Source organism: Ptychodera flava, chromosome 4, assembly GCF_041260155.1.
Source record: "Ptychodera flava strain L36383 chromosome 4, AS_Pfla_20210202, whole genome shotgun sequence".
NCBI classification, from domain to species: domain Eukaryota; kingdom Metazoa; phylum Hemichordata; class Enteropneusta; family Ptychoderidae; genus Ptychodera; species Ptychodera flava.
Window position 1 is genome coordinate 18,601,198 of NC_091931.1, and position 72,089 is coordinate 18,673,286.

At 36.8% G+C, this 72,089-nt stretch overlaps 8 protein-coding genes and 1 long non-coding RNA gene across 9 annotated transcripts in view; all 9 read right to left on the bottom strand.

Annotated features, from left to right (window-relative positions):
- Positions 1–2,648: 2,648 nt before the first annotated feature.
- Positions 2,649–3,140, bottom strand: LOC139132128 (1-phosphatidylinositol phosphodiesterase-like). Its single transcript, XM_070698520.1, has one exon. The coding sequence runs from the start codon at positions 3,138–3,140 to the stop codon at positions 2,649–2,651; it is 492 nt and encodes a 163-aa protein (XP_070554621.1).
- An 8,700-nt stretch (positions 3,141–11,840) lies between these two features.
- LOC139132131 (1-phosphatidylinositol phosphodiesterase-like) lies at positions 11,841–12,776 on the bottom strand. The gene has a single exon (XM_070698521.1). The coding sequence runs from the start codon at positions 12,774–12,776 to the stop codon at positions 11,841–11,843; it is 936 nt and encodes a 311-aa protein (XP_070554622.1).
- Positions 12,777–18,788: 6,012 nt separating this feature from the next.
- On the bottom strand, positions 18,789–19,676 carry LOC139132132 (1-phosphatidylinositol phosphodiesterase-like). Its single transcript, XM_070698522.1, has one exon. The coding sequence runs from the start codon at positions 19,674–19,676 to the stop codon at positions 18,789–18,791; it is 888 nt and encodes a 295-aa protein (XP_070554623.1).
- A 7,788-nt stretch (positions 19,677–27,464) lies between these two features.
- LOC139132133 (1-phosphatidylinositol phosphodiesterase-like) lies at positions 27,465–28,427 on the bottom strand. Its single transcript, XM_070698523.1, has one exon. It carries the CDS (start codon positions 28,425–28,427, stop codon positions 27,465–27,467), a length of 963 nt encoding a protein of 320 aa, XP_070554624.1.
- Positions 28,428–32,353: 3,926 nt separating this feature from the next.
- On the bottom strand, positions 32,354–33,289 carry LOC139132134 (1-phosphatidylinositol phosphodiesterase-like). Its single transcript, XM_070698525.1, has one exon. It carries the CDS (start codon positions 33,287–33,289, stop codon positions 32,354–32,356), a length of 936 nt encoding a protein of 311 aa, XP_070554626.1.
- A 3,788-nt stretch (positions 33,290–37,077) lies between these two features.
- On the bottom strand, positions 37,078–38,013 carry LOC139132135 (1-phosphatidylinositol phosphodiesterase-like). The gene has a single exon (XM_070698526.1). The coding sequence runs from the start codon at positions 38,011–38,013 to the stop codon at positions 37,078–37,080; it is 936 nt and encodes a 311-aa protein (XP_070554627.1).
- Positions 38,014–48,948: 10,935 nt separating this feature from the next.
- On the bottom strand, positions 48,949–49,911 carry LOC139132136 (1-phosphatidylinositol phosphodiesterase-like). The gene has a single exon (XM_070698527.1). The coding sequence runs from the start codon at positions 49,909–49,911 to the stop codon at positions 48,949–48,951; it is 963 nt and encodes a 320-aa protein (XP_070554628.1).
- Positions 49,912–53,695: 3,784 nt separating this feature from the next.
- Positions 53,696–54,658, bottom strand: LOC139132137 (1-phosphatidylinositol phosphodiesterase-like). The gene has a single exon (XM_070698528.1). It carries the CDS (start codon positions 54,656–54,658, stop codon positions 53,696–53,698), a length of 963 nt encoding a protein of 320 aa, XP_070554629.1.
- A 12,188-nt stretch (positions 54,659–66,846) lies between these two features.
- Positions 66,847–72,089, bottom strand: part of LOC139131065 (uncharacterized) — a 12,124-nt gene continuing 6,881 nt past the window's right edge. Inside the window, exons 2-3 of the long non-coding RNA XR_011552040.1 lie at positions 69,905–70,077; positions 66,847–67,489 (exon numbers count right to left, since the gene is read on the bottom strand). This is a non-coding gene — a long non-coding RNA (uncharacterized lncRNA). The remainder of the gene's footprint in view (positions 67,490–69,904; positions 70,078–72,089) is intronic.

Genomic DNA, 72,089 nt, shown 5'->3' on the forward strand with positions numbered 1-72,089 from the left:
TATAATTTACTCAGTCCTGTCTTTTTTACTTGAAAACAATCGCAAAACTTACGAAAGGGTAGGTCAATTTATATGTATTATATATATATATATATATATATATATATATATATATATATATATATATATAGATAGATATATATATATATATACAATGATGCAGACTCATCTGTGCAGACATACTATACTCTTGTAGCTAAATACTTTGTACTGCACGGGAGAATTATTTCTCTATCCAGAGCTTTCGACAACTATCCAGCCGTCTTTATCAATGGTGTTGATTAGCACCACTGCGCATGCGTGATCTTAAAATATTATCCCAGATTCGAGGAAGTTGATACCGTCCGCCATCCCGATTCAACGTTTGTTTATGTGTTCTTATGTATATCGCTTCCTTAATACCTCTCTTGAACCGATCCGGCTCCCAATCCAAGATTTTCACATTTTCTACCGTGGAAGTATGACCCGGGGTATAATTGTGAATATGAAACCAACGCTGAATCGGGATGGCGGACGGTATCAACTTCCCGAATCTGTGATAATATTTTAAGATCACGCATGCGCAGTGGTGCTAATCAACACCATTGATAAAGACGGCTGGATAGTTGTCGAAAGCTCTGGATAGAGAAATAATTCTCCCGTGCAGTACAAAGTATTTAGCTACAAGAATATATATATATATATATATATATATATATATATATATATATATATATATATATATATATATATATATATATATATATATATATTACAGTGCTCGATGCTAAAAGAAGAGATCTACGTATAAAGGGGGACCTGAAAATATTTCGGTTCCATATAAATATCTATATTTTCAGCTTTCATAGTATGGTAGGTAATGCAATGAATAATGAAAAACATTCTATCGCATCCAATAGTTCTAATGTTAGTAATAATTAAAAAAATTTAGGACCATTTTGTCGCATTTTATGACCTTTATTGCAAAAAAAATATAAAACTGCATGAATGCCATGATCTTTTCATTAGAAAAAACAACAAGTAAGCCTTGTAACAGGGCAAAAGCTGCAGCTGTTGATAATATTTTATAAACATTTCTATGCAATATATGAAATACAGTTTTTTGCCGTCTCTCTACATCATGCTGAAACACGTAATATTAGGTTTTTGGAATAAACCTTTCTTTTTCTGTTTTAGCATTGCTGAAATTCAGAGTCTCGACCAATTCTATGGTGGTTGAAAAGGGTACACACCTCGATATATAACGTGAAGAGAGGAAACGACCTCTTTATCTTGACTCTGTTGAGGACTAGTTTCACCTTGTAATAATATGCAGCGACGTCTCTCACAGTATAAATTCTCTGAACTCATTAGATTCAAAAAACAAATTGATAAAAACTGTGCTCCTTATTTGCAATATTTGCGGTTTAAGATAGAACAACTTTCTGAATGAGTTGTAGAGTGTGTAATGATAGAAAGACGTTCTTATTCCTTTTTTATTATTCTGAAAGTTCAAAGTTCATTCTTTACGGAAGTGAAACCCTGCCCTTATTAGTTTTTTATATTATTTGCAAATTCTGTACTGAGGGTCGGTGGACTTAAATGCTTTTAAAACACAAATTTATAATTATTATAAAATGGAATCATCAGTTTGTGATTGCGATACACATCAAAATCAGTCTTCCAATGCGTCATAGAGATGAAATGATAAGGTATTTATGTGAAATGTCCGGGGATCGTACTTTGTATAACGAAATCATTTCAATATACTCGTGAAAACAGAATATATAGCATACGTGAAAGTATCAATCTATTGTTTTACTGTAAATCAACCATGGGAATGCATGAATTCATCGTTTACGAAAACATCAAATCTTGGAAGTAAAATAACTTGACGCCTAGACCTTGAAACTGAACTATTGAAAAAGAACACTAAAAACTTACAAAATTAAAGCCTGAATACTCAAAACATCACTCTGAATAAATTGATAAAAGTTTCTATACAACAAATATAGTTCAAGGATATATCAGTCAAAGACAATAAAAAACAACGGCAACAAACACTGACGCCATACAGAAAGAAAACAAGATAGCTCTAACTATTGATCTTTTGTTTGAAGGAAAGCTAGAATACTGGTCAATGTATAGTAGAAATTTCTAAGGTTCCCGCAGCCGCTTGCCTACAAAACAAGGTGATCGTAGAGTGACCAGTCTGCTTGAACCCTTTGAGCGCCAAAGTCAATTTTTGTTGTTTATAGAGTATACCCCAATTTTTTTAGGTTTTTGCCAAAATTTTAATAACAAACTGGAGCCAATGAAATGTCATGTCCATCTGGTCCATTATTATCAAAATATAACAGAAAAATTCATAAAAATTGGTAAAATGTTGCATTCAAATTTTGGTGGGAAAAATTACAGAGCTCAAAGGGTTAAACTAGTGGATGTGATTGCCTATAGTGTTGCAGAAACGAGCTGTGAAAGGAATGGATTTCCCGTTACATAGAGTCCGTGGCTAGCACCCACGCTAAATTTTAGTGTCAACGGTAGAGATGTTAAAAATACTTTAAGGGCGCATGAGGCTGTAAACATTTTATGTTCATATGATTTTAATCTTTCTGTCAGCAATTTATATGATTTGATCCAGAATTAAATTGTCATGAGTATTAAAGCTAGCCATTGCTCATAAGAATCTTTTCGACAAGTGTCCCTCCCGGAAAATCCATCACCACAGTCCCCCACTTCTTCTTACCAGGGTTGCTGTCGATAAATTCCATTAGCTTTGAGTTGATTCGATCTGCAACTTCGTATCCAAAGATCCTTTTGCCACTGCCACTAGTGAACGTTAAAAACATTCGATTACTCCGGTCTTCACTGGCGTCATTCAAATGATTCCTTATCGAGTCCCACTTTGCATTGATTTCGCTTGGCTTAAGCGCAAGTATGTTCGAGTGGTCAGCAATTTCAGCATCGCTGTAATTTATCCCAACCTGTCCGTTGGCAAAATCGTCCAGAAAAACAATCTTGCCACGTGCTTCTCCAAGATTCGGTATTGCATTGGTTGTCCAGAAGTATTTGGAATTGTATCCACTGATATACTCTCTAAATGTTTCTTCCATAGTTCTGGTGTTACGAGACTCCGTGTGTTCCTTCTTAATATGCATGAGCACAACCTCACGTGGGTGATTTCTCAAGAAGTCAGTGACTTTTCGGAGAACACCGTTCAAATTAAAGTGCTGGTAATACACGCCATGGTGAATTGTAAGTAAGTCGTGAAAATGTCTGCAGCGTATGTCGAGAAAACGTATTCCGGCCTCTAGTTGGATGTGCAGTGGCCACGATTGGCATTGAGCTAAGTGCCCGCCATACCCGTAATAAGTCATAGTATGATGAGTACCAGGAATGGAAAGGCTCGCCAGAGATATATCGTCATTCAAGTTTGACATCCAGTCTGGATAACTGATTCCAGCAGTCTTTCCTGTATTATAGTCTGGTCTCAATGGTACACCGTCAGCGCCGCCCTTGCAGCAACCTATAGCTAAGTATATCATATGTATCAATAGAGTATGTCTCGCCATCATCTTTCCGAACGTCCTAATGATTGTTCTGACAACTGCAATATACTAAGTAACGGTCTTTTGGCATTTTCAGACCCGACAAGAAATGATAGGTATGATTTCTGTACTTTATAGTAGAGTATGATGCGCAAACGCCATGGGCACTACATCAGTACTTAGTGGAGTTTCCTGAAGCGAAGTGCCATCAGGTTATCTGTTTATGACTTCGTGAGAATCTCATAAACTATGACGCAGTCTAAATCCCACGCGTCATTGTTAGGACACACAGGTCTTGATCATCACTCTCTCGTAAACTGTATTACCACCCACACAGAAAATTAACTTCTGTACCACGATACAACACAGCACATTATGTAGTTCGCGAGTGCCACGTTAGGGTCACAAACACACCCTGAGCACGAGCAGAGTTTCAGAAAAGTTATTTGTCCCATGAACTACTGCATTTCTTCACTGGCAGCTGTGTACTTTGGTTTGTCGACGATTTCTCTAATTCTCAATTTACGCTTTCAACAATGAACGCTTTCACCAATGAGTGGACAAGGGCAGCCGTAAAGCCGTTCATAGACAAGGTATTTGCGCGTGGGCAAATTTGTTTCTGTGTCAGGGGACGTGGTACTGGTGGGCGGGTACTTGTTCAGTGGGCTACCTGAAAAGGGCCGAGTTGGCGGGAATATTTCATTATTTTCGTCAGTTTTTAAGTGGGGAGAAGAAAGCATGCGATCAAGAGATCTAAGCTGATACTTTTGAAGTTGAGGAGGAAAATGGTGAGATTTCTTGGTGGGGAGTGTGGAGAAATCTTGTCGGGGGCATTTTTCAAAATCTTGCGAGAGGACTGGTACGAACACGTATTATTCCCCATCCCACTTTTAATAATTACTAAAATATGTTCGAAATACATATTTACAGATTAAAACACCCACGGTTACAATTTCTCAAAATTAACTGGTGGGTTTCCCTATAGTGGTTGTGGAGCAGCGTAACATGCGTATGCTGACGGGTCATTTATAAATAAAGTTTTATTCCAAGCTGCACCACGCAGTGAAACCTATTCGCAAAAAAACCTAAAAACAAAACAAAACAAAACAAAACAAAACAAAAACAAAACTAAACCGAAAGAATATGAATAGGATGCAAAAAATCTTGACTACCTTTCTCCGTGTACAGGGCCAGTGCAACGAACCACGGCTAACATCCCAATCAAAGCCCCAGTGACAAAAACTATACTTGGGTGTTTCTATGGCCCATTACAGCTTCACAACCCAAAACCTCTGTAGTAGAAAAGTCGGGTCCAGTCATCAAGAGCTGTATGGAGAGCAGCACAAAAGTGAAGAAAGCAAAGGTCAAATCGCAGGTCACCACAATCGTCATTGTCAGTGTTCCACAAGTTCCGCCTTTTTGTTCGGCTGGTTGTTTTTTTCCGGTGGTTTCCGTGTATCTGCAATGTCAGCTGTTGAGCTCGCTCAGTACACTCAGTTTACCGTTTCGTGCTGCATTGTCTTCACTCATTTATTTATAGAGCGCTTAGTGTCGTTTTTTTACTAAATTATGTTTTGGTCTGGTCTGTAGTATTTCTTCACAGCAGATTACGTGCATAGTGAATATACTGCAGCTGACCGGCCAGACTACAAAAAACCCATCAGGCTGGTTTGAATATTTTTGGTCTTTGTTTAATCCATCTAAATACGTTTATGAACACTGAGATTATGCTCATTATATGATTATTTCGGTAATTCTGACTAGAGTAATTTTGCATCGTATTAAATGGATTAACATAGGGATATTTTAATTCCCCCTTTAGATGAATAACCAAAGACAAGTATCATAAGGTCAAAGGTCGGGAAGTCACCCTATGTAGACGATCTTCCCTCAAAACTTTTTAAGTGTTGTTGTACTGAAAAATGTAGGTTACTTTGTAATTTTTCTGAAGTTATTTTCAGTACAGGAAATTATCCCATCGCTTGGATGGAAGGTGTTTTATTTGCAATTTGTAAAAGCACTCATGGGACGTGGCTTGTCACTATCGCGGGATTTTAGCTTTTCACCGTCGGCTCGATATTGTTACCACCTCTTGGGCAGATAACAAAACGCGATTCTGCTCTTGCTATCATGTCTAATTATTTTAACGATTCACACATTATTAAAAGTACGTAACATCCATAGAAAGGTATTTTTCTTGCGCAACCGTTACTTTTCAAAATGCGTTTGACATGGGGAAAGGAATTTCAATTCTTTGCAACTTGGTAATGAACTTGTATTTGAGGCTTTTAAAATCATTTTTTGTTCAAATTTTCAGTTTTGTTTGCGGGGAGATATAATTTTGTCTTGCAGCGCAAGCTGTAGAGAATGTTTATCTGCAGTTTCTTTTGGTGTAACTTTGATCTGATATATATCTAATTATACTTAGAAGCATTGGCCAGTGTCATGTTATTAAATAGCTCATTTGCATATTTTATGAAGTTTTATAATTAGTCATATAACTCTGATATAACAGCACCAAATTTGATAAATTCTGCTGCAGATACTGATCTGACTGATATCTAATTGTGGTGTAAAGCACTTAGTAGTGTCAAGTTAATTAAGGGTTCATTTGCATATTTAATGAACTTTGTAATAAGGTATATAACTCTGAAATTACGGCACCCAAGTCAGTGAAATCTGGTACAGATATTGATCTGATAAATATCTAATTGTACTGACAAGCATTTGGCAGTGTCAAGTTAACAAATAGCTCATTTGCATATTTTATGAAGTTTTGTAATTAGTCATATAACTCCGAAATAACTGCACCAAACTTGGTGAATCTGCTGCAGATACTAATCCGATAGATATCTAATTGTGGTGTGTAGTATTTAGTTGTGCGGAGTTAATTAAGGGTTCATTTGCATATTTTACGAACTTTGCAATTAGTGATATTACTCAAAATTACAGCATTACATTTGATGAAACTTGCTACAGATATTGATCTGAAAAATATTTAATTGTACTGAGAAGCATTGGGCATGTCAAGTTAATAATTAGCTCATTTACATATAACATAAAGTTTTGTAATTAGTGATTTAACTCTGAGAGTACTGTGCGAAAGTTGATGAAACCTGGTACATATAATGATATAACAGATATCTGATGGCTCTTATTACACGCCTCATACGGGTGTCCATTATATTGGTATGAATTGGGTTTATTGACAGGAATATTGCAAAACATAATAAAATAAATCCTCGTCAGAGATAGTTACTCTGGCAGTAGACTGTATACACGTATAGTCTTATCAGAAGTCTGTCTTCCACTCCGCGTCGTGTGCTCAATTGAACTGCCGTCAGAATATACAATCTCTGTCTTTGTTCTTGCGTTTTGGTTAGTGATGAATCTGAGGTCTGTAAATGTTGTGCAACATCTCCTTGCTCGTCGTCGTTTGAGACAGGTCAAAGGTACAATTGATTTGCTCGTCGTCGTTTGAGACAGGTCAAAGGTACAGTTGTTTTACAAAATGTCATAACAGTCAAAAAGTATGCAGTAATTCATGTCATACTGTATTATTTCATGCGTCCGGTAGAGTCTGATAAATGTCAATACATGTCGAGTCATCAGCAGTCAATTTCAATGCTTGATAATTAAGTTTGCAATTTTGTCAAACTCAAAATCTGTACAAGTCATTCATATATAACGTCATTCCTTCCATTCAGGGGTCACATTAGCACACGTTGTTCTGTTGAGTAAATGCTAAAATTTTCTAGTATGTTCACTGGATATCAACAGGTGAGCACATTCAGTTCATATCAGGTGATAGTATAATTGATTTCCCCTTCCCAGTACGTAACTTTCAACGACGTCTTTCTCTCTCACATTCTTTTCTATATCGACTATTGTGCTTTTGTGAAGTGAATCGACATGATTCTTATTCCAGTGTTCATTTATATTATTTCCGTCGCTCTAACAGCCATATTAATCTTTTTTTTTTTATTTTTCCTCTGCCTGAAATTGTGTTGGAATACCAGGTACCCTTTCTATCAAGCTATACATTCTTGCTTATGTCGTAAGTTCATTCGTGAAAATGCACTTGTAATCACAGTGACCAAACTTACTAATGTAAATCTAGAGGTTGTTCAAATGGAAAAAAATATGCTGAAACACCTGCAAGAGGGATGGTCATTTATAGGTACAACCGGTTGCGGTACACAAGTGTTGTATTCCAGATGTGGTTGTCCAGTCATACATTTACTGGAGAGATGGATGCTGATTCAGAGCCAATTTTCTTGTGCGGGCTATTATGACTCAATAATCCAATAATGTCTTCTCAATGTTGACCATGCACATATACATGGCGCTGCGACGAAGTGCAAGAAGTCTTTCTTTGACCTCATACAGCCTTTGTTACAAGAAAAAAACTCATATTAGTGAGAGATTTTATGTGTTTGTAGACATAAGCGCGCAAATTACAAAATTCAATTCGTCCATACAAGATAGACTACGACATGACCTAATGCTAGAAAAAGAAGGAAGAGTATCGAAAAACAATGAGAAAAAACAGAAAATTCGGGAACTTGTGAATTCAGCTGAGAATCATGACTGTAGAAAAATTTTCTTGAGATTGCTCTGTACATCTATGGCACCCATGCATTCATCATTTAGCCTAGATTGGCCCCCGACCAGCACGGCTATCAGAAATGCTTCTATTCTTTGAAGTGGTGAAAATGGTTCTACAAAAAGTATATATCGATGGGGTTCCTTATTTTTATATTTTTGTTTAAAACTACATCAAAGGTTTAAATTATGACCAAGAGGTCAAGAGCCGTGGAAGAGCTCGCTGGCAGGTAACGGAAGCTTATTATGTTTTCATGATAATATTTTAAGTAAACTAAATTATATTCCTATACACTTGTCTTTAGATATTTGCAGCCAGAGTTATTCCAAATTTGCCTTAAGGTGGGTCATTTTCTGCTCCTTTGAAGCACTAGCCATAGAGAATATTCATATACAGTTTTACAATTGTCTTTCTTTTAATCTAACACAGCTTGATAGAGTTGTAATAATGGAGATATCTACGTGCAAGCAAAAGTTTCTTCAGGAATTTTCACCTTGTACACGACATAATTACTGAAAACTCGTGAAAAGAGATATATCACAAAGGTTAGATACAAATACTATACGAGAAAATAAGCATTCTTTTATGAAAACCATAAACGTCTTGGAAGTAAACGAGCTCATTGTCTATACATTGGAAATAAAATAGTGAAAAGAGCATTGAAAACAACATCTGACAGAAAAAAAAAACATTATAAAAAATAAAATTCGGATGACATATTAGTCAAAAATAAAACCAAAAGATACAAAACAAATCAAACTTGCACTATATAGAAAGAAAGCACCTTAGATCTAAATATTGATGCTTACTTAATGACGGGCCTGGAATGTGGATTATAATTCTTATTATAATACCCGTGCGAATGCATCGTTATATCCCCCAACCCGATGAACTGCACAGAACAATACGGTTTGAGCATTATAGCCTTCTTCTAATTTTGCTCACATAAAATTTATCCCTGCGTGTAACTCTGAGTGACATATTTCAATCCTATGTATGTCTACCGTAGTGCAATTGTGTCGGAAATGGTATGTAATGAGATTGAAGTGTCAATACTGCCGTGAGCGACGATGTACATGTGTTACTACTGGTGATCAGTTGTTCAGTCTGTACTTGATAGTTTTGTACATTTTGCAAGTACGGAAATAATGCGCATAGCGCCTCTCTCTCCGTGTCTCTCTGTGTGTCTCTCTCTCTCTCTGTCTCTCTTTGCCTCCCCTCTCTCTCTCTCACATTCCAATATGCGTTAAAATAAACGTGCTTTTATTGCCCGTTCAGATTTATGTTCATTTTTATATCATTGTTTGTTCTATAACAGTCACAATTCACAATCTTATCATTTCTATCCCTTGAATTTGATACCCAGTTTATCAACATTGAGTCTATCCGATTATATTTTCAGGACAGCCTTGAAAAAGACCGTTTGAATTCGAATATATCGGACACTGGATACCGGCAATGTTACAGATTTATTGCCTTTCTAGGCCATCGGCCTATAAGCGAAGTAAACACAACAAAATATTGAGCGCAGGTGATGCACAGATAAATTTACACATCACAACAGTTACACACATGTGGTAAGCGAAGATCTCAGATCCATGACTGTATAAATATTATCACAATGATGGAAAAGTTTTGTAACATCCGATCATGATGTAATCATTAATACTCGAAATGTGTTTTGGTTTAGTTCAATGTATGCCTAGAGACAGATCCGTTCTGAGATAGTTGTACATAGTATCAGTTATCACCTGTGTTACATAGCTCATATACTCTGAAATGTCAATCTATTCCTATTTGTTGACTTTCCTCGGTGGCAAAGTCAAACGATGAAAAACCAAAAACATGCAAAACCTGGATAAATTTACAAATACTATTCAAGAAAGGGTTCTTCGTTGGTTCTAGAAAGCTCTGGGGAACCTTATATATACGCATGTTTGTTTTCTCGAATAGCTGTTTTGACCATGTTGGTTTACAAATATAAGATATTTTGGAATATGGTGAGCTCAAAAACACCTTTAAATTGACAACTTTATGTGCTACCCATAAATACCCAACACAGTAAGCTTATGAAAATAAAATATTTTTTAATGATGACATCAATGTCCGTCTCCTTACTAAATCAAGATCATGTAACAAAATGTTCGCCTGAAGAACCAATATGTCAGGAGACTATGGAGCAGCTTTGTCTGATAAATGAGACCACTTCTTACTGTTGTGACAAAAATGAGAAGATACACACACTCTTAGACCAAAAGATCTATCGCCTGAGGGCGCTCTCTGCGCTTCCCCTCTAAGATGGGGGGCGTAGGGAGCGCCCTCGAGCGACGTATCCTTCAGTCTACACACACTCCCCGACCACAGATTTCGTTTGTTGTGTTTTTACTGAGTGATAATAAAGGTCGACGCCATTTTCTTTGAAGTCTTTCAATTATGAAATAATATTGCAATACCTATATTTCTGATCCATAACATAAAATTGGCATTATGAATGCATAGAAGATTTTAAAATGACCCCTAAAATCTTCAATGGAAACTGCCCAGTGCGACGACTGGCACTGCGAAAATGGTTCAGGTATTTGTAAACTTGTCTTGCTAATGTTAAAGTGGCGATAGAAAAAATGTTGCGCGACGACAAAATTGCAGGCCTAAATATTTGTGGTATAAAACAACTTTTGGAATTGATGAAGAGCACACCTTGTGAACTATCCGATATTCCCCCTTTACGGGTCATGACTATCTGTATCTTTGTTTTGTCAAGGTTAGCTTAAAGAATTGACATAGCTTTTCAATTAGTTCCTGCAAATTACGTACAGAGTGTACAAAAACTTACGATGACATTGGAGTAAAGCAGGCAGCCCCTGGCATCCTCACGTTTGTCCATTATCTTATAAGAGACTGGTCGGTTTCTTCGGCGCGGGGGTGGGGCGTTGCGGGTCCACGGGTAGTAACCGTGTTTTGGATTTTGCCGATTAAATTCGGCATATTTTTTGGAAATGATCTATAGGGGTCAGTGTATTTTTGAACTATAGCAGCGTCTCATAATAGTTCTACTCTGGAATAAAAAAGACGCTCGTAATGGCGGCATAAACAAACCTCCATGTTCAAGCGCGTATGGAAATATAGATACTTCTATGCGCCTTTTCATATGTTGATTTGTACCGTGTTGTACCTTTGAGTTTCGGGTTTAACCTGAGTTGGCTATGGCCTAGCGCCTTGCATTCTGTCAATATGCAGTCAAGGCGAAGTCATTCACATCTAAATGTGTTTACCTTTACATAACATGTTTAAAAGAGTTTTGCAGAATAAGTTACCAAACACTTTCACATCAACAATTTCAGCTGTGATGATTAGCTTTTGTGGCTTACATAGCTTTTCATTGCATTGTCGACAGTCCATCGTGTCTATTCACCGTTTAGAAGGGTATTAGGTGATCTTACAGTGACAAGTTGGCACTAAATTAGTATAGGCCTAGTATGATTACCGAGTGCTGCGGAAGCGGGCTCAGTAAGGGATAGATTTCCCATAACCGAAAGTCCGTGGCTGGCACTCGCATTAAATTTTTGAGTGAATAGTAGAGATGTTAAAAAAGCTAAAATGACACATGAGGCTGTCAGCATTTTACATTCTCATGATTTGAACTACTCTGCTATCAATTTATGCATTTATATGATTCTTTCAAGGACTAAATTGTCTTGAGTAAGTTAGTCATTGCTCATAAGAATCTTTTCGACAAGTGCCCCTCCCGGAAAATCCATCACTACAGTCCCCCACTTCTTCTTACCAGGGTTGCTGTCGATAAATTTTATCAGTTTTGGGTTGATTAGATCTGCAACTTCGTATTCGAAGATCCTTCTCCCTCTGCCGCTGGTATACGTCAAGAACAATTGATCACCCCGGTCATCACTGGCCTTATTCAAATTATTCCTGATCGAGTTCCACTTTGCGTTGATTTCTCTTGGCTGAAGGGAAAATACTTCCCGGTCGTCAGCTATTTCAGCATCGCTGTAATTTACCCCAACCCGTCCGTTGGCAAAATCGTCAAGGATAACAATCTTGCCACGTGCTTCTCCAAGATTCGGTATTGCATTGGTTGTCCAGAAGTACTCGGAATTATATCCACTGATATACTCTCTAAATGTTTCTTCCATACTTCTGGTGTTACTGGACTCTATGTGTTCCTTCTTAACACGCATGAGAACAACCTCACGTGGATGAAGTCTTAGGAAGTGAGTGACTTTTCGGAGAACAGCATTTAAACTTAAGTGTTGGAAATACACGCCCTTGTGAATTGAAAGAACGTCACGAAAATGTCTGCAGCCTATGTCGAGGAAACGTATTCCGGCCTCTAGTTGGGTGCCCAGTGTCCACGATTGGCATTGAGCAAAGTGCCCGCCATACCCGTTATAAGTCATAGTATTGTGAGTGCCAGGAATGGAAAGGCTCGCCAGAGATATGTCGTCATTCAAGTTTGACATCCAGTCTGGATAACTGATTCCAGCAATCTTTCCTGTATTGTAGTCTGGTCTCAGGACAGCAGCATTAGCGCCGCCCTCGTTGCATACTATAACTAGGTATATCATATTCATCAATACAGTGTGTTTTGCTGTCATCTTTCCGAAGGAGTTTCTGGTCCACATGATCGTTGTGACACCAACAGTATTTTGAGTAACGTCCGTCACAGTCCTACAAATTTATCCCAGCTCTTCTTCTTCGAGAGAGGTATTTTACTTTATTTAACAATTTAACATGGAGTATGATGCACAAAAGCCATGGGCACTATATTATTTCTTGCTGGATTTTCCAACAGCGAATCACAATTAAAGTCATTTGTTTATGACTTCGTGGTAAACACAAAACTATTACGCTGTCAAATTCTACTAAAGCTCTCGTAAACCGTATTTCTACCCACGCACAAATGAACCTACGGACCAAGATACAGTTTGGGCAAGTTAAAGTTCACGAGTGCTAGTGTTTCTATCACAAACAAATGACCTTGAGTGCAAGTGAAGTATCGGAAAAGTGATTTGTCTCATGAACTACTGCAGTTCTTCATCGGCAGGCGTGAAGTTTGATTTGTCGACGGTTTCTGTGATTCTCGGTTTAAGCTATTATCCATGATTGTACAGGGGCAGCTGAAAATATTTTAATTGATAACGTATTTGTGTATGGACAAATTCGTTTCTGTATGAGTGGCCACTTTACCCATGGGCAGATACTTGTTCGGTGAGCTACTTGTATCAGATTGCTGATGGGAAGAGGAAAACATGTAGTGAAGAGAGCTAAGCTGATACTTTTAAAATAGGGGTAGGGCAGGCGGTGACATTTCTTGGTGGAGAGTGAGTTGAGGAGAAATATTGGAGGGAGGGACATTTTTCAAATTGCAACGGGAGGACTAGTACGAAACACGTGTTATTTTCCGCTTCATTTTTAATTTTGCTAAAATATATTTGAATTGCATACTTACAGGTTGAAACACGTACGGTTATAATTGCTCAAAATGACCTAGTGAGTTTTCCACCACACTGACGAAAGCAAAAGTCAAGCATTCAGGTCAGCCCAATCGCCATTGTCAGTGTTCCACAAGTTCCGGCTTTTGGTATGCTTTTTTCCCAAGTGGTTTCCGTGTATCTGCGATGTCTGCTGTTCAGCTCTCTCCGGATACTTTGTTCATAATTTCATACTGTTTTATTCGTTACTATGTTTCATCCCCACAGATATACCCGTTTTATAAAGCATGGTCTTGTTTTTTCCCTGCTCAATTGTATATCGGACCAGTCTGTGGTTTTTCGTGCACAGATATACATCCCCACAGATATAAACGTATTTATAAACGATGGCCTTGTTTTTTCCCCTGCTAAGTTGTATATCGGACCAGTCTAAAGTTTTTCGTGCACATCAGCTGCAGGTTACACGTACACGCCAAATGTGGCTTGCGAAGCAAGATCACAAAGATTATACCACAGCTTACCGGCCAGACTACAAACAACCCTTCTAGGGACAAAGTCGACCATTTTTCATGAACTTATATTGTTTGACATGTTAAAAGATCTGAATGAATGGGTGACCATGCATATATTCGACCCTGGTTTTAAGACATGATAAATGAATAAATGGCATTACCATTTCTTTTGATGAACACCTGATGAAAACCTGACTCGCGTGCGGCAGTACGCTGAGACCGAGTACTCAGCACACTACAGGATACCATGTGTCTGCGCGTAGCAAGTATTTTTTCTATATCTAACCGTCCATACAAGCATGAAGCTAACCTGCAACTCATACAACTTCTAAAATAAGAGAGCAACATAATAGTAAATTTGCACCAGCTATAAATAGGGAATAGTGAAATACGATGCTTTAAGTTGTAGCTTGTACAGAAAATCGATCACAAATGGTGACTTTTTTGTGGTTCCATTGTAAATTTAGCCGTAGTCGTCAATTTCAATCACATCAAATTGCTTCACAATCTGTCTTGCAACCAATTATTCACCAACTGTCATAACTAAAATGTACCACAAAAGGAGTTTTCTTTGTGCATAGTTTCATAGCTACGCGAAGTTCAAATTTCAAGTGTGCGGGACAAGATAGTATTTTGACTTTTACAGACCTAACAATAAACAAATAGGTATATTTAGTGCACCCAGCCTGATATGTGTATTTTCGTGCTCAAAGAAATTGTAGATTTTTATAAAGGCATAACTCGCCAGTGTATCTGTGTTTCATGGACGCAACGAAAGCTTTTGACAGGGTAAACCACTGGACTTTGTTTAGAAAATTGATCAACAGTAAGGTACCTCTTTTCATTATTCGTATTTTACAATACTGGTACAGTAACCAATGTTTTTTTGTTCGCTGGGCATCTGCAGTTTCTAACTCTTTTGGGGTAACTAACGGTGTTCGTCAAGGTAGTATCCTTTCGCCCAAGCTGTTTGCCATGTATGTAGATGGTTTAAGTAGTAAGCTTAATCAGCCGGTGTGGGTTGTCACCTGGCAAATACCATTGTTAACCATTTGTTCTATGCCGATGATTAGTCTTGATTTGTCCGTCGGTTAAAGCATTACAGAAACTAAGTAACGTTTGTGAACATTATGGGAATCAGCACGACATTATCTTTCATACTGCAAAGACAGAATGTATGGCAATTTCCCAAAGTCCTGGAAAGCTCACAGTATGAGAATACCCTGTGTACTACTGTATGGTAAACCTCTTAAGTTTGTGTGTACAAAAAAGTATCTTGGCTATATTATGTCTTCTTCAGGTACAGATGATGCTGATGTGCAACGGCAGCTGCGGTGTTTTTATGCTAGAGCTAATTTTATTTTACGTAATTTTGGCAATTGCTCACATAAAGTGAAGTGTACTCTTTACAAGAGTTTTTTATATAGCGTTTATTGTCTTAATGTTTGGTGTAATTACAGTGTCAAACAAATGTCTTCACTGAAAGTAGCCTACAATAATGCATTGAGATTGATATTTAATCTGAAGCGTGATACAAGTATAAGTTTAAACTTTGTTAGCAGAAATATTCTGAATTTTACCTCGCTTCACCGTAATTGTTGTTTGCATTTTGTGAACGGTTGTGGAAAAGCGAAAACCCTGTTATTCGCAGCTGTGTTAATTCCGACTCTTATTTTCAGTCCAGTTTCTGGAAACATTGTAAGAGTATTCTTTATTAAGTTTTTTCTAGCTTTATTTTATAGATGTAATGTTGTATTTTTTGTACATTTTACTGTATGGGTTTATGGCCTGAATAAAGAATAATAATATAATAACTACATCACTACTTGGTGAACTTCCCCATAGCGAAGTGCCATCAGGTCATCTGTTTATGACGGTGTGCGAAACAAATATACTATTATGTAGTCAAACTTCCATGTCTAAAAAAAACGTGTCACATTTGGACGCACGGTTTCGATCAACAGACTCATAAACTGTATTTCTACCCACATAAAAATGTGCTTTATGACGTGGCAGATTTAGGTACGCTACGGAAAAGATATCGTTCACGAGTACAACGGGTGGCCCCTTGTGGAGTGAAGTTTCGGGAAAGCGATTTGTCTCTTGAACTACAGTGCTACTTCACTGACTCGTGTGAAATTCGATGTTTCAATAGTTTCTGTCATTCTCAGTCAAGCTATCGTACACAATTGTACAGGGGCAGCTAATTAAGCTCTTTATTGACAATGTCTCGGCAGGTTGACAAATTTGTTTCCATGTAAGTGGGCATGGAACAGGTATGTGGGCACTTTTGTCGTTGCGGGCGGAGAAATTTAATTCTCTTGTTAACTGGGGCAATAGAAAAAGACCGAAGTGAGGGACTCAGTGTACTATTCCTCTGTTTTTGGCAGTTTGCAGATGGGGAGAGAAAATAAAGCGGAAAAGTAGCCGGAGATGAAACTTAACTTTCCTGGGGAAGAGTTTTCTAATTTAAAATACGTAAGAATAGCATCTTTCGTGTGAAACACTTACAGTAACAATTTCGGAAAAATCGAGTGGTTACTTACCCCAACAGCGAATGGTTGTGGAACAGCGTAGCATCCGGCCATTGTGACATTGTCGAGTGTAAATAATCATGTGATGGAGCGTTGAATGGTCCTTTTCAAATGCTATTCAATGCTGCATCACGCATTGAAACTTCGCAAAACGCAAACTGGAAGTCTGGTATGAATAGGAGGGAAGAAAACTAAAAAACATTTTCCCGAGTGCCAGTGCAGCACGCCACAATCACAATCAAAGCCTCAACGGCCCAACATGGAGAGTAGGTCATAATTGTAAGGACGCTCAAAATATCTCCAGTATAATAGCAATAACATTCACATTTTTGATTATCATGTTTCCATTAAAATTGAATAACTATAAACCTTATTTTACGTTCTAGTTTTTGCATTAGACGCTCAAGAACATAAGAAAATCTTATTTTGTGGAATTTCGAAACAACTACCAAAATTAGTCTCTCTTTATATAAACTCGCCGGATAAGCTTGACCTTAGAAGAATCCCGTTATTTTGTAAATACAAAACAACAGGTTCAGATACTAAATGTTTTTCATCATTTAAAAAAAAATATTATTGATTTGCCAAAGGAATTGAAATTCTTCCAATGTACATTACCATATTTTCACCGAATTCTGATTCTGGTTTTGATTGCAGTAATACCGGTTACGTAGGTGATTATATTTTGCCACCCCACCGGTACTGATGTAAATAAGAAATTGAAATTAGCAACACTTTGTACTCCAAAATTATCGGCGTTCAGAAGAAGTTTCATAGGAGATCTTATGGAAGTGAATGTTATAATATAAAACTCTTTGTCTGTGAAGGTTGCACTACATTAATCCTTCATTGTTAAACAAATTCCATATTTATTTTTTGGGTATATTTTTAGTACATTGGCTTTGTCAATTCGTCTATTAAGTCGTTGTCCAGGATGTGGTGAAAGTTCAAGAAGCAAACGAAGCCATTACTTCTTTGTTTTCACTATTTACTCTGATTTTGATTGCAATGTATTTTGCCGTATCGGCAATTTAGGGGTAAAGATCTTTGATTCCAGGTTACCATTGCCCTGAGGCTCTGTAGGCTTTAAGGCTTTAAAAAGTCAATTTTAAGAATAGAAATTCCTATCTTCAAAACGTTTATTTATGTAACGACTATGTCAGTGCTGTTACAAGTGACAACGGAAGGTAATGAAGGCGAAAGTCTCCACGCTTACAATTAACGCGTATTAATGGGCAAAGACGAAAGGAAAGCCAAAATTGCCAGGGGAGGCACATCTAAGCAAATTAATTGTTTTTTTCTATCTGAAACCCATTAATAAACGTTAACACTTTATCCCTTTTAAACTTTATTAAAATACTGATAATTCAAAAAAACCTACATTTTTACGAAAATTTGTGTGTGACAAACCGTTGTGTCCTGGAATATGGATAAAACAGTAAAATAAACAGACTCACGATGAACACGTTGTCCAACATTGTGTGCGTCATATTCAGGCCCGTCCACTTGGTTTTGTTTTCGTGTGTATAAGTCAGGAGGGAATGAAACACCAAGATATTATGGGGTCGACCACCCCTCTAAAAATGCAAAAATCCATGAAGTAAGTACTATGGTGATAGTGCTCTGTTCGTTGCAGTATTGAGTGCTGCCATAGGCTGATGTTTTCCCCTGCACATTTTTGGGTAAATGCTTCGCTTTAAAGAGAACATATTTCAGAGAGACAAAAATAATTCAGATGTCTTACATCTCGGTAGAAGACTGAATAATGAATACAAATTATTATTTGTCTCGTGTTTAGCAAATACTCGTTACTATATCTGTTTAATATTACACACGTTCTGTGGCTGGAAGACAGTTTTCATGTTATGTTCATTAGAGTGTCGACAATTCCTTGTGTATACGCTTGCTTGACAAAGATCACTGTCGATCTTACAGTTACCTGTACGCACTTAGTTTACGTAGTATGATCGCCGTGTGTTTTTGACGAGACTTCAGAAAGGCGTTTCCCATGATCAAGTGTTCATAAGCGCTTTGAAGATAAGCAACGATCTGAATGTTTGTGCCTTCCGTGGATGGCGATGTTAAGAGACGAAAACTGCACAAGAAGCTGTCGACGTTCAGTATATTTACAAAAAATCAAACGATCTGCTATCGATTTATATGATTTGATCCAGGGTTTTATTGTCGTGAGTTAGGAAGTTATTAGACAGAATAATCTCTTCGATAAGTGTTCCTCCCGGAAAATCCATCACTAGAGTCCCTAACTTCTTCTTACCAGAGTTGCTGTTGATAAATTCAAACAGTTTTGAGTTGATTCGATCGGCGACTGCGTATGCGAAGACCCTGTTGCTGCTACCACTGGTATACGTCAGAAACATTCGATTACTCCGGTCCTCACTCGCCTTATTCAAATTATTTCTCACCGATTCCCACTTTGCATCGAGTTTTTCTGGCAGTAGTGCAGGGACTTCCCAGTCGTCAGCTATTTCAGCATCGCTGTACTTTACTCCGACCCGTCCGTCAGCAAAATCGTCGAGGATAACGATCTTGCCACGTGCTTCTCTAAGATTTGGCATTGAATTGATTGTCCAGAAGAACTTTGAATCGAACATGCCAATTGCCTCTCTGAATAGCTCTTCCATACTTCTATTGCCATACTCTGTGTGTTCTTTTTTAACACGCATGAATACAGCTTCATGTGGATGATCTTCGAGGAAGGTTGTCACTGTTTCGAGAACACCCATAATGGTAACGTGTTGATAATACAAGCCGTTATGAATGGTTAATACGTCGAAAAAATGCCTGCAACGTATGTCAAGGAAACGTATTCCGGCCTCCAATTGGGTTTCCAGTGTCCATGATTGGCATTGGGCTAGAGGTCCACCATATCCACCGAAGGTCATTGTATGGTGAGTACCAGGTATGGAAAGGTCCGCCAGGGACATGTCGTCATACAAGTTTGACATCCAGTCTGGATAACTGACCCCAGCATCCTTTCCAGTGTTGTAGTCTGGTCTTAATGGTGCACCATCGGCGATGTCCATGTTTCGACCTATAACGAGGTGTATCAATACGATGTATTTGGCAACCATTATTTCGTTGGAGTCCCTGTTTCGCATGCTTGTTCTGTCGACGGCAATTTATTGAGTAATGTGAAGCAAAGTCTGACGAATATATAGGAGATCTGAGGCTCATCTGCATAGTTGTGTGTAAATAGAGAACTGAAACCCAAAGCAGTCATGTGTTTTCGTTGCTTAGCGGATTATCCCACGACCTTTACATTCGTATTTTACGACTTTCGTGATGTCGTTAATATACTGTGCAAACATTAGAATGGTGCTACAGCAGCTCCTGAATGACAGCGTCATTTGTTTGGAAAAAATGGTGGTACATTTGATTCTCTAGAGATTGTTTATTTTCTTGAATAAATCACGAAAAATAAACAGAGGACAGCAAACAAACAACATCACCAAAAGCTTGAATCTCCACTCAACAAAAAAGTAGTTTTGCGGCAGTGAAATTAGTTCAGATTGGTTTCAACTTTGTTTTAGAGTAACTAAATATAGGAAGAAGTTATGATTCTTTAATCATGTAATGCGAGCGCTGTTATATGTCGATAAGAAGCTTTCTTGAGGTAATACATCGAAAATATTTTTAAGCAATTTAAATCATGCATATGGATAATTTATAGAACACTTACAGACTCACTCAATTTTTTCGACTTGCTTGAAAAACGATGTCGATAATTTCGGCAGTTTCGAAACTCTGATATCTAATCGCATGTCAAATTTCGAAGCTTCTTGAGTTATAACCTTAAAACTGCTTTTTAATTTTGAAATAATTAACATTTTGCAGTTTCAAAATTTACTTGTTTAAGATAATACCAAAATGGCCGTCCGAATGATCAATTAAGACTTCAAGTCGTTTCTGTTTGTAAACCAGTAAATTAACGCAATATGGGAGTTGTCAACATCATATTAATCAAATTAGGCCAATGTTTAAATATATAAGACCTCAGCGAGTGTGGAGCAAAAATTGTATGACCTTGGTTTAAGGACTTTGTTTGTATACATTTTCAACAGTCCCTTAATTTCCCCTGGCAAAACTGGGGACTTTTAATTCATTTGTGAGGCATATTTTTGGCTTTCGGACATTGCTATCACCGTCTCTTTATTACACCGTAACCGTGAGTAATATTTCATTCCCAAAAAGCCTAGCCGTGTCTGGCAAAATAACCTGCTTTATCTCATCTATTTGTCACTCAACGACCTTTATGAAGCACTTCGTTGAGGTATTTTAACTGCGATCTTGAAGCCTTGGATAACAAAGGTCCGATTTAAATTGCATTGACATACAATGAGCAAATATAGCGTCTGACAGAAACAGGTATTTATGACACGCGCTAAAGAGTTATAAGCTTAGTATGGCAGGGCGTTCTTTGTGGCTCAGGCTATATAGGTGGTTCACGCCTCGAAAGTGAAAGACCTATAGCTTTTGCTCAAACTTTTCTCAAGGAAATTTTAACCCACCCTCTTTCAAAATCAAGAATAAAAATCAGGGGTCACCTTGCAAATTTTGGTACTAGGGAAACAAATAACCCAAGATTTACCAATATTAAGATTCAAAATAGCCGCCATCCCTGTGTTAACTCTATGAATTTTTAATCGATTTTCGAAAAACTAAGCCGGTGAAAACTTTTTTTACATCATGAGCTTCGAAATGAACCCCCACAAGTGGTATATCAGAAAAGCATTATAATTTGAGAGTCTAAACGTGTGTCCCCGAGGCGCATTCTACCCTAATTTTAACTAAATGACTGGTCACCATAAAGGTTGACCTAATCACATGAAACTGCTCTAGCCGTTTATATGTGTTAAGAGAATGTTTTGTGTATAACAGATTAACACTCACTAATGATTTCAATAGTTTGATCAAACCATGATAGTGAAACCGTATAGAAAAGCAGGAAGATAATGATGTAGATGACAGTGACGCTCTTGTCAATAGTGTAGAATGTTATGGATGTCATGACAACAGTCTACAAGCAATAATTTGCAGTTTTCTGCAGCACTTGTGAATAAGGTTGTTAAATTGTCCTTTCTATATATCTACAATTGACGACAGAGTAACTTTCAGTTGGACGGTAGGGATACATTGACTAGCATGAGGCATTAACTCAACATGAAGTTCTCTCAGAACCTCAGTTATTGAAAACGTTTTCTCATCAAAGAATAATGATATTTGTGAGCTTCGCAGTGACAGGTCAAAGGCGAAAAAGTGACATATTGTTGTACCACAATATACAACCAGTACAGCGAATATGAGTTATTCACGTGAGATTCCAGTAATTTTTTAAATTTTGTTTATCAATTAATTGTTTCGACTACACTTAATGGCTATTTTACCTACTGTAAATCGGTTAGTCGTTATGTCTTGTGTAGCATGTAGCTAGTCTTTTAATGTTTTACAATCATACACTAAAGTAAGAAGAGCATTATCTCAAGTAAACGTTTCTAGGGTCTATGGTCTGAACTACTTGTGGCTGTATGTGACTCTACGATATAGTATTTTCTATTCCAGTATAACCCTTTGGAAAGTATATATAATATATAATTTATTATCTAGGGTCATGCTTGTCATCACATGCAAAAAAGCCGCCTTTTCCAGTTTTCAAAGTATAAGAATGCAGCAATAAAATTGCTCCAAAGCTCGCCTCCTCTCTTTGACCATGCCTGAACCAACAAGTTGGTCGCTTTTTCTCTCTGTTTGGTCAGTATATATTATACGTTTGTTAACGTACAGCTGCATATAATTTGTGTTTAGCCAGGCATCTGACTGGTGATGCAAGGTAAAGCTTAGCAAGTCAAACAACGTCAAACAAAAGTCAAACAACTTATCACTTCTTGTTCTGCTGGAAATATCAATATTTGATTTACTCCAAACATTAAAAGCCCAATAGATGTATCTTTTAGCATTTTTTTGTGATTTTACTTCCAAACTAAAACAAGTTCGTGGGACTGTACTCATTGAGGCGTGTTTATACGAGTATAATAAACTGTCCACGGGGACAGCATGTGAAATTTTGAGCAACGTTTATATTAAACGTTTGCCCAAACATAAAATGGCGCCCTCATGCAAATAAAGCAAAAACACTGTACGTCTTGCATATATTCATGGGAATCTTCATATAAACAACAGAATAGTCCAATATAATGCATAGTGCAGAATGTTTTCCACTGGGACATCGTATGCTTTGTTTTCTTTGTAATATTACCGGCCTTTAAAAATGGGGGGGGGGGGATCTTAGTAACGGTTCAAATTTAAATTTACTTGTCCAATCTTCAAGTAGTAAAAGACTATATCTTTTAAATTTGTAGAATTTAAAGAAAACCAGAGAAAATAGAAAGCCTTTTTCAGGTCAACAAATTTCAAGAGTTACAGCTTCAGGGGCTTTAACGGAGTCCGAGCAGATTTTGATGTTCCGGCAAACTTTGAAGTAAAAAGTCTATATTCCATGGTGATTCAAGTAAAAAGTCCAGACAAATTAAAATTGTGAAGTGATAAGACGGGTAAAATTGACGCGCGCAAAATTCTAGGAAACACGTCGAAATTCAATAGCAACTTGACATGAAAGGAAACATGAAAGCAATCGAAATGGTCTGTAGGCACTCTACCAAAATTACGTTGGAAATGAATTATTGCGATAAACCGCGTCACGAAGATGTGTTATCAAATATAGATGAAACAAAATTTTTAGAAATGAAGATTACTTTGAAAGGAAGTCATGCCCGTTGAAAGGTTATCAGATAGGAAAGGAAAATCATGTAAGTCCTCGTAGTGATGTAGCGACAAATTAAAGACATGCCGATATCTATGTAATTTGAGCCTTTTAGTTTGAGCCAAGCAGTTGTAATTTGGTAGCATGTTCACTCGCATGTATGACGCATGTATCCGATTCACGTCCACACATTGATCTCTCACACTTACCAAGCTGTAAGCCAATTGTTGTAAAAGACAACAGATGGCTCGATCTGATTAATTGGTCTACAGGTTCGATGTCCTTCTCGCATTACTTAAGGTAGTATGCGCCACGAAAATGAAAGACTTAAACTTTTGCCCAAACTTTTCTCAAGGAACCTTTAAACTACTCTCTTTCAAAGTCAAGAATAAAAGTCGGGGTCACCGTGCAAATTTTGATACTAGAAAAACAAATAACCCAAAATTTACCGATATTCTAAATTCAAAATGGCCACATCACTGCATTAACTCTAACATTTTCGATTTTCGAAAAACTGAGACGTTGAAAAGTTTTCTTACACCAAGAGATTTAAAAACCCTCCACAAGTGGTAGATCTAATAATAATTGTAAAAGTTAGAAAGTCCGAACATCTGTCCCCGAGGCGCATTCTACCTTAATTGAGTTACATATAATACATAATGATAAATTCGACACAATGTGGACCGGGGTTTTGTTGGTGGCATGAGAAGGAATTGGATATTTTTAATTGGGAAATAGTCAAGTACTTCTAAATTTAGAAACAACATTTGGAAGTGAAGGGTCTGAAGATTCGAGTACATATTTTTACCTGACTCTTTGGTTACCACTTGCGTTGTTGGGGCAACGTACTTTGCTCAGTTAATGAGAACACTTCTGTTTTATAAGTGTTTAATGCTCACATTGCTCTGAGTACAACGGAAACCTTTGGTGCAACATTACAGCTCTGCAACTGTAGATTTGTATACGCCTTTTTGAGTTTCAATTACATTTCTTGTAATGATATAATCAATGTGCAATATTCACGGATTCATCTACGTGTACCTATAGTGAAAAGTAACCTTAATCTGCAGGCATTTGTATTATCGTTCTAATTGTTAATGTATATTTGTGGAGAGAGAGAGAGAGAGAGAGAGAGAGAGAGAGAGAGAGAGAGAGAGAGAGAGAGAGATCACTCCGCACGACACAGTTATAGCAACAGACATACAGTGTTGATGGCGATTTTGCAGTTTTGGAGTCTACATGATTAGATTTGTCCCTTTTAGTAATTGGCTATGAATGCTGAGGAGTTTCTTTATTTACATTCATTAAGCCATGGAATGTAGCACACGGGTCAGGCTCCTACACACTGGTCGAATTGACACGATGTAGTTCCGCCTGAATGAGTCACATGTTGACGGAAGTGACGTTATTTGCTCGGTGTGATTCCTTTCAAAGTCAAAATATCGCAGCACGACGCTAGACGTCAGTTTGTGGCTAACAATATAGACGATTATGAAAATTTAAACTGTTACCAGGATTATCTTTTTTATTCAATGTTTGTCAGGAAAACTTGAAACGTCAAATAGAGAGTCGGACTAAGTCTAAGTGTCTTGTGAGAAGTTCTCGACAAGGATTTTGAATTTTATCACTAAGAATTTTGTCATCTTTCGTCTTAGTTTCTTTGTTATTTGTAGGACTTACAAGTTATTGTTCTGTTAAAGTTGCAACTTATAGGATGGGCATGTCACGTCTTTTCTGTAGTCGATATTTGCCTTGAGTGGAATGTGTCGAGCGTGACGCCGTGCCCAACAATAGTTCGGCCTGTGGTATTGGTGTCCAAACAAGCAAATTTAAAGTCGTGAAATTTAGAGGAATTTTAAACATGATTCTTCCAAAATATTGCCACAATGTGGTATCGGAAAGTATTTCCTGCCAAGTTCAAGTTGGTTAATACACAGAGAAACATATAGACAGAGTGGCAACACTTGCATGCCTTTTGTTCCATGGTCGTCTCGGTAGACTATTGGCTTTTCATATTAAAATGAGCTTCAAAGGTGTTAAACTTTTTGGAGGCTTTGTTTGTGGTTGATAATTACACGAGATTATGCGAAAAATACGACGAGATGGCATCGCACTGCCAGTCGCGTAGCAACCATAGTTACTTTGTGAGCTCTCAGGCCAGAAACACTGCTTCACGCAAATCAAAACATAACACGCCAGCAGTTTCATAAACATGTCCTTCCTTGACGCACGTGTAAAAGACGGTATGACTGACCGTAAACCATTGAGTAAAACCAGACAGTATCGATAAAAGACTTTCAAATTTTTCGAATTTTTAAAACGGTAAAACTCATTTTCCTGAAGCTCAAAACACTCCCGTTTTCGCCAGCACGTCAATTCTGCTCAGCACCACACGACAACGACAACACAAACTTTGCCGAACATACTTTCGCTTAACAATTGGCGAAAATCCGAAAATTACCGAAGGATTCATGGTCGGCACTCTTCGGAAAAGAGAGGCGAGAGCAACCTGAGGCGAGGCGAACATGGATGGGTTACGTAACCGCTTCACGCCTTAAACAATACCCGTTGCCACTCTCGCTATCTTTCTCTATGGTTAATACTAGTCAAGCAAAACATGTCCATACGGTGCATTGTAGCAAAGACTTGAAGACTTGAAGGTCCCTGAGGGCAGAGATATAGTGAAATTTAATACCATTTTTACAGACTAAAGCTTCTATAGCATACCAAGCAAAGAGTATGAAAATACACATGGTTTTGGCTCAATACTACTTTTTACTGACTTGGAAGATGAGGAAGCGATACTATTTGACATATGTGATTGCTTTCGGTTCAATATGTCACCTCAGGTCTCCTTGTCTGCTCCTTTGAAATACGGAGTGAAAAGTAGAGCTTAGTGACAGCAGTACTTGAAATATTCGAGGTGAACCATCGGAAAATAACAAAGCTGTTCTGGCCAACATTTTTGCAACCTAGATTGCCCCATAATCGTTTGATGACGCATAGGATTATATTTGAAGGAACATGTACTTCTCTCTCTCTCTCTCTCTCTCTCTCTCTCTCTCTCTCTCTCTCTCTCTCTCTCTCTCTCTCTCTCTCTCTCTCTCTCTCTCTTTCTCTCTCTCCTAATGCAATGCCAGTTCTTATGATGTGATCACAGGGCGACAAAAGTCAGTTCAAATTTGTTACAAATCGTCTGGGTAGAAGATTGAAAATGAATAAAACTCAGTCTATGCTTTACCTCTTGTTTGGCAAATACCCTTTACTTTCTGTTTTTATTACTATAGACATGTTCACGAAGTTGAAGTTGAAAACTGTCCGTATATCGAGTATTTTATAGATAGACACGTGGCTCAAGTGAAACAAGTCAAAGGTATCAAATGTTTTCACGCTTATGGAGTGATATTACAATAATCAATAAAAAGTAACCTCTGTATAGGGACAGGCAAGTGCTTGCAGTCAGCCTGCTGTTCTCTTTAATTTGTCAGTTAAAAATATTAAACGTCAAGATCAACTTGTACAACGTTACTATGTAGTATACACAAACCTCGACAATCAAGGTTTATGTCCAATTAAAGGTCAATCATTAAATTATTATCCAATACGCAAATTATTGGAAGGTCTTTGGCGAAGAACAAATTCAAATTTAAAAAGAATTAACATCATTAACTTGATATTTGATCTTACACTTGTTCAAGTCAGGGACACATTAAAATAAACCCTCAATAATTACATTTCATCTATAATGATTAAATTTTGCAGTTTCTATATTATCCGTCCATAAGAGTTTCTACAATCCCCTGCGTATACCTCAAATAAGGATCACTGTCGATTTTACAGGTACCTGCATACGATCAGTTTACGTAGTGTGATGCCGTGTGTTTTGAGATCTCAGTAAGTAGTTTCCTGTGTTAAAGTGTTGAAGTCGTTAAGAGCTAGGCATCACTCTGAATGTTTGTGTCGGCCACGGATGGCGATATAAAATGCAAAAACTGCACAAGAAGATGTCGACGTTCAGTACATTCACAAAAAACTCAAACGATCTGCTATCAATTTACATGATTTGATCAAGGGTTTTATTATCGTGAGTTAAGAAGTTATTACTCAGAATGATCTTTTCGACAAGTATTCCTCCGGGAAAATCCATCACTACAGTCCCTAACTTTTTCTTACCAGGGTTGCTGTTGATAAATTCAAACAGTTTTGAGTTGATTCGATCGGCCACTGCGTATGCGAAGACCCTGTTGCTGCTACCACTGGTATACGTCAGAAACATTCGATTACTCCGGTCCTCACTCGCCTTATTCACATTATTTCTTACTGATTTCCATTTTGCATCGAGTTCTATTGGCAGTAGCGCAGGGACTTCCCAGTTGTCAGCTATTTCAGCATCGCTGTACTTTACTCCGACCCGTCCGTCAGCAAAATCGTCGAGGATAACGATCTTACCACGTGCTTCTCCAAGATTCGGCATTGAATTGGTTGTCCAGAAGAACTTGGAATGGAATTGACCAATTGCCTCTCTGAATAAATCTTCCATACTTCTATTGCCATACTCTGTGTGTTCTTTTTTGACACGCATGAGTACAACTTCATGTAGATGATCTTCGAGGAAGGTTGTCACTGTGTGGAGAACACCCATAATGGTAACGTGTTGATAATACACGCCGTTATGAATGGTCAGTACGTCGTAAAAATGCCTGCAACGTATGTCAAGGAAACGTATTCCGGCCGCCAATTGAGTGTTCAGTGTCCACGATTGGCATTGGGCTAGAGGTCCGCCATGTCCATCGAAAGTCATTGTATGGTGAGTACCAGGAATGGAAAGGTCCGCCAGAGACATGTCGTCATGCAAGTTTGACATCCAGTCTGGATAACTGACCTCAGCATCCTTTCCAGTGTTGTAGTCGGGTCTTAATGGTGCACCATCGGCGATGCCAATGTTTCGACCTATAACGAGGTATATCAATACAATGTATTTGGCAACCATCATTTCGTAGGAGTTTCTGGTTTGCATGCTTGTTCTGACGACCGCAATTTATTGGGTAATGTCAAGCAAAGTCTGACAAATTTATAGGAGATGTGAGGCTCATCTGCATAGTTGTGTGTAAATAGAGAACTGAAACCCAAAGCAGTCATGTGTTTTCGTTACTTAGCGGATTATCGACAACGGATCCAGGAACTCATGACCTTGACATTCGTATTTCACGACTTTCGTGATGTCGTTAATATACTGCGCAAACATTAGAATGGTGCTACTGAAGCTCTTGACTGATAGCGTCATTTGTGTGGAAAAATATGGTGGTTCATTTGATTCTCTAGAGATTTCTTTATTAATAAATCACGAAAAATAAACAGAGAACAGCCAACAAACAACAGCACCTGTAAGCTGGAATCTCTACTCCACGAAAAAGTCGTTTTGTGGCAGTAAAATTAATTCGGATTGGTTCCAATTTCGTCTTAGAGTAACTAAATACAGGAAAAATTTATTATTCCTTAATCATGTAATGCGAGCGCTTTTTATGTCTATAACAAGCTTTCTTGAGGTTACTTCTAAGTGCAAAGAAACTCACTTAATATTCGATATTTTGGACCAAGACAAACTCGAGAATGATGGTAATGATAAAATGCACAAGAATGGTTGCAAAAAATTCCCTAAAGCATTGGGATTTACTTACAATCGTACGCGAACGGTTTGTAATACATCGGAAATATTTTTAGCAATTTAAATCATGGTTTATTTATAGTACACTTAGAGACTCACTCAATTTTTACAACTTCTTGAAAAAATTATATATATTCTTGTTTTGAAATTCTCATATGAAATCACATGTCAAATTTCTTAGCTTCGTAGTTATAACCTTTTAAACTGCTTTTTAATTTTGAAATAATTAACATTTCGCAATTGTAAAATTTACTTGTTTGAGATAATACCAAAATGGCCGTCTGGATGATCAATTTCGACTTCAAGTCATTTTTGTTTGTAATCCAATAAATTAACGTGATATGGGAAACATCAAGAACATATTATGAAACATATTATGATTCACTGCTGGAATATATAAGACCTCAGTGAGTGTGGAGTAGAAATTTTATGACCTTGGTATTTGGACTTTGTTTGTATACATTTTCAACAGTGCCTTAATTTACCGCGGGCAAAACGAGTGTGGACTTTTCTCAAGGAATCTTTCCAAGTCAAGAATAAAAGTCGGGGTCATCGTGCAAATTTTGATACTAGGGAAACTAATTACGAAAAAATTACCGATATTTGAAATTCAAAATGACCACAGTCCCTTTATTTACTCTATGGAGAATAATAACAGTTGAGATTTTTGAAAAACTAAGACGGTGAAAAGTTTCTTACACCAAGAGATTAAAAATGAACCCCTACAAGAAGTAGATCAGATAACAAATTGTAAAAGTTAGAAAGTCCGAATGTCTGTCCTCGAACTCATTCTACCTTAATTGAGTCACAACAAATACATAATGATAAATTTGACACAATGTGGATCCGCTTTTTTATGTCATGAGAAGGAATTGGAATTTTGAGTTGGGGAGTAGTCAAATACTTCTAAGTTTAGAAGCAAAATTTGGAAGTGAGGGATCTGAAAATTCGAGTACATATTTTTACCTGACTCTTTGTTACCACTTCCGTTGTTGAGGCAACGCATTTTCAGAATACTTCAGTTTTATACGTGTTTCATGCTCACATTGTTCTGAGTACAACGGAAAACTTTGGTGCAATAATATAGAGCTCTGCAACTGTAGATATTTTACACGCCTTTTTGAGTTTCAATTACATTTCTTGTAATGATATTATCAGTGTGCAACATTCATGGATTCATCTACGTGTACCTACAGTGAAAAGTAACATTATTAATCTGCAGGCATTTGTATTTTCAACGAAAATAACGAGTCGAACTAAGTCTTATAAGTGTCTTGTGTGAGAAGTTCTCGAAACAAATTATCTCAACGTTCGTCTTAGTTTGTTTTTAATTTGAAAGGCTATACAAGTTATTGTTCTGCTAAAGCTATTACTTGTTGGATGGGTATATCACGTCTTTTCTCTAGCCGATGCTTGCCTTGAGTGGAATATATCAAGCGTGACGCCGCGGCATGCAATGGTTGCGGCCTGTTGGATGGCCTGTTGGATGTCCAAACAAGCAAATTTAAAGTCGTGAAATTTAGAAGAATCTTAAACATGACTCTTCCAAAATATTGCCACAATTTTGTATCGAAAAGTATTTCCTGTGAAGTTCATATTTCACCATCGGGTCAAGTTGGTTACAACAAGTAAAGCAAAACATGTCTCATACGGTGCATTTTATACTTGAACACTTGAAGGTCCCTGAAGACAGAGATACTGTAAAATTTAATATGATTTTTATAGATTAAAGCTGCTATAACATACCAAGCAAAGTGTGTAAAATAATATGTTTTGGGCTCAATACCGCTTTTTACTGAATTTGCAGATGGGGAAGTGATACTATCTGGCATGTAAAGGATTATTATCAATAGCAGACTTTTATGATTGCTTCAAGTTCTGTATGTCATTTCAGATCTCCTTGTCTGTTCCTTTCAAAGTATAGCGAAAAGTAGAGCTTAGTGGCGGCAGCACTTAAAATGCTCGAAGCGAAACCATTGGAAAATAACAAAACTGTTCTGACTGATGTTTTTGCAAGCTAGATTGGCCAATAATCGTTTGATGACGCATAGGATTATATTTGAAGGAACATTTCTCTCTCTCTCTCTCTCTCTCTCTCTCTCTCTCTCTCTCTCTCTCTCTCTCTCTCTCTCTCTCTCTCTCTCTCCCCTAATGCAATGCCAGTTACTATGATGTGATCACAGGGCGATAAAAGTCAGTTAAAATTTGTTACAAATCGTCTAGGTAGAAGATTGAAACAAAATAAAACTCAGTCTATGCTTTACCTCATGTTCGGTAAATACTCTTTACTTTGTTTTTCATTACTAGACACGTTCACTGGGCTTGAAAACTGTCCGTGTATCGAGTATATCTAATAGTTAGACACGAGGCTCAAGTTGAACAATTCAAAAGTCTCAATTTTTTCACGCTAATGGAGTGATATTACAATACTCAATAAAAAGTAACCTCTGGATAAGGGCAGGCAAGTGCTGGCGGTCAGCCTGCTGTTCTCTTTAATTTGTCAGTTAAAAATATTAAACATCGAGATCAACTAGGAAAACTTTATTATGTAGAATACACAAACCTCGACAATCAAAGTTTATTACCATTAAAAGTTCAATCACTAAATTGTTATCCAATATGCAAATTATTGTAAAGACTTTGATGGACAAATGTACAAAAAATTAAAAAGAATTAAGATCACTAACTTTAATATCAGCTCTTACCCTTAAACAAGTCAGAGACAGTTCTTTATGTATATTTGTAATGATTCAATTTTGAGTTTTTATATGAAAACGATTGGAACTAATAGGGATTATTTGATGGTGAAGTAATATATTTAAAATGTGCAAATGTTAGCTCATCTGCTTTTCTTTTTACTTAGCACACTTGTTTTAATGAGTATTTTGTAATATTGAGACATTCAGCTATAAAGTGCATACCATTTTTTTTTGCGAAATTTTAAAATTATGAAGATCCAATTACCCCAAATGAGTTCCAATCGTGTTATGATCTATTCATTAAAGTTTCGACAATCCCTTTTGTATACCTTGCGAAACAAAGATCACTGTACCTGTACGCGCGAAGCCTAGTAATACGTAGTATGATGGCCGTGTGTTTTATTTTTGATGAGATCTCATTAATTAGTTTCCCGTTATAACGTGTTGAAGTGGTTTGGAGATAGACAACACTCTGAATGTTTGTGCAAGTCACGGATGGCAATGTTAAAAGGCGAAAACAGCACAAGAATCTGTCGACGCTGAGTATATTTACAAAATCTCAAACGATCTGCTGTCCATTTATATGATTTGATGAAAGGTTTTATTACCATGAGCTAAGAAGTTATTACTCAGAATGATCTTTTCGACAAGTATTCCTCCGGGGAAATCCATCACTACAGTCCCTAACTTCATCTTACCAGGGTTGCTGTTGATAAATTCAAACAGTTTTGAGTTGATTCGATTAGCGACTGTGTATGCGAAGACCCTTTTGCTGCTACCACTGGTATACGTCAGAAACATTCGATTACTCCGGTTCTCACTCGCCTTATTCAAATTATTTCTCACTGATTCCCATTTTGCATCGAGTTCTTTTGGCAGTAGCGCAGAGACTTCCCAGTCGTCAGCTATTTCAGCATCGCTGTACTTTACTCCGACCCGTCCGTCGGCAAAATCGTCAAGGAAAACAATCTTACCGCGTGCTTGTCCAAGATTCGGCATTGAGTTGGTTGTCCAGAAGAACTTTGAATCGAACATGCCAATTGCCTCTCTGAATAACTCTTCCATACTTCTGTCGCCATACTCTGTGTGTTCCTTCTTAACACGCATGAGCACAGCTTCTTGCGGATGACGCCGGAGGAAGGATGTCACTGTTCGGAGAACACCGATAAAGATAGCGTGTTGGTAATATACGCCGTTATGAATGGTCAATACGTCGTAAAAATGCCTGCAACGTATGTCAAGGAAACGTATTCCGGCGTCCAATTGGGTGTCAAGGTTCCACGATTGGCATTGAGCTAGAGGTCCGCCATGTCCTCTGAAAGTCATTGTATGATGAGTACCAGGAATGGAAAGGTTCGCCAGAGACATGTCGTCATTCAAGTTTGACATCCAATCTGGATAAATGACCCCGGCATCCTTTCCAGTGTTGTAGTCAGGTCTTAATGGCGCACCATCAGCGTTGCTGATGCTGCAGCATATAAGAAAGTGTATCGATAAAGTGCATTTGGCAACCATCTTTCCGCAGGAATCTCTAATCCGCATGCTTTTTTCTGACAGCGTCAATAGATTGAGTAACTTCAAGCAAAATCTGACGAATATATATGAAAGCTGACGCCCACCTGCATGGTTGTTGCAAAAAGAAATATAAAATTCAAATTTCTGTCATATTTTCGCTTCACTAAGCGGATCTATATCGACACGAACCGTCGACTTTTATATTGGTATCCCGCGAGTTAGTTGAAGTAGATAATATACGATTCAAACTAATAATAGCTGTACAGAAACTTCTGACCTCCAGGAGTTTTTCTAAAAAAGGGTGGTGCACTGTATCGAGACTTCCATTCTTTAGAGATTCTTTATGAATAGATCAAGGAAATAAACAGAGGGCAGCAAACAAGCCACGGTGACTATAAACCGGAATCCCCTTTCTTTAATTATAATAGGTCGTATTGTGGCTGTGATATCAGTTCGAAGTGGTTCCAGTTTTGTCTTAGAGCACCATGCATTGTGCATGATTATAGGCAAACGTTTAATTCCTACATCATCATGCGATGTGAGGGTTTGTATCTATTGATATGAAGCTTTTTCGTGCAACTTCTATCTGGTAAATGACCAGAAAGTTTGTAGGGAAAGGAACAATGAACCTTACCATTACATAAGACATTACAATATTGTTTCATTCGCGTCAACATTTGAACTATTCCATTGCTCGATTAAGGTCAGGTGATTCGATGTATTGAACAATAAAACGGATAAAGACAAAATTCTTTTTAATAAATATTTTCAAAATTACGACATGAAGTATTACGATTTACGTAAGCTCATATGCGAATGCTTAGTAATACACCGGAAGTTATTTTTGGCAAATGAGATCGTGTTTTATTATAACACAATTCCAGATTTTCTCATGTTTCACCGCTTCCCGCTTGAAAATAATGTCAATATATTCGGAAGTTGCGAACTTCCCATTTTAAATTGTGTTGTTAAGTTCAGAAGCTTCCGAGTTTCAACTTTAAAATTACTTCTATATTTGAAATAATTAGCATTCCCAATCCCAAATTTCCTGCTTATTTTGATTACACAAAAATGGTCGTCCGGATGATCAATGAAGAATTCGCTTTGTCTGTAACCCGATGAATACATGCAATATGCGTTGGAGTCATCGACAAGATAATTAGACAGGTTTGGCTACTCGTTATATGAGAACGTGAACGCCTAACATCACGAATTTCTGCGATGATGTCATAGCCTTATGCGTACGTTCTCCACGTACACGGAGCCGGAGTCGCGTATTTACATGGAGAAAGTTGTTTTCACGTATTTTTTAAAATTGTAAATTTATTCTCTTTAGGTAGCAAAACATGATATAAACTATCATTTATGCACGTTGTTAGTTGATATATGATAGTGACATCCTCAAAAATATTTATTTTCATTTATCATTTATTTTCGTTATTTTTATGTGAAATTTCTTCGTCTATTCTCGGCATACCAGATAACCATTGAGTTATCCCTATGATCGGAAACAAACTACGGGGACCCAAGGCGAGCCGAATCATTTCTTGAGCCTGCCACACGAATGGGCGACGTATGCCAACACCAACGTGGATTCTACGCGTTCACGTTCACGTAAAAAGGGTAGCCAAACCTGTCTTTTATCAAACTGGTTCACTGCTGGAATATTTCAGACTCATTGAGTGTGGAGCAACAATTTTATGACGTTGGTATTAGGACATCGTTTGTCTATATGTTTCAACAGTTTCTTAATTTACCCCAGGCAGAACGAGTTGGGGATCTTTAATTCATTTATGGCGCCCACTTTTTGGCCGTCTTTCGGATTTGAAAGTTAGATAACCGTGTCTTTATTAAGGTTCCAAGACAAGAAATCCACGCTTTCAAGAGGTAGGTGATATTTGTTATCTTCACAACTGGCCAAAGGCGAAAAAACGTTATATATTGTCGTACAACAAAACCTAATATGAGTTCAATATTTACATGACATTCACATATGTTAATTTTTGACAGGCTATCAATTACATTTTGTTTGCTATACGTAATGGCTGTTTGACATACTATAACGTACTTAGTCTTAATGTCTCGTCTGATATGTAGCTAGCCCGTCTATGTTCTGCAGTCGTCTATATACACTACAGTCGGAGGAAAAGTAAGGCCTAGAAATAGAAAGGCTAGTTTCTAGTGTCTATGAACTGAATTTATCGCGGTTGTATGTGACTCTTCTGTATTTCCTATTCCAATATTCCAACTCTATTCTATTGGAAACCATATCATTCAGTTGCTATCATGGTCTGTACCTCTATATAGCCATGCTTGTCATCAAATGCAAACAAAGCCACCTTTCCCTATTTTAAAGGTGTAAGAATTCATTAACAAAATTGCTCAAAAGTTACTCACTCCCTTGCGATCATCACTAAACCAGACAGCTGGTTGCCTTTCTTCTCGAGCTCTCTTTGCCACCAATATATTAATTCAGAGAAGCCAACATTTAAATGATATGCTTTATGTACGTTTTGTACACATGCATCGTGTATACATTTATTGAACAGGTGAGTAGTAGTCTCTCCGCTTCAAATCAGTTTTGCTTTTTACAAGAAAGAGGCGACAATAGTTTTGCAAGAGTCAAAATGTTCATCCCATCCCTGCCTTAGACTCAATGGACTAAATATCTGATTTATATATCTGAGGACTTCAAAATTATATCGTTGACTGGAATGACTAACATGCACTTGCATTTCTTATCGCAACTTGAGAGTATATATATATATATATATATATATATATATATATATATATATATATATATATATATATATATATATATATATATATATGTATATATATATATATATATATATATATATATTATATTATATATATAGTGTGTGTGTGTGTGTGTGTGTGTGTGTGTGAGAGAGAGAGAGAGAGAGAGAGAGAGAGAGAGAGAGAGAGAGAGAGAGAGAGAGAGAGAGAGAGAGAGAGAGAGAGAGAGTTTTTGTATCTCCACTCCACACTGTTACAGCAGCCGATATTAGGTAATTCTAATATTGCAATCATAGTACGTTGTCGCCACTTTTGGAGGATAAATAACTAGATTTCCCTCTAGTAATTCACCATGAATGTCGAGGGCGTTACTTCATTTGTATTCATTAAATCAAAATATGGCACACTGCTCAGGCTTCTGCATACTGGTCGATTATACATGATGTAGTTCCACCTGACTTAGTCACATGGCGGCGCGAGTGACGTCATTTCGCCAGGCCTTATTCCTTTCACAGTAAAAAAATCGTACTACGACGCTAGACGTCAGTTTGTGCGTAACGTAGCGAAACTAGGAAGACACTCTGATTAATTTGCATGTGTGCAGTCAAAAGAAACTAACGAAAATGGTGCAATTATCACATACCACACTCACACATGTATCTGTTCTGAAATATTTATCACAACAAACAAAAATAGTAACCAAAGAGATCGGCATGTTAAAGTGAAATTCAAACAAAAGAAAAACTAACGAAAACTTACAGGCTGACTACTATTGGAGTGGATAGTCTTAGACATATGTCAATTTCATATTATGGAATATATATGTTATGACAAAAATTAGTTATAGTATTACATCAGGGTTGAGCTGCCTGACAGCCGTTAAATATTCACAGCTTGGAAATTCACTGAATTGGTAGTTATAAAAACAATAAACAGCGCCTCCAAACACTTACATTTTTATATATAATCAATTTGCTTCGAGATAAATCTGACAAAAAACCCCTTTAGTTGAAACATCGGTCGATTTATATTATTTGATCCAGGGTTGTATTGTCCTGAGTAAGGAAGTTGTTACTCAGAATGATCTTTTCGACAAGTGGCCCTCCCGGAAAATCCATCACTACAGTCCCCCACTTCTGCCTATCTGGGTTGCCGATTATGAATTCAAACAGCTTTGGGTTGATTTGATCGGCAACTGCGTATGCGAAGACCCTGTTGCTGCTACCACTGGTATACGTCAGAAACATTCGATTACTCCGGTCCTCACTCGCCTTATTCAAATTATTTCTCACCGATTCCCATTTTGCATCGAGTTCTTTCGGCAGTAGTGCAGGGACTTCCCAGTCGTCAGCTATTTCAGCATCGCTGTACTTTACTCCGACCCGTCCGTCAGCAAAATCGTCAAGGAAAACAATTTTTCCGCGTGCTTCTCCAAGATTCGGCATTGAATTGATTGTCCAGAAGAACTTGGGATCGAACATGCCTATTGCCTCTCTGAATAACTCTTCCATACTTCTGTCGCCATACTCTGTGTGTTCTTTCTTAACACGCATGAGCACAGCTTCATGCGGATGATGCCGAAGGAAGGATGTCACTTCGCGGAGAACATCGATGAAAGTAGCGTGTTGGTAATACACACCCTGATGAATGGTTAGTACGTCGTAAAAATGCCTGCAACGTATGTCAAGGAAACGAATTCCGGCCTCCAATTGGGTGTCAAGGCTCCACGATTGGCATTGAGCTAGAGGTCCGCCATGTCCTCTGAAAGTCATTGTATGGTGTGTACCAGGAATGGACAGGTTCGCCAGAGACATGTCGTCATCAACGTTTGACATCCAATCTGGATAACTGATCCCAGCTTCCTCTCCAGTGTTGTAGTCGGGTCTTGATTGCGCCCTTTCAGCGTTACCTATGTTGCGACCTAAAATGAGGTGTATAAATACGATATACTTGGTGACCATCTTTCCGTAAGAGTCTCTGGTACGCATGATTGTTCTGACAACGGCAATATATTGTGTGATGTCAACTAAAGTCTGACAAATATATAGGAGAGCTGACGCCCACCTGCATAGTTGTGTGTAAACAGGGAAATGAAACCAAAATTTCAGTCATGTTTTCGCGTTACTAAGCGGATTTCGACAGCAGACTTAGGAACCATAGACTTTTATCCCATGACTTACGTGTTTAGTTCATATATTGTGAAAACATCAACGGTTGTACAGAAGCTTCTGACCGACAGGATTTAATTGAAAAAATGGTTTTGCACTGTATAAGGCTTTGGTTTTCTAGAATTTTTTACTTATCACGAAAACAAAGAGGGCAGCATAGCAGCAACAATGCCTGAAATTGGAATTTCCACTCTACAAAATGTCGTATAATTGTACAAGACAAGAACTGATATATACAATGAATCGATCTGGTTCGACCGTTTTATTGTAATTCCAGATAAAAAGAAACCACTTAAAAAACCACTGTTCTTTAAAGAGTGATAAGGATATGACGATAATTTCAGATATTATGGACGATTCTGGCGCTTTCATTGATGACAAGGATTTTTTTCTCTAAATATATATATATATATATATATATATATATATATATATATATATATATATATATATATATATAAAGAAGCCATATTATTGTATTCATTCCTTCTCCTAAAGTCAGAAATTACTCAGAAAATAATTGAAACTAATTTTTTCCAACTCACAAGCGAGGAAACCGAAAAAAACATTGCATAAATGAAATGTGTGCAAGTCCCAAAATTGCTATTAATAGTAGGCAGAAATGGTGTGATATTTTCCTGGTAGTTTTGAATATGACTGGGACATTTATAAGCTTACCCTTCCTTTTTGCAGTGTTAAAGTAACAAAAATTCAAGCATTTCAGTATAAAATTTTGCACAGGATTTCTTCCGGTAATTCTTTTCTTTACAGATGGAGTAAAATAGATATGAGAAGTGTGATGTTTGCTTTTGAGAAGGCAAAATCATTTATTACATTTATGAGTGTAATCTCACAAAGACGCTCTCGTTTTCCTTGAGGTATAGGCTTTCATCTTCTACTTGTGTAACAGTTGACTTTTCTTCGAGAGATATTCTATTGGGCATAGCAGCTGAAAAAATGACCCGAATACTAAAGTACTGTATTCGTTATGCAAAATGGTTGATCTATACACGGAAAAGAAATAATGAGGACTTCCTTTTACTTAATTTTCTCTCTGAACTGAAAAAACTACACAGAAAAGTAAAGCAAAAGAACGGCCACGGTAATAAAATTAACAATGTACGGGGAAAAATTCGAATACATTAAAATTAGAAATGATATTCTGTATTACCTTGTAACCTAACTGTGATTTGTATACCTTGTACATATACTTCCTGTTCTCCTTCTATTCTTTTTTGTGTGTCTTTGTGTTTATTTCTGTCTTCAATAAATACAATTTTGCAAAATAATTCGAAAGTCATATAATTGAAGCTGTGAAATCCGTTACATTTGGTTCCGATAATGCATAAATACGGGAAACATATTATTCTGCATCATCATGCGATGCGAGTATTTTTATATGGTGATAGGAAGCCTTATCGAGGCTTCTTGTTTCGGGAAAAATGAACGGAAAGCTTGTAGGAAAAGAAGTTATGTAATGAAACCTTACCGTGCGGAAGAAATTACAATACTATCAATTTTTCAATAAGTTCAAGGTTACTGAAAATTAATATTCGATATATTGGAGGTAGATAAAACTCAAGAATGTGGGTAATGATAAAATAGACAGGTGTCACTAATATTTTCAAAACACGACCTAAAAATTAAGATTTATTTCACATTGTACGCAAACGGTTTGTAGAATACAATGAGTATTTTTTCGGCAATTTCAATCAACTTTTTTTACCAAACAGTTCCAGATTTACAGCAACTTTCATGACTTCCCACTTGAAACTAATGTCTATATATGCGGATGTGTCGAACTTCCAACTTCAAATTTTGTTGTTAAACTTAGACATTTCGGATTTTTCACTTGAGATCTGCTTCTAAATTTTGAAATAATTAGCGTTACCCGATTCCACATTTCCGTCCTCTTTAGATGATACCAAAATCGCTTTCCTAAACATTAGTTTAGTAAGACTTCTAGTAGCTTTTGTCTGTAGCCAAACAAATTAATTTTCAGTTAGCGCATTTACACAAAACAACTTATGTTTGAAACTAAAATCATGAAAATAATGCATAAAATTTGCAGCTACTGGGGCTATTAAGGCCTACATGAAACACTTCGTTGAGATATTAGAACTGCAATCTTGATACCAAGGATAACAAAGATTCGATTTACGATGATCTGACATGCAATGTACATATATAACGTCTGAACGTCTGGGGGAAACATATATATTATGACACGCGTCAGACAGTCATAATGTTAAGTGTGGTAATATGTTATCTGTCGCTTAGGTTTTATTTCAACTTACCAAATAGATGATCACCATAAATATTGACCTTAATGACATGAAACTGCTTTTGCATCTTGTTGTATTAAGGGAAAGTTTTGTGTATAGCGTATTCATCCCCAATTGCCTGTAAACAGATCCGCACTCACCAATAACATAATAGTTTTGGTCAAACGGGGATAGTGAAACGGTTAAGAGTAGCACGAAAATAACGACCGACATTACAGTGACGCTCTTGTTAATGGTGCAGAATATTTTGGAATTTATGCCTGCAGTATACATGTAATGATGTGCAGTATTCTCCAGCAGGTGTTGATATAGTTGCCAGATTTTAGGTCCTGAAACGGCGATGTGACGGTGTAACTTACAGTGGAACAGTGTGCACGTATCTTGACTCGCCATTGGGTACTGACTGGACATAGAGTTCCCCTTGAACCCGAGTCATTTGAAACGATTTTCTCATATGATTTCAAGCAATCATTGATATTTGTGAGCTTTGTAGTGACAGTCCAAAGGCGAAAAACCGTTATGTTGTCGTACAACAGTATATAAACAGCACAGCCAACATGAGCTATTCACATGTAATGGCTGTTGTCTCCTAGTTTCAATTAGTAAGTCGCAATGTCTTGTCTAGCCTGTAACTAGTCTTTCCATGCTCTGTGTATTCGATAAATACCTTCATTTTCGTCAACATATACGATTGTACTGTTTGAAACGTTTGTGAATGTAAACCTGTATTATGTCAAGCTAGGCAGCTGACCGGTCATGCCGGATCAAGCTTAGCACGTGAAATAAAAAAAAACTTAACAAAATATAAATTCTTGTTGTACACAAAGTATCATATTCGATTTACTCAAAGAATTAAGGCAGTCCGAGCAGATTTTGATGTTCAGGCAAAGTTGGAAATTAGACATCTAGTCCATTCTGATTTTAATGTGAAAAGTCAAGGCATATAAAAATTGTAACGTGATATCAGAAGATTAAAATTTAAAGAGTAAATTTGAAGAAAAACGTCGAAAATACGATAACGACGTAACTTAAAATTAAAGAAATCATGAAAACAACTGAAGTGTAGACACTCGGTAAAAATTTAATCTGTCGAATATAAATACTAGAAGTAAATTTATCCTTTTACCCGTGGAAAGGGTTTCAGAAAGCGAAGGGGAATTATTCACGTCCGCGCAGTGAGGTAGCAACAAAGACATGATCTCCATGTTATAAAGGCATTATGGTCCAAAAGAGTGATTGCAAATTCACTCGCACATACGACACACCTATCCGACAAACAACGCACCAACATTGATCATTCACACTTACTAGGGACTAAGTTGCCGGCTATGAAAGGCAACAGATAACTCGATCTGATTAATTATTCTACAGGTTCGATGTCCTTCCATCATATTACTTAAGGTTCCAAGACACTAAATTGTCCTTTTTAAGCTACCAGTTCTATAGTGGTTAATAAGCTCAGACCTGCCGTAAATTAAATATTTTCGGAAAGCCTAGATACAGAGTAACATTTTGGTTACCATAGTGTCACCATTGTTTACATAACTACCACGTGACAGGTAATTTGCATAACGTTTCAAAAATCTGTTTCTCCTATGTTTTGTCTCAATGCTTTGAGATATGTGGCTGAAATTTGTATGAGTGCAAATTATTCGAAGGATCTTCGAAAGTGTGTCTTTGAATTTTTTAAATCTACTTAAACAAAAGAAGAAAAACTTCCAGAGGGGTGAATTTAACCCTAGTTGATTTCCTTAAAATTGTGCTCAAATAAAAACTAAGCAAGATATAAAAAATCTGAGACACACTTTTTAAGAGCCTTCTAACAGCTTGCATTCCAGCAAGTTTAAGTAAGATATTTTGAAGTATTGAGACAAAACATAGGGAAAACCGATTTTTGAAAGGTTATGCAAATTATCTGTCAGGTGATAGCTATGTAAACAATGGTGACACAGTGGTTCCCTATATCTAGGCTTTCAGAAAATGTATAATGTAAGGGGGTTCTGAGCTTATTAAGCACCAGAGAATTGTTAGATTAAAGAGGTCAATTCCTTGTCTTGGAACCTTAAGTGAGCCACACACAATGATAAATTTGATACAATGCGGAGCGCCACTTCGGTGTCATGATAAAGAATTGGATATTTTGAAATGGGAAGTAATAAATTACTTCTAAATTTAGAAGCAACATTTGGAAGTGTGGGATCTGAAACATCGAGTCCACATTTTTGACCTAACTCTTTGGTCACCACTTACGTTGTATCGACCAACGTACCTCGCTCAATTATGGAAAATACTTAAGAGTTTCGTGATCGTATTGTTCCGTGTACCATGGGAAAACTTTGGTGCAATATTATAGCTGCACCAATGTCGATTTGTTCGACTCTTTTATGCTTTCAGCTAGATTTCTTGTGATACTATCAGTGTGAAATATTCATAGATTCATCTACGTGTAGTTACGATAACATTAAATACTTGAATAACACCTTCCAAGACTCACATGTGCCTGCATTTGAATATACATGCATATGTGTGGAGAGAGAGAGAGAGAGAGAGAGAGAGAGAGAGAGAGAGAGAGAGAGAGAGAGAGGGGGGGAAGATCTTAATTCACACAACACAGTTACAGCTGCAGGTGTGCAGTAATTTTGATATTGTAGTCATTTATTACATTATTCTGTCGCCCGCTTGGGAGTCGAATTTTCCTCTCTACTCCGTGAATGCGGGGGTGGGGGGTTGCTACATTTATAGTCATTGAGCCAAAATATGGCTCACGGCTCAGGCTTCTGCATACTGGTCGATTATGCATGTAGTTCCGCCTGAATTAGTCACATGACGGCGCAAGTGACGTCATTTTGCTCTGCCTGATTCCTTTCGCAGTAAAAACATCGTAGCACGACTCTAGACGTAAATTTTGGATAACGTGCCGAAACTAGGAAGATACTCTAGTTATTTCAATGTGTTTGCAGTCAAAGGTAACTGACGGAAACTGCGCTATTTTATCACGCAACACGTATCACATCTGACACATTTTATTACTACAAAAACAGATGCAAACAAAAGATATATTCTCGTTAAAACAAAACTCAAACACATATAAACATAAAAGATCGGAGGCTAACTTCTTGTTTGTCAACATAATAATTATGAACTCAGTATGTTATTAATAAATGTGTTAAGTTTTATAGCCGTCAGCTGTTCAATATCCAAATCGTGGAAATTTAAGAATTGGTAGACACATAATAGTTAAAGCATTCTATTACGCATCAAATATACACTTACACTTTATGTAGCCAATTTGTTTCCAGATAAATCTGAAAAAATTACCCATTTCCTTTAACTTGGTTGACACATTGAATAAAATAAATTTGGAATTTTTTAAATGTTACTGTTATCGTCCATTTCATCAAGCGTTTATCATGATAATTTTAAATATCTCCCTCCCTTCTCCCTTCTCTCTCTCTCTCTCTCTCTCTCTCTCTCTCTCTCTCTCTCTCTCTCTCTCTCTCTCGTGTAAAGCAATGCCAGTCTCTGAGGAAGTGTAGAAGAAACGTGACACCATGACTGATCCGACTGTATGCGAGGATGCTTGGTTTGACTTTGGTAGCCGAGTTGTACTCTCTATGATATGAGTGTGGCGGATTTAGATCTTGCAGAATCTTTGTTAAGTTGTGGTGATCGAAATCTGATAATGATGGGGCGTCTTTGGCATGGCGTGATGAAATTTGTCGCTCGAGTATACTCACATTTAACTCATTGTTAATTAATCAAAACGAGCACGATATGTCAAGTATTTCTTTGCAACAGCTCTTTCTTTTCAAATACGGGAGAACTGAAAGTCTTATATGGTTTTTATGAGGGTAGACCGTACTAACCAGTTATATCACTTCTTTTATGTCTCAATAAAGATTTTCGACCAATCCATTTTTCTCCCGTCTCTTATTTCTTCTATAAACTGGTTTAATCTTTCGCAACATTTCGAATGCTTCCTAAGCTGGACTTTCATTACGTTGATACACAAACACAAGGCTTATGTGATGACATCAATCATGCCACATAAACCAGTGACAAATTTTGCTGAAGTTCATTTAATGTGATATGGTTTAACCCAATCGAGGTGTACTGCTCACAGCCAGAAAAGTGTTGAAATAACCATCTTTATTTGCAACGGACAGTCCAAATTATGGAGACAAATTCATTCATTGTATTGATCCCTAACAAGTGTGGCTGTTAATGAGTATTCACCTGGTCATTCGCTATAGAGTTCACGACCTTGCATCAACTATCATCACTAAAGCTTTCTACGGAGAATTGCAGTATTCATAATGCCCTCTAACGGCATTATAGCGATTAATTTTAAAACAACTGCGCCCTCGTCAAGTCATCGAACTGGGTACATATTAAACTAATTTGTATATATTAACCCTTTGCACCCTGACCCCCTGGTACTTTATGACGTCATCGGACATTTCTGTCCGAGCCGGGTTCAAAGGTTTAAGAAATTGACCAGCAACGCAGTATACTTACAGAATTGTGTAAACCATACTAACAGATCAACGATCAAAATTTAGCAAAAAAGGCCAGGAGAAGAAGGGGAGCAATTGCTGGAGCAATAATATTCGTACATTCTTGTACTTTAAAAATAGGGAAATTCATAAACTAAGGAATGTTCTCTTCTCCCAGTTTATCATAATAATATGGTCGGATCTCAGAAGACGTGTGCGTAGATCGCACAGTCGACGTCCCAATCTTCATCATTTTTTTTTGAATAGACAAAAGCTATCTCCAATTGACCACAGAGGACGCTGTTTCAGAAACAAAATGTTTTGAAACAAAAGGTTTTGCGACTTTGCAGCAATTTATATGATACAATGTTAAATCTTTGTTAAAAACAAAAAATAGCTCAAGTTAATTAACAGAGTGCAGCAAACAAGCCACGGTGATTTTAAACCGGAATCCCCTTTCTTTAATAGGTCGTATTGTGGCTGTGATGTCACTTCGAAGTGGTTCCAGTTTTGTCTTAGAGTACCTTTCACAGTGCATGATTATAGGCAAACGTTTATGTCCTACATCATCATGCGATATGAGGGTTTCTATCTATTGATATGAAGCTTTTTCGTGCGAATTCTTTCGGGCAAATGAACGGAAAGTTTATAGGGAAAGGAACAATGAACCTTACCATTATATAAGACATTACAATATTGTTTCATTCGCGTCAAAATTTGAACTAGCCCATTGGTCGATTAGGGCAAGGTGATTGGCCATTAGTATTCAATACATTGAACAATAAAATGGGTAATGACAAAATACTTTTAATTAATATTTGCAAATTACTACCGGAAACATTACGATTTACTTAAGTTCATACGTGAATGGTTAGTAATACACCGGAAGATATTTTTGGCAAATGAAATCGTGTTTTATTGTGACACAATTCCAGATTTGCTCAACTTTTCACGACTTCTCGCTTGAAAATAATGTCGATGTATCCGGAAGTTGCGAACTTCCCATTTTAAATTGTGTTGCTAAGTTTAGAAGCTTCCAAGTTTTAACTTCAAAATTACTTCCATATTTGAAATACTTAGCACTCCCAATCCCAAATTTCCGGCTTATTTTGATATAGAAAAATGGTCGTCCGTATGATCAATGAAGAATTCGCTTTGTCTGTAATGCAATGAGTACATGCAATATGCGTGGGAGTCATCGACAAGATAATTAGACAGGTTAGGCTATCCGTTTTACGTGAACATGAACGCCTAGCACCAGGTATTTCTGCGATGATGTCATCGCTTTGTGCGTACGTTCTCCACATACACGGAGCCGGCGTCGCGTATTTACACGGGGACAGCTGTTTTCACGTATATTTTCAATTTGTAAATTTAATCTAATCTTTAGGTAGGAAAACATGAATCGTTCATGCACGTCAATTGTTTGCTGGATATATGATAGTGACATCCTCAAAGATATTCATGTATTTTCGTTATTTTTGTGTGAAATGTTTTCGTCGATTCTCGGCATACAAGATAACCATTGACTTATCCCTGTGATCGGAAACAAACTACGGGACCCAATCCGAGCTGAATCATATCTTGCGCGTACCACACGAATGGGCGACGTACACCAACGCAAACGCGGATTCTACGCGTTCACGTTCACGTTAACGTGTAGCCAAACCTGTCTATTATCAAAGTGGTTCACTGCTGTAATATATCAGACTCAGTGAGCGTGGAGCAGCGATTTTATGACCTTGGTATAAGGACATCGTTTGTCTATATGTTTCAACAGTGCCTTATCTTACCTCTGGCAGAACGAGTGAGGGATCTTTAATTCATTTGTGGCGCCCAATTTTTGGCCGTCGTTCGGATTTGAAATTTATGATCACCATGTCTTTATTTAAGTTCCAAGACAAGAAATTCACTCTTTAATTTAACAATTCTCTAGTTGTTAATAAGCTCAGAACCTCCGTAGCTTATATATTTTCGGAAAGCCTAGATATAGGGAAACATTTTGGTTACCGCGGTGTCACCATTGTTTATATAGCTATCACGTGACAGGCAATTTGCATAAACTTTGAAAAAATCGGTTCTCCCTATCTTACCCTATATCTTAATATCTGATTTATATTAGAGGGGACTTCAAAGTTATATCATTGATCGGAAGGGGGTACTTGAAATGACATCGTATCTTCTTTATTTTTAAGCTGGGGGACAGTGAAATCATTTATTAATTATAGCATACATGGTAAATATCTCTATTTTGGTTAACAGATACAATTTGTTAAAATGTTCATTAATGTAAAGGCTGCATGTGTTTAGCTTAGCCATCCGACTGATCATCAACGGAAACAAAAAAAAACAACCGGAATATTTGTCAGACACTCGGGATAAAAGTTGAACTGTGCCTGAAGCGAACGCTTTACAAATGTCGAAAATGAATCTGCAATAAACATTTTCATGAAGATTTGTTGTCAAAATAAATGTGACAACAAATTCCGGTTATTTTGAAGGAAGTCATGCCAATAGAAAATATTTTAGATAGGGAAGTAAAATCACTCACGTAGTGACGTAGCGACATAGACATGTCGATCTCCGTGTGAAGTGAGCGCTACTGTCCAAGAGAGTGATTACAAATTCAGAAGCACCTCGGGGAAAATCATACATACGACACAAAAATCGGACAAATGTCCCAACATCGATCCTTCACTCTCACTAGGGACTACACTGTTGGCTGTGGATAACAACAGATGGCTCAACCTCGCTGATTATTTTGCAGATTCAATGCCCTTGTCATGTTTTAGTCACAAAAAATCTACGAGTTACATGGTCACATTATTCTGTGTACCATAGGAACCCTTGATGCAATATTATAGCACTTTTTCACAACTTTCAGAGTTTCAACTACATTTCCAGTGATACTACCAGTGTGTAATATTTGCGGGTCCATCTTCGTGTACCTTACAGTTAAGTTAAACACTAATCTGTAGGCATTTGTGATATTGTAATCGGTAATTCATATATGCTTGGATAAACTTTCATGACTGACATGCTCTTGCATTTCTTATCGCAACTTGAGTGTATATATATATATATATAATATATATATATATATATATATATATATATATATATATATATATATATATATATACATATTATATACCTATATTGTGAGAGAGAGAGAGAGAGAGAGAGAGAGAGAGAGAGAGAGAGAGAGAGAGAGAGAGAGAGAGAGAGAGAGAGAGAGAGAGAGAGGGGGGAGAGAGATTCTTGTACCTCCACTAAACACAGTTACAGCAGCAGATATTAGGTAATTTTAATATTGCAATCATTTATAATAGTACGTTGTCGCCACTTTTGGAGTCTAAATAACTAGATTTCCCTCCAGATGTAGCTCCACCTGAATTAGTCACATGGCGACGCAAGTGACGTTATTTTTAGCTGATTCCTTTTACAGTGAAAAATCGTAGCACGACGCTAGACATCAGTTTGTGCGTAACGAACGGAAACTAGGAAGATACTCTAATTAATTTGCATGTGTGTAGTCAAAATAAACTAACGACAACGGTGCAGTTATCACATACCACACTCACGCATGTATTTATCACAACAGAAAGACATAGAATCCAAAGAGATCGGCACGTTAAAGAGAAATTCGAACACAAGAGTAACTAACAAAAACTCACAGGCTGACTACTATGGATGTGGATAGTCTTAGACATATGTCAATTTCATAATTTGGGAATACATAAGTTATGAAAAAATTACTTTTAGTATTACATCAGGGTCGAGCTGCCATTACAGCCGTTAAATATTTGTACCTTGGAAATTTACTGAATTGGTAGTTGAAAAAACAATAAACAGCCCCCAAAGACACTTACATTTTATATGTTATCAATTTGCTTCGAGATAAATCAAATAAAAAACCCTCCCCTTTAGTGGAAACATCGGTCGATTTATATTATTTGATCCTCGGTTGTATTGTCTTCAATAAGAAAGTTGTTACTCAGAATGATCTTTTCGACAAGTGGCCCTCCCGGAAAATCCATCACTACAGTCCCCCACTTCTTCCTATCTGGGTTGTTGATTATAAATTCAAACAGCTTTGGGTTGATTTGATCGGCCACTGCGTATGCGAAGACCCTGTTGCTGCTACCACTGGTATACGTCAGAAACATTCGATTACTCCGGTCCTCACTCGCCTCATTTACATTATTTTTCACCGATTCCCATTTTGCATCGAGCTCTTTCGGCAGCAGCACAGGGACTTCCCAGTCGTCAGCTATTTCAGCATCGCTGTACTTTACTCCGACCCGTCCGTCAGCAAAATCGTCAAGGAAAACAATCTTACCGCGTGCTTCTCCAAGATTCGGCATTGAATTTATTGTCCAGAAGAACTTGGAATCGAACATGCCAATTGCCTCTCTGAATAATTCTTCCATACTTCTGTCGCCATACTCTGTGTGTTCTTTTTTAACACGCATGAGCACAGCTTCATGTGGATGACGCCGGAGGAAGGATGTCACTGTTCGGAGAACACCGATGAAGATAGCGTGTTGGTAATACACGCCGTTATGAATGGTCAATACGTCGTAAAAATGCCTGCAGCGTATGTCAAGGAAACGTATTCCGGCGTCCAATTGAGTGTCAAGGTTCCACGATTGGCATTGAGCTAGAGGTCCGCCATGTCCTCTGAAAGTCATTGTATGATGAGTACCAGGAATTGAAAGGTTCGCCAGAGACATATCGTCAGTCAAATTTGACATCCTGTCTGGATAACTGATTCCAGCATCATTTCCAGTGTAGTAGTCGGGTCTCAACGGCGCGCCAACAGCGTTGCTGATGCTGCAGCATATAAGAAAGTGTATCGATAAAGTGCATTTGGCAACCATCTTTCCGTAGGAGTCTCTAATCCGCATGCTTTTTCTTACAACGGCAATATATTGAGTAACTTCAAGCAAAGTGTGACGAATATATAGGAAAGCTTACGCCCACCTGCATAGTTGTTACAAATAGAAATATGAAATCCAAATTTCTGTCATATTTTCGCTTTACTTAGCGGATCTATATCGACAGTAGCTGTGGGTCCATAGCTGTGATGTTTTCAGGCGGGATTCCTGCCTTTTACGGGCTGATTTTGACTTTTACGGTTTTAACCCCGATTTTAACCCCGCCACCACACGTGGTGGCGGGGTTAAAATCGTAAAAGTCAAAATCAGCCCGTAAAAGGCAGGAATCCAGTCTTAAAACACCACAGCTCTGGACCCCCAGCTATATCGACAGGAACCGTCGACTTTTATATTCGTATCCCACGAGTTAGTTGAAGTAGATAATATACGATTCAAACAAATAATGGCTGTGCAGAAGCTTCTGACCTACAGGAGTTTTTCTAAAAAAATGGTGGTGCACTGTATTGAGACTTCCCTTCTTTAGAGATTATGAATAGATCAAGAAAATAAACAGAGGGCAGCAAACAAGCCACGGTGACTATAAACCGGAATCTTCTTTCTTTAATAAGTCGTATTGTGGCTATGATATCAGTTCGAAGTGGTTAAAGGTAACGTTTAAGTTCTACATCATCATGCGATGTGAGGGTTTGTATATGTTGATATGAAGCTTTTTCGTGCAACTTCTTTAGAGCAAATGACCGGAAAGTTTGTAAGGAAAGGAACGATGAACCTTACCATTATATAAGCCATTACAATATTGTTTCATTCGCGTCAACATTTGAACTATGGCATTAGTCGATTAGGGCCAGGTTATTCGATGTATTGAACAATAAAACGGGTAATGACAAAATACTTTTTAATTAATATTTGCAAATAACGACCTGAAGCATTACAATTTACGTAAGCACATACTCATATGGTTAGTAATACACCTAAAGTTATTTTGGCAGATGAAATCGTGTTTTATCATAACACAATTCCAGATTTGCTCACTCTTCACGGCTTCCGGCTTAAAAATAATGTCAATATATTCGGAAGTTTCGAACTTCCCATTTTAAATTGTATTGTTAAGTTTAGAAGCTTCCGATTTTTAACTTCAAAATTACTTCTATATTTGAAATAATTAGCATTCCTAATCCCAAATATTCGGCATATTTTGATTATACAAAAATGGTCGCCCGTATGAGCAATGAAGAATTCGCTTTGTCTGTAACCCAATGATTACACGATATATGCATAGGGGTCATTGGAAACCATATCATTCATTTGTTATCATGTTCTGTACCTCTATGGCCATGCTTGTCATCACATGCAAACAAAGCCACCTTTCCCAGTTTTCAAGGTATATGAATTCATTAACAAAATTGCTAAAAAGTCTTTTGCTTTTTACAAGTAAAAGACGACAACAGTATAATACTTACTGTATTAGCATGGATTATTGCCTGTATTTTACTGAAGAGTGCATATACAGATGAATACAGTCAAGAATCCATTTCTTGTATTCAGCAAGCCTGTATTCATGTGGATTCATGTGTATTCACCTGTATTGTTCTATAATACAGGCAACTCATTAATGTGAATTCATCTGTATTATTGCGTTTTCATGCATGTAAAAGACGACAATAGTTTTTCAAACGTCAGAAAGTTCATCTCATCCCTGCCCCAGAATCCATGGACTGAATATCTGATTTATATTAGAGGGGACTTCATAATTATATCATCGATTGGAAGGGGGTACTTGAAATGACATCGTATCGTCTCTATTTCGAAGCGGAGGGACAATGAAATTATTTATTGATTACAGCATACTGGATAAATATCTCTAATTTGGTTAACAGATTTGTTAAAATGTTCATTGAAAGCTGCATATGTTTAGCTTAGCCATCCGACTGGTGATGAAGGGAAATAAAAAACCTAACCGGAATATTCGATAGACACTCGGTAAAAAGTTGAACTGTGCCTGAAACGAACACTGTACAAAATGTCGAAAATGAATTCTGCAATAAACAGTTTCACGAAGATATGTTGGCAAAATAAGTGAGGCAATATTTTAGAAAGTCCGGTTATGTTGCAGGAAGTCATTCCCATAGAAAATATTTCAGATAGGGAAGAAAAATCACTCGCGCCTGCGTAGTGACGTAGTGACGTAGCGACATAGACATGTCGATCTCAATGTGAAGTGAGCGCTATTGTCCAGCAGAGTGATTACAAATTCAACCACACCTCGGGAATAATCATAAATACGACACAAAAATCTGACAGATGTCCCAACATCGATCCTTAACACTCACCAGGGACTACGCTGTTGGCTATGGATAACCACAGATGGCCCAATCTCGTTGATTATTTTATAGAATCAATGTCCTCCTCATGTTTTACTTAATTCAGTCACAAACATTCTACATAAATAATTGGATTCGTCTGGATATTTTGAAGTGAGAAGAAGTAAATTTCTTCTCAATTTAGAAGAAAAAATAGGAAGTAAGGGGTCCGAAACTTCGAGTTCATATTTTTGACCTGGGTTACCATTTACGTTGTTTCGGGCAACGTGCTGCACTAAATGAAAGAGAACACTTCAGCATTTTACGAGTTACATTGTCACATTATTCTGTGTACCATAGAATCCCTTGGTGCAATATTATAGCATTTTTTCACACCTTTCAGAGTTTCAACTAGATTTCCAGTGACACTACCAGTGTGTAATATTCGTGGGTCCATCTTCGTGTACCTTAAAATGAAGTTCAAAATTAATCTGTAGACATTTTTGATATCAGTGTAATCGGTAATGCATATATGCTTGAATAATAACTTTCATGACTGACATGCACTTGCATTTCTTATCGCAACTTGAGTGCGTATATATATATATATATATATATATAGAGATATATATATATATATATATATATAGAGAGAGAGAGAGAGAGAGAGAGAGAGAGAGAGAGAGAGAGAGAGAGTTTTTTGTACCTCCACTCCACACAGTTACAGCAGTAGATATTAGGTAATTCTAATATTGCAATCATAGTACGTTGTCGCCACTTTTGGAGTCTACATAACTAGATTTCCCTCTAGTAATTCACCGTGAATGTCGAGGGAATTACTTCATTTGTATTAATTGAATCAAAATATGGCACACAGCTCAGGCTTCTGCATTCGATTATACACCATGAAGCTCCCCACCTGACTTAGTCACATGGCGGCGCGAGTGACGTCATTCTGCTTGGCCTTATTCCTTTCACAGAAAAATATCGTAGCACTACGCTAGACGTCAATTTGTGCGTAACGTACCGAAACTAGGAAGATACTCTAATTAATTTGCATATGTGCAGTCAAACGAAATTAACGAAAACGGTGCAGTTATCACATACAACACTCACACAATGTATCTGTTCTGAAATATTTATCACAACAAAAAGAAACAGAAACCAAACAGATCTGTACGTTAAAGCGATATTTAAACACAAGATAAACTAACTAAAACTCACAGGCTGACAACTATGGACAGATTGTCTAAGAAATATGTCAATTTCATAATTTTGGAATATATATTGCTATGAAAAAATTAGTTTTAGTATTACATCAGGGTCGAGCTGCCTGACAGCCGTTAAATATTCATATATTTGAAATTCACTGAATTGGTAGTTGACAAAACAATAAACAGCGCCTCCAATACACTTACATTTTATATGTAATAAATTTACTTCGAGATAAATCTGACAAAAACCCCGCCCCTTTAGTTGAAACATCAGTCAATTTATATCATCTGATCCAGGGTTGTATTGTCCTGAATAAGGAAGTTGTTACTCAGAATGATCTTTTCGACAAGTGGCCCTCCCGGAAAATCCATCACTACAGTCCCCCACTTCTTCCTATCTGGGTTGTTGATTATAAATTCAAACAGCTTTGGGTTGATTTGATCGGCCACTACGTATGCGAAGACCCTGTTGCTGCTACCACTGGTATACGTCAGAAACATTCGATTACTCCGGTCCTCACTCGCCTCATTTACATTATTTTTCACCGATTCCCATTTTGCATCGAGCTCTTTCGGCAGCAGCACAGGGACTTCCCAGTCGTCAGCTATTTCAGCATCGCTGTACTTTACTCCGACCCGTCCGTCAGCAAAATCGTCAAGGAAAACAATCTTACCGCGTGCTTCTCCAAGATTTGGCATTGAATTTATTGTCCAGAAGAACTTGGAATCGAACATGCCAATTGCCTCTCTGAATAATTCTTCCATACTTCTGTCGCCATACTCTGTGTGTTCTTTTTTAACACGCATGAGCACAGCTTCATGCGGATGACGCCGGAGGAAGGATGTCACTGTTCGGAGAACACCGATGAAAGTATCGTATTGGTAATAAACGCCGTTATGTATGGGTAGTGCGTCGTAAAAATGCCTGCAACGTATGTCTAGGAAACGTATTCCGGCGTTCAATTGAGTGTCAAGGTTCCACGATTGGCATTGAGCTAGAGGTCCGCCATGTCTTCTGAAAGTCATTGTATGGTGAGTACCAGGGATAGAAAGGTTCGCCAGAGACATGTCGTCATCCAAGTTTGACATCCAGTCTGGATAACTGATCCCAGCATCCTCTCCAGTGTTGTAGTCGGGTCTTGATGGCGCACCTTCAGCGTTGCCTATGTTGCGACCTAAAACGAGGTGTATAAATACGATATACTTGGTAGCTCTCTTTCCGTAAGAGTCTCTGGTCCGCATGATTGTTCTGACAACGGCAATATATTGTGTGATGTCAACCAAAGTCTGACAAATATATAGGAGAGCTGACGCCCACCTTCATAGTTGTGTGTAAACAGGGAAATGAAACCAAAATTTCAGTCATGTTTTCGCGTTACTAAGCGGATGTATTTCGACAACAGACCAAGGAACCATAGACTTCTATCCCACGACTTACGTGTTTAGCTCATATACTGTGCAAACATTAACGATTGTACAGAAGCTTCTGACCGACAGGATTTAATTGAAAAAATGGTTATGCACTGTACTATAATATAAGGCTTTGGTTCTCTAGAATTTTTTACTTATCACGAAAACAAAGAGAGGGCAGCATAGCAGCAACAATGCCTGAATTGGAATTTCCACTCTACAAAAATTCGCATAATTGTACAAGAGACAAGAACTGATATATAAATGAATCGATCTGGTTCAACCGTTTTATTTTAATTCAAGATAAAAAGAAACCACTTAAAAAACAACTGTTTTTTACAGAGTGGTAAGGATATCAAGATAATTTCAGATATTATGGGCGATTCTGGTGCTTTCATTGATGACACGGATTCTTTTAAATAAATATAATATAATAGGAAATAAATATAATAGGAAGCCATATAATTTTATTCATTCCTTGTCCTAAATTCAGAAATTACTCAGAAAATAATTGAAACTGATTTTTTCCAACTCACAAGCTATTAATAGTAAGCAGAAAGGGTCTGATATTTTCCTGGTAGTTTTGAATATGACTGGGACATTTATAAGCTTACCCTTCTTTTTGCAGTGTTAAAGTAACAACAATTTAAGCATTTCAGTATAAAATTTTGCACAGGATTTTTTCCAGTAATTCTCTTCTTTACAGATGGAGTAAAATAGATTCTGAGAGTGTGATGTTTGCTTTTGCGAAGGCACAATCATGTATTACTTTTATGAGTGTAATCTCACAAAGACGCTCTCGTTTTCCTTGAGGCATTGGCTTTCATCTTCTACTCGTGTAACAGTTGATTTTCATCGAGAGATACACGGAAAAGAAATAATGAGTACTTCCTCTTACTTAATTTTCTCTCTGAACTGAAAGAAAAACTACACAGAAAAGTAAAGCAAAAGAACGGTCAAGGTAATAAATTTAACAATGTACGGGGAAAACTTTTGAATACAATAACATTAGAAATGATATCCTGTAATACCTTGTAACCAAAATGTGTTTGTATACCTTGTACAAACTTCCTGGTCGCCTTTTATTCTTTTTTGTGTGTCTTTGTGTTTATTTCCATCTTCACTAAATAAAATTTAAAAAAATAGAAAGTCGTATAATTGTAGCTGTGAAATCAGTTAGATTTGGTTCAGATTTTGTCTTATAGTACCTTTCATAATGCATAAATACAGGGAAAAATGTAATTCCTACATCATTATGTGATACAAGTATTTTTATATGGTGATTAGAAGCTTTCTCGAGGCTTCTTGTTTCGGGCAAAGTACGGGAAGCTTGTAGGAAAAGAAGTTATGTAATGAAACCTTACCATGCGTGAGAAATTACAATAATAATAATAATAATAATAATAATAATAATAATAATATGTATTTCTTACACGCACTACACATACGTCTCAGTGCGATTTACATAGTTTAAAAAAGAAACAAACAAATACTAAAAACCAGCTACAGCAATAGAAGAAAACGAAAACAAACAATGTCAAAATCTGTCAACACTTGTACCATTCTCGTACGGTGATAAAAAAAATTTTAAAAATTAATTGATAAAAATAAAATAAAACAAAAGACGGCGATAAAAAAAAACATTATGAAAGCAGCAGAATAAATTAAAAATCCCAGTTAAAAAATCCAAGTTAACAAGTCCCAGTTAAAAACCATACAGAAGATGATCCTAAAAAATCAATCACAAATAGCACTGATTAAAAAGATGAGTTTTTAAAAGACGTTTAAAACAGTCAACAGATATGGCGTTGCGAATGACTGGCGGCAACGAATTCCACAGAGCAGGTGCACAAACAGAGAATGTTCTCTGCCCATATGCCTTATTAAAGTTTCCATAAGGTGGCACCAACCGCAAAGAGTCAGCTGATCTGAGATCTCTCACTGGGGTGTAAGTTTCAAGCAAATCAATGAAACAAAGTGGTAAGAAGCGATGTATGGTTTTATAGGTAATTAACACAATTTTGAATTTGATGCGAGCACCAACAGGCAGCCAATGCAGATCAATAAGAACAGGTGTGATGTGATCAAATTTCCGAGTCCGTGAGACGAGACGAGCCGCAGCATTTTGAAGTGATTGTAGGCGATCCAACAGAGTCTTATTAACACCATACAGGAGACTATTACAATAATCAAGCTGAGACGTAATGAATGCATGAACCATCTTTTCCGTTGAAGGTTTGTCCAATAATGGGCGGATCTTGCCAATTCTAGAGAGTGCGTAGAAACCTTTCCTGCAGATATGGCTAATGTGATCATAAGCAGAACGGTCGTTGTTGAGTTTAACACCAAGGTTGCGAACTGAAGTGGACGGGGCAAATACTGTGCCATTCGCGTCAATTGGTCGATAAGTGCAAGGTTACTGAAAATTAATATTCGACATATTGGAGGAAGATAAAACTCAAGAATGTGGGTAATGATAAAATAGCATGGTCTCACTAATATTTGCAAAACACGACCTAAAACATTAAGATTTATAACAGTTCGTACGCAAACGGTTTGTAGAATACAAGAAGTAATTTTTTCGGCAATTTCAATCATTTTTTTTACCAAAAATTTCCAGATTTACGTAACTTTCATGACTTCCCACTTGAAACTAATGTCTATATATGCGGATGTGCCGAACTTCCAACTTCAAATTTTGTTGTTAAATTTAGACATTTCGGATTTTTCACTTGAGATCTGCTTCTACATTTTTAAATAATTAGCATTACCCGATTCCACATTTCCGTCTTCTTTAGATGATACCAAAATCGCTGTCCGAAACATTAGTTACGTAAGACTTCTAGTAGCTTTTGTCTGTTGCAAAACAAATTAATTTGCAGTTAGCGCATTTACACAAACCACCTTTTGTTTGAAATTAAAATCATGAAAATGTTGCATAAAATTCGCAGCTACTGGGCTATTAAGGCCTGCATGAAACACTTCGTTGAGAAATCAGAACCGCAACCTTGGTACCTTGGCTAACAAAGATTCGATTTACGGTGTTCTGACATACAATATATAATATATATATATATATATATATATATATATATATATATATATATATATATATATATATCGTCTTGGGTACACATATATATTATGACACGCGTCAGGCAGTCATAATGTTAGTATGGCAGTATCTTCCTTGTCACTAAGGTTTTATTTCAATTTACCAAATAGGTGATCACCATAATGTTGACCTTAATCACATGAAACTGCTTTTGCCACTTTTTGTATAGGGAAAGTTTTGTGTATAGCCTATTCATCCCCGGTTGCTTGTAAACAGATCCGCACTCACCAATGAAATAATAGTATTGGTTTTGTGAAACGGTTAAGAGTAGCACGAAAATAACGATCTACATTACAGTGACGTTCTTGTCAATGGTGCAGAATGTTTTGGAATGTATGCCAGCAGCATACACGTAATATTAATGTGCAGTCTTCTCCAGCAGGTGTTGATAAAGTTGCCAGATTGTAGGTTCTGAAACGATGAGGTGAGACGCCCTTTCTATACATTCACAATGGCAGAAAGAGTAACTCACAGTGGAACAGTGTGCACATATCTTGACTCGCTATTGGGTACTGACTGGAAATAGAGTTCCCCTTGAACCTGAGTCATTTGAAATGATTTTCTCATATGATTTCAAGTAATAAATGCTATTTTTGAGCTTTGTAGGGACAGTCCAAAGGCGAAAAACCAGCACAGCCAACATGAGCTATTAACATGTAATTGCTGTTTTCTCCTAGTTTCAATTAGTAAGTCGCAATGTCTTGTCTAGCCTGTGGCTAATCTTTTCACTTTCTGCAACCCCAACATAATCTTCAATCAGAAGGAACAGAAGCCCTAGAAAAGACAAAATACTGGTGTCTTTGTGGTTGTATGTTACTCCCTTTATTTTCTATTCATACATGCCTCGTGGAAGCTATATTTTTCAGTTTAGTATCGTAGGGTGTATCTCTAGGGCCATGCGTGTCATCACATGCAAACTAAGCTGCCTTTCAAAATTTTTAAAGATGCATAAAAATGGACGAATAATAGTGCTCCAGAAATTGCTCTCTCCCCTCCCTCGTGCGCTTTGTTTCTCTCATTTCAGAGAACCCAGCATTTAAATACCATACTTCATGTGTCATTTGCATCCATTCATCGTGTATAGTTTTTCACAAAGTAAGAAGAAGTCACGTTGCTTCCAAACGGTTTTGCTTGTATACAAGAAAACGGTGTCACGTGTTTCGCTCAAATTGAATGCGCATCCCGCCACCGCCTCTGTGAACTGTATATATAATTTACATTGGGATTTCAAAATTATCATAGGTTGGAAGAGAGGTATTTGGAATGACTATGTACCCTCTCTTGTTGGCTGCGAGCGGAGGGACAGTGAAATAAATTATTAAAAGTGTAGTCGATAAATACCTTCATTTTGGTCAACATATACGATTGTTTGAAACGTTTGTAAATGTAAACCTGTATTATGTCATGCTAGGCATCTGACCGGTCATGCCAGGTCAAGCTTAGCACGTGAACTAAAACAAACTTTAACAAAATATAAATTCTTGTTGTACACAAAGTATCATATTCGATTTACTCAAAGAATTAATGCAGTCCGAGCAGATATTGATGTTCAGGCAAAGTTGGAAATGAGACATCTAGTCCATTCTGATTTTGATGTGAAAAGTATAGGCAGATAAAAATTGTAAAGTGATATCAGAAGATTAGAATTTAAAGATTACGTTTGAAGAAAAACGTCGTAAATACAATAACGACGATATTTAAATTGAAGAAGTCATGAAAACAACTGAAGTGTAAACACTCGGTAAAAATTTAATCTGTCGAATATAAATACTAGAAGTAAATTTATCCTTTTACCCGTGAAAAGGGTTTAGAAAAAGGAAGGGCATTATTCACGTCCGCGTAGTGACGTAGCTACAAAGACATGGTCTCCATGTTATCTAAGCATTATGGTCCAAAAGAGTGATTGCAAATTCACTCGCACATACGACACACGTATCCGACAAACGACGCACCAAGATTGATCATTCACACTTACTCGGGACTAAGTTGCTGGCTATGAAAAGCAACAGATAACTCGACCTGATTAATTATTCTACAGTTTCGATGTCCTATAATCGTATTACTTTAGGTTAATAAGCTCAGAACTGCCGTAAATTATATATTTTCGGAAAGCCTGGATACAGAGCAACATTTTGGTAACCATATTGTTTACATAACTATCACGTGACTGGTATAATTTGCATAACGTTTCAAAAACTAAAATCGGTTTTCCCTATGTTTGGTCTCAATGCTTTGAGATATGTGGCTGAAATTTGTATGAGTGCAAACTATTCCAAGGGTCTTCGAAACTGTGTCTTGGAATTTTTTAAACCTACTTAAACAATTTTTATGCCAGAAAAACCTCCAAAGGGGTCAATTTAACCCTAGTTGATTTTTTTAAAATTGTTCTCAAATAAAAACTATGCAAGATATAAAAATCTGAGACACACTTTTGAAGAGCCTTGCAAGAGCTTGCATTCCAGCAAGTTTAAGTAAGATATTTTGAAGTACTGAGACAAAAAATAGGGAAAACAGATTTTTGAAAGGTTATGCAAATTACCTGTTAGGTGATAGCTATGTAAACAATGGTGACACTGTGGTTACCAAAATTTTCCCCTATATCTAGGCTTTCAGAAAATGTGTAATGTATAATGTACGGGGGTTCTGAGCTTATTAAGCACCAGAGAATTGTTAGATTAAAAAGGTCAATTTCTTGTCTTGGAACCTTAAGTGAGCCACACACAATGATAAATTTGACACAATGCGGAGCGCCACTTCGGTGTCATGATAAAGAATTGGATGTTTTGAAATGGGAAGTAATAAATTACTTCTAAATTTAGAAGCAACATTTGGAAGTATGGGATCTGAAACATCGAGTCCACATTTTTGACCTGACTCTTTGGTTACCACTTACGTTGTTTCGAGGAAATTACTAGATTTTCCTCTCTACTTGCGGAGGGGGGTGGGTTGCTACATTTATAGTCATTGAGCCAAAATATGGCTCACGGAAAGTAAAGGTAAATTTTGGGTAACGTGCCGAAACTAACTAGGAAGATACTCTAGTTATTTTAATGTGTTTGCAGTCAAAGGTAACTGACGAAAATTGCGCTATTTTATCACGCCACACGTATCACGTCTGACACATTGTATTACTACAAAAAACAGATGCAAATCAAAGATATATTCTCGTTAAAACAAAACTCAAACACCATATAAACATAAAAGATCAGAGGCTGACTACTTATTTGTCAACGTAATAATAAGCTGTTCAATATTCAAATCGTTGAAATTTAAGAATTGGTAGACACATCATAGTTAAAAGCATTCTATTACGCATCAAATATACACTTGCACTTTATGTAGCCAATTTGTTTCGACATAAGTCTCAAAAATGACCTGTTTCCTTAAACTTGGTTGACACATTTATTAAGATAAATTTGGAAATTTTTACATATTACTGTTATCGTCCATTTCATCAAGCGTTTATCGTGATGATTTTAAATATCTGTGTCTCCCCCCCTCGCGCTCTCCCTTTCTCTCTCTCTCTCGTGTTAAGCAATGCCAGTCTCTGAGGAAGTGTAGAAGAAACGTGACACCATGCCTGATCCGACTGTATGCGACGATGCTTGGTTTGACTTTGGTAGTCAAGTTGTACTCTCTATGATATGAGTGTGGCGGATATAGATCTTGCAGAATCTTTGTTAAGTTGTGGTGATCGAAATCTGATAATGATAGGGCGTCTTCGGCATGGCGTGATGAAATTTGTCGCTCGAGTATACTCACATTTAACTCATTGTTAATTAATCAAAACGGGCACGATATGTCAAGTATTTCTTTGCAACAGCTCTTTCTTTTCAAATACAGGGAGAACTGAAAGTCTTATATGGTTTTTATGAGGGTAGACCGTACTTACCAGTTATATCATTTCTTTTATGTCTCAATAAAGATTTTCGACCAATCCATTTTTCTCCCGTCATTTATTTCTTCTATTAACTGGTTTTATCTTTCGCAACATTTCGAATGTTTCCTAAGCTGGACTTTCATTACGTTGATACACAAATACAAGGCTTACGTGATGACATCAATCATGCCACATAAACTCGTGACAAAGTTTGCTGAAGTTTATTTAATGTGATATGGTTAAACCCAATGACTTTGAACAGGTCCAGGACGAGGCGTGCTTCTCACAGCCAGGAAAGTGTTGAAATGACCATGTTTATTTGCAACGGACAGTCCAAATTATGGACACAAATACATTCATTCCCTAACAGATGTGGCTGTTAATGAGTATTCACCTTGTCATTAGCTGTAGAGTTCACGACCTTGGATCAACTATCAACACTAAAGCTATCTACGGAGAATTACAGTATTCATATTGCCCTCTAACGGCATTATAGCGAGTAATTTTAATACAAGCTCGTCCTCATCAAGTCATCGAACTTGGTACATATTAAACTAAGTTTCATATATTAAAGAAATTGACCGACAACACAGTATACGTTCGGAAAAATGGAAACCATACTAAGAGATCAACGATCAAAATTTAGCAAAAAAAAAGGCCAGGAGAAGAAGGGAAGCAATTGCTTGAGCAATATTATTCGTACATTTTTATATTTAAAAATTGGGAAATTCATAAACTAAGGAATGTTCTCTTCTCCCAGTTTATCATCATAATATGGTCGGATCTCACAAGACGTGTGCGTAGATCGCAAAGTCGACATCCCCATCTTCATCATTTTAGTTTCGAATAGGAAAAAAGCTATCTTCAATTGACCACAGAGGACGCTGTTTCAGAAACAAAATGTTTTGAAACAAAAGGTTTTGCGACTTTGCAGCAATTTATATGATATAATGTTAAATCTTTGTTAAAAAAGCAAAAGGTCTTTCAGAAACACACCATCATAAACTATACATTTCTGTAAATGGTATATCGCGAGATGAAAAGTTGAATATCTGGCAAAGCTGTGTTAGTTTAAGTGGAAGGAAACAAAGAAAGTGAGAAGAAAGAAGGCTGTAGGAGTGTCTCCATCCGCTTGAGAGACTGGTGCAATTTTACGTAGAATGCGCCTCCGACCAAGGACATTTTTTAGACAATCAAACTGACGGTTTGGATCGTCATATTTTTCAAATTTCTCAAAAGTGTAAGGTGCCAGATAGATGAATGTTGCAATATTACAAATTACTCATAAAAACAAGTGTGGAACTTAAAAAAGCAGATGAGCTTACGTTTGCAAGTGGAAACGACCTTACTTCACTATCCAATTATCCCAACTTAGTTCCAATCGTGTTTTATATAGAACTCTTCTGATGTACAACTTGTGTAAGCTGAATTTGAAGCACTTGGAGTAAATAAAGTTTTCCCGTCATATTTTTCTGAACATTAAAAAACAAAACATATCCTTTTCCCAAAGAGTTAACACAGTGGCGATAGCCACTTAGTATTCATGTGTAGGTAATTTATGACAATTGTTTCTCTTATACCAAAATTTGCACAGTGACCCCTGATTTTTATTCCTTGTTTTGTAAGGGGATGTTTGAAAAACTGTGAACAATAGTTTGTCTTTCACTCTCGTGACGTAAACTACGTGAAGTATTGATGACACGTAAGTCACATTCATTTGAAATCTCTGGACGGAAGCTCAAAGGCTCGATTTTAGTGAAACAAAGTAATGATCGCCCCTGACAATCACTTAAAAACATAAACAAAGCTGTGAAGAAATGCAATACTTACACGCGATTATAGAAGAGACTGAGCGGTTATATATATATATATATATATTATATATATATATATATATATATATATATATATATATATATATATATATATATATATATATGTCTTGATTAATACAGAAAGGGTCCAAAAGTACATGCAAAAGGAAGGAAATTTGTGACGAACTAAACAGAATCTAAGTGGATACTGTACTGGCAAACAGGAAAAGGTATGCTGTGGTTTGTGTATGGGTCTATATTTTCGTGTATAGAGGGCGTTCTAACTATTGAGAGTGGCAATGGCTCAAAGGCAATTCGTTCAGATGGGCCACCTCCACTGTCTGTACTTCACCTGCACAAGTTTGAAAAGAACGGAAGGATTTTATCAATGTTTAGTCGATTTGCAGACAAATCTGTATCGAACGACATAAAAGATCAGCATCGATCAAACGACATACGTACTTAGCTGAATATATTTACCTGATAAATTTGCCATTAGGGTCAAACAAGGTGAGAAGGAAACCTGTAAAAAATTAATTAATTAAATAAGATAAATGGTACAGACTAGATTTAATTAAATGTAAATGAACTACGATACCATAGGCATTAAAATATCCAGTGCAGTAATTAAGGTTTTACAGAAGGTTTTAGTTCATTGAGTTCCGCCCGATATGAAACTATTTAAATTTGTGACTTAAGTCCTTGTAATTCATCATAACCTTCAGCAATCTATTGTTGACAAAACTAACCATTCAACGCTTTCAGGCAAAGTTTGCAACAAAGTGACTTTTTGAGTAATTCGAAATGAAACACGCGTGTACATGGCATACAATTTTACCACGACGGATCTTCATTGGATTTTTCAGGTTAGCTTCAGGAATAAGACCACTTTTATTGCACATACGAATGCAAAGTGATGACCCTAAACATTGCATTGTAAGTTATAATTATTACTGTGATAATTTTAACTCAGATATCACGAATCGAATTTCATCAGTTTGGAAAATGCACTTATTAATAAACATTCCTTCTGGGTGAAACTAAAGTGCAACACACTTTCTAAGTTGGGAGGACTTTGACAAAAGTTTTCAACATGACCGATTATAAAATTTCGTTACTTGCAGCGTCAGTATATCAAAATGCAATAAGTCTTTGCAGTGTAACTCTCATCCTGGAACTGAATGACAGATAAATCTGGACTCATTGTTCAATTGGATTCCTTGTAATCAAAATTTATTAATTTTGCAAGTTACTCCTGTAAGCAAGCCAAGTCAACTGATTTTGTAGACAACATATTGCTTTTTCTTTACTTTTTATCCTTTCTGTGGCGATTAACGTCATGTCAATTTTATTTGAAATAGGATTACTAAGACGTCATAAAATTATTGAGTAGTCGTGCACAGAATAGTACTGATAGAAAAAAAACGCTTTTAAATTTAAATTTTAATTAGGTTCCTGCATGTTAATCACTGATTTGCTTACCTTTTTCAAATCCAGCCAATGGAGATTTTCAATAACATGAAAATCGTCAGTCGTACGAATCCATCATTAATATTCTTTGGTTAATAAATATGCCGTATTTCTATCGGTGACGTATTCAATATGAGTGCAAAATTTCAGAGCAATTTAAATTGCAACAAAATGCGATTTTAACATGTTCACAGACATGGTATCATTCACACATGCTCTCTTTCTCTCTATCTCTGTCTCCGTATGTCAACTTGTTCGTTCTTACTCACATGAAACAGTCAAAACAATTAATTTTCTGTGGATATTTGTAACAATTTTTCGCTAAACGGAAAAAACTAATGTGATAACAGACCAAACTATCTATCTATCGATCAACTTATCAAATCAATCGATCTAGACAGAAGAACAAGATATCTTCTTTTCATTTGTGTCAATTAAAACTTCCATACCGTCAGGGTGACATGACATCTTTACTGTTGTAGATAATTCTCAGAGTAACTATAAGATTGTGGAGAGTAACTATAAATATTGATTCATCCGGTCGGCAGCATGAAATGTAACTTGATGCTATCAATGTTCTTGCATATGGGTTTGACTGCGTGCGCCCTCTGTTGTTCGGTAGGACATATTGATGCTGATGGACTGAAAGATTCACCTGTGTGAGGGCGCCCGGCGCTGCAACGGAGTGCCCGCACACGGCTGCGAGGATAGCATGACAAGTGGAGTAATTTGCCCATACATCTCTCCATTATTTATCAATTAAATCATCACTATACAGTAACCATCCTTCCCTCAGTCCATCGATACATCCATTCAATGACTGATCCTTTCATTCAGAATCATTGGAACTAATCAATCAATCAATTCGACCGATCTTCCATACATTAATAATTTCTTGATTCAATAAACCATTCATTATTCAAGTATTGATTCAATTCCCAAATCCACCCTCTTATTCATTTATCCCTTTAATTTGGTTCGTTCAGCGATCCGTCCTTCTATGCATCCATATGTTCGTTAAAGTAACCAACCATCTATTTCCTCGCCCTTTCTCCAATCCTCCCTCTAGTCTATTCCAATTCACCTATTAATTATGTCCATCCAACAAACTACCCATCCATCGCATCATCCACCCAACATTCAGTTCAGTAATCCATTTATGTATAAATCATTGATCTTGTTTTTCATCCAAACTATCACTATACCTTCAAGAAATCATTCCATCTATCCAGCAATTATAATTTACTATCCACTTATATACCAATTCATTCACCTATCTATCCATCCATCCGCATTCTTATTTCTTTCTACTGATCCATTCAGTTTCCATCATTCAGTTTATTCATTCATTCACTATGCAATTCATAACTGAACACATTAACCTTTCAATCAATCAAACTAATTAATACGCACATCTATTCTCCTAATCATCCATTATAATTCCATAAACTGGAAAACTTTTGCAAGGTTTAGGAATTTTTCGGTTATTGTCGGTGTGTGTTTCCACTATAAATTCTTGTTCTTCTGTCATTTTGTATACGCAGACAGATCAGGAATTTGATAAAGATACTTGTAACAAAAATGCTGGGGAAAAAGCCAAGAAAATCACAGCACATCTTCCTTTCAATTTTTTTTTCAGAAGTGGCATATTTCGTATCATCGACGGAATCTTTCCCTAATATTGTTAATAGACAGTATAAATTCTCTATAAATACAAATAAAGACAGTTCGACAAATGCACTGAAATTAATTAAATGTAGTTTATTACAAAGATGAGGAAATGTCTACTTAACATGATCAAATGAATAAGAAATTCAACTAGAGAGAAATGTCAGAACGGTTTGGGAATAGTAGCACAAACACTGATGCATGATTCAATTAAATGGGAAGTTTCAAGGAATGTCGTATCTATGGACGTATAGACTATTTCAAGAAGAGAGCTTGAAATTGATGAAGATGGAAAGGTATGATCAACAAATTAGCAAAGTCGAAGCTTATAGATACCTTTACTAACCTACAAACCTAGGCAGCATTTTTCTGTACACTGTTTTTAACTGCACTGACAGTATCAATAAAAGGATAATATCTCGTAAGTTTTTCTTAGCTTGAAAGGGAACACTTGGTTTAGAAAACATAATGACGTAACGTTTGTATCATTAATTTTGATCTACATTGAAGAGACACCCATTTCCCATGGAACGAAGCAAGGAGGGAAAGCACCACAGCATAGGCTTCATTTTGACCTCAAACTCTACAACTGAAAATGCCATCACTTATTCTCCTTTACTCGATTTATTCCGGAATTTGTCTTCAGAGTTTCCGTTTTGATCTTGTACGCCAGAAAAGGTTCACTTCGTTGATTCTGAACTTTAACATCATGTGACCTGTGGGGATAAGGTCATTAAAAAGTCTGCTTAGTAAAATATGGATTTCCTCCTGCAAACATTATACTGTACAATTATCTTCAAAAATACTTTGATATAGATATATAATGTTTGAAGAAGGTCACGTTGCAGGATAAATGTCCTTATTTCATTGTGCATCAAGCTTATTTCGATAGTGAGTTATTATTTTGTTCGAAAAAATGTGATTTTGTTACCCTCTCGATGGCGAGAGTACAGCAGTTGCAAAAGTAAGATAATGCCATATTTCGATTCGGTGGCATTCAATTATATGATAATGTCACTGAGTAATATGAATGACCACATGCACAATGTGATACATAAATGTTAAACGAACGTGCCAAGCACCTTGCCTGACGCGCAAAAAAGGTTTCTATATATATATATATCTTGATCATTGAACTCTTCAGCCTGTTTTGCTCCCTCTCCATGTACAACAATGTTATTTTTATGTATACTGTAATGTAACAAAACGATATTTGTAGAAGCTCAGATTTTGGCCATAGGGGCGTTGCATGTAAGGTCATGTGACTTTTGGTGAGAAATTTAACGCCTGGCCTTGATATTGTACTTCCGGGCACAATGAAAAGTAGTTCCATAACTTTAGGTTAATGTTTTGACACAAGTTTATCGTTGACTCTTGATAATACATCTATTCAACTCGCAAATTATTTTGCAATGTTAGATAATCATACACATTCTCAATAATATTGAAAATATTGTTGGATCATGGAAATGTGTAATTTGGCGAGTGTATCACTTCAGTGTTACGCAATAGTTAAATATTGAAGTGTTGGCCACCGTTGCCATTTTTATGGAACCAATATCTCGCCGGATAACTCGAAACAAGCATGAGTTACATAAAAAATAATTTTTCTCTTTCTCTGGGCATCTAGTCTGGAGTTCAATTGTTGATATTTTTAAAGGTCAATATGATTTATAGGTGTTAAGGATTCTCAGGTAAGGAAAGAGACAGATGACAAGTAACACAGTGTTTAACTTAAAATAAAATATATTATTTCTCATATGAATAACTTCTCCAACTTTTCTCAACAAGAGTAATACACAGAATACTCTTTCACTGCAATTTCATATATGTAACACTAATGTGTGTCAATATACAATAACATTTAGTACTTTTCTAAACTTTTGGTTCAAAATACACTGGATGAATCTGATCAACCTTTGCCTTCAATATACACTCAGTTCTTATCTAAACTCTGATTCAAAATACAACATATCCGTTCAATGTACACTCGATATTCTTCTAAGCTCTGATTCGAAACACACTAAATGAGATCACTTCTTGACATCAAATGTTCACTCAGTTCTTATCTAAACACAGATTGAAACTAAAAATAATGAATTTGATCAATACTTGGCCTGGAATGTACACTCAGTACTCATCTGAACACATTCATTGTATTTTGAATCTGTGTTTAGATGAGTACTGAGTGTACATTTCATGCAAGGCATGACCAAATTCATTCAGTGTAGTTTGAATCTTCAGATGAGTTCTGAGTGCACATATCATACTAAGCATGATCAGATTCATTCAGTGTTGTTTGAATCTGTGTTCAGATGGGTACTGAGTGTACATGTGATGTCAAGAAGTGTTCAGATTCAGTGCATCGAATCAGAGCTTAAAAATATCGAGTGTACATTGAAACGTAGACTTAAACGGATTTATTGTATTTTGAATAAGAGTTTAGATAAGAACTGAGTGTATATTGAAGCCAAGAGTTGATCAGATTCATCCACTGTATTTTGAATCAAAAGTTTAGAGAAGAAATGAATGTTATTGTATATTGACACACATTAGTGTTACATATATGAAATTGCAGTTAAAGAGTATTCTGTGTATTACTCTTGTTGAGAAAAGTTGGAGAGGTTATTCATATGAGAAATAATATATCTTGGTTTAAGTTAAACACTGTGTTACTTGTCATTTGTCTCTTTCCTTACCTGAGAATCCTTAACACCTAAATCATATTGACCTTTAAAAATGTCAACAATTGAATCATGAACTCCAGACTAGATGCCGAGAGAAAGAGAAAAAAGTATATTTTTATGTAACTCATTCTCAATATGATTATCTAACATTGCAAAATAATTTGCGAGTTGCATAGATGTATTATTAAGAATTAACAACAAACGTGTCAAAATATTAACCGAAAATTATGGAACTACATTTTTTTTGTGCCCAGAAGTACAATATCAAGGCCAGGCATTAAATTTCTCACCAAAAGGCACATGATCTTCTATGCAATGCCCTCTATGGCCAAATCTGAGCTACTACAAATATCGTTTGTTACATGTACCTTAAATCAAACAGAATCTACTAGAAGTTGTCATTAATGGAGATCTATGTAATAATTTCCTGTTATCAGTAGTTACCTTTGGATCAAGCTGACGCTTCGTTTCTTCTACTTTGTCTTTGATGCTGGTAGGTGATCAACTTAAACATGAATGTCTAGTCAGGTCATCTCTGGTAAATGACGAATAGATTTCTTCACCAGTAAATGTCTTGAGCTTCCGTAGAAGAAATTCATCATCCCTGTGTCCAATCTCTAACAAAAAAGGAAAACAAGTTATAAAACCAACTTTTCACACAAGAATGTCAAAGTTACTGTTTGAAATAGCTACATCACAAATAAAATAATTCACCTTCTACATATTTCTACTAAACCCGCCTTTTTTTCCTGAAAGAGTCCCTTAAGAGCATAAGCAAGTGAATGGTTGACGCAGTTGATATCATCAAAAAAGCAAGTGCCTTGCTCACCAATATTGCTATTCTTAGTTACGAAATGTATGTACTGTACATCAGGTTTGTAATGTTCTTATATGTTCATTCCGCATACATTTTATATGGTAAGCAGAAACGTGCAGAACACTTCAAAATAATATTAGACTTTTTAAAAGAGATCAATCTATCCATTTGTTATTCCAATTACCAATCAATCATCCATCCTAGTAATCATTCGTTGTATCAACGATCGCGACAGCCAATACATCGATCCATCGATCCACTCATCAAACTATCCTACTACAAATAAATAATTCAACCCATCTTTCTTCACATCTTATCATCAGTCCAATGGATAGATCAATCCATAAAACATAACCTCTGCCCATTCACAAATTGGCAATTCAACAATTCATTCATCAATTCCCCCTGTCCATTTATGTACCAGCTAACCTGTTTATTCGCCTGTCCATTTATCCATTAACCCATACATGTATCCATGTCAATCATATGGCGATTTACTAATCTACAATCCGCCGATCAATTCAATACCCGCATGCATACATGCATGCATTCGTCTATCCTTGGACCAACACGTTAAACCATACATTGCTTCAATGGTTGTTTAACTACCTGTCAAACAGCTCATCTATTCTTCAAGGCTTAAATTGACCACCTACAATAAAACTATCCTCTCGTACCCCGTCCTTCCTCAATTCACTCATTGATCTGTCTATCTTATCCTTACGCTCATAGATCTGTGAATCCGTCCTTCCATAAATAAATCCATTTAGCCAGTCACCTATTCAGTATAATTGAATTGACCAATGTTTTCATATAGATACTAATTTATTACTTCAATATTACTCTGACCAATCAAACAATCTATAAATCTGTCTGTTTGTCTATCTGTCTGTCTGTCTGTTTGTCTCTCTGTCTCCATCAGTGACTTTATTGACCAGAATATGTCAACCTATCTTTATCTCTATTTGAGCATGCGCGAAACTAAGTGAAAAATTAATGAAAATTATTTGTTGTCTGGCATTCCAGATTAATATTTAAAACAAAGACCAACAACGGATATTATGAACACAGCCGATCAACATTTCGATTAAGTTCAGCCTCTCGGTAAAGGGAAATGCCTTCTCTGAACTTTGATACCATTGCCCATTTGAAAAATAAACATGTGCGAAGATGCTTTCAATAAAAAAGAAAGAAATATCACTGTCGGCCTCTATACTTCGAGAAAACACACTGACATGCTATACTTTGACATGGCTAACCCTCGTTTGTTTACATTTAAAATGGTTTAACTACTTAAGAAAACATGCTGCTAGATTAACCTTAAATAAATCAATGTTCACGATAAAATTGCTCTCTAGGGTTTTCAAATATGTACCATCGGCTCCATCAGACACGAATATTAACTCGAGTAGGTAAGAGATAAAGTTGTAATGGTCTCACAAATTAACGGCTCTAACCTTAAGTGATCTAGTTTTAATACGAGAGTAATCAGTGGACTTTAAAATCACTTTAGCTGCCCACTGTAGGGTCCTTCCAAACAATGTATTCTATAAAAAAGAGCCCCTAACTTCATTGAGGTGCATGTCTTCTGAAAACCTAGATATTCGCAATTATTAAGTCCTTTGTGAAAGGATTGAACCGTACAAAGAGAGCTAGAGACGTCTAGCTTGTAACGAATGAGAGCAGGGTTAAAATACACTTCTTGTAATCAGTATTTGTCAACAGTAAGATATCAAATAACAGTCTAGTAGCTGTCAAAAGATCACCGGACGCTATCTTTGAGTAAACCTTCCTCTGTCTGTAAATAAATTA

What these genes read in the sequence shown, in the direction of transcription:
- LOC139132128 (XM_070698520.1), bottom strand. Translation starts at nt 3,140, where the DNA reads ATGCATATTAAGAAGGAACACACGGAGTCTCGTAACACCAGAACTATG.
- LOC139132131 (XM_070698521.1), bottom strand. Translation starts at nt 12,776, where the DNA reads ATGTGGACCAGAAACTCCTTCGGAAAGATGACAGCAAAACACACTGTA.
- LOC139132132 (XM_070698522.1), bottom strand. Translation starts at nt 19,676, where the DNA reads ATGGACATCGCCGATGGTGCACCATTAAGACCAGACTACAACACTGGA.
- LOC139132133 (XM_070698523.1), bottom strand. Translation starts at nt 28,427, where the DNA reads ATGCAAACCAGAAACTCCTACGAAATGATGGTTGCCAAATACATTGTA.
- LOC139132134 (XM_070698525.1), bottom strand. Translation starts at nt 33,289, where the DNA reads ATGGTTGCCAAATGCACTTTATCGATACACTTTCTTATATGCTGCAGC.
- LOC139132135 (XM_070698526.1), bottom strand. Translation starts at nt 38,013, where the DNA reads ATGGTCACCAAGTATATCGTATTTATACACCTCATTTTAGGTCGCAAC.
- LOC139132136 (XM_070698527.1), bottom strand. Translation starts at nt 49,911, where the DNA reads ATGCGGATTAGAGACTCCTACGGAAAGATGGTTGCCAAATGCACTTTA.
- LOC139132137 (XM_070698528.1), bottom strand. Translation starts at nt 54,658, where the DNA reads ATGCGGACCAGAGACTCTTACGGAAAGAGAGCTACCAAGTATATCGTA.